Genomic DNA, 72089 nt, shown 5'->3' with positions numbered 1-72089 from the left:
TTCTTTGTTGCAGGGTTTGCAATTTGCATGCATGCCTGCCTTACCAATAGGTAAAGGAACTTTATTAAAATATTGCCAATCTGGGTCTCTTTTACTGCCTGCTGCCATTATAGGTTTTTTCCTCCAAGGAAAGAATGTGATAAACCTCAGGTCATACACACAAAAAGATCCAAAGACTTGTCTGTCTGTGGCTGTGCAGTATTGTGCTCAGAAAGTTTCACTTTCATTTTGTACTGCTTGTCTGCTTGCCCCTTCCTCCTCACACTTAGTTTCACTTTCTTCTTGTGCAGTTCTATTCCACTCCAAACAATCAGAAAAATATTGTTTCTATTCTATTCACTGAACTTCTTGAAACTTAGCACTGAAGGGGTTGATTCTGTATTCATAGGTTTGTAGAACAATAGGATTAAGGTCTTTTTCTCAACTCTGTTCATGTTATAACGTTTTTGCTGTGAAGAAGAGGCATGTGATCTCTGCTGAGTCAAATTCAGTTTTGAGAACTGCAAAAGTAAACCAAGCATCTGTGATAATATCTTGTAGGCAGAGAAACTGCCCAATAATCTTACAAAAACCTCTGGAAGAGTATGACATTGTGAATGGATTAATGGAATTTATTTACCAAAAAAATTAAACATATACAGCCTTATTCTACATAATTAAAAAACTAATCTTTATTTCATGATGGAATAACCTTTGGATGGTTTTTTTCTCAAAAAGCATTTTATTTAAAAAAATCTGATTTAAATCAAAAATATCTGATTTAAATAAAAAAAATCTGATTTTTTTTTGATTTTTTTAAAAAAATCATTGATTTTTATCCACCCTGTTTCTACCCTCTCTGAGGCTTCAGCTGTCTAAAAATCTGCTAAGGAAGTCTGAAGGATTCTTTGATGTAATTTTTTCTAGAAGATGCAAGGAGTTGCAAAGTGAGAGAAGTGGCAATGCTTAACTTTTCCTTGTAGCACTATTATTCTGTTTGACCACACATTGATCAAAAAAGCTCTTCTAAATAAAGAATGTACACTTTGGATTTAATTCTTTATAAAAATAGATTTGAAAAAAGAAGGATATAGGAAAAATAAAAGTAAGATTATAGATTTCCCCAAATATGCAGATAAATATTATAAAACTTCTAAAAAACCATCAATACTTGGAAATGATTTTGTGTATTGTGAAAAAAAACCCCACTTCAACTGGCTAGAAATCTTTTAGATGAAAAGATTAGAACAAAAATTTTCTAGCCAGGCTTCACATAACAAAGGAAGGAGATTTTTAAGCATTGGAAAAATGACATGGTGATGGCATTTCAAACAAGGAAATGAACCTTTTCCCTGAGAAAATGAAATCTTGCTCATTTCTCAGTTACCTTTTAAGCTTTTCAACCTGTCAATGAAATTGTGTAATCAAATAATAGCGTGCCTGAGGCTTATTGCCTTTTCTTGAGAAGTAGTATCATCAAATGATGTGCTCTATTGCTTTTAATCACACTGAGCCAGAGATTCCTTAAACTTAGAATATTGGTTTCAGTGGACTTATTCTAGAATTTATATTATATAAATGTTCACATAAGAAAAATATGATCCAATGTAAATAATAGAATACCATAAGCAAAAGAAAATAAATGGTTGTATTTTATTTTCATGTACCATATTTAAATAGTATTTTTCTCTACTTAATTCTTTACTTAATTTTTCCAGCCATTTGCTTCCATTTTGTATGACATTAAGCGTAATTATGATGTTTAAATGAGTATACTGTTTTTCCTTTTCTTTAAAAAAACAATTATATTTTGTATCAGAGCCCTACCATGTATTTAATGCTGAGCTAGAATTACATTTTCCAGTTTTTAGCTGTTAAACAGAATTTTCTTTCCTATGGGATTGGGCTTTGAGATGGGAGGTCAGAGAAGCTTCAGTAAATACTGAGAGCAACACAGGCTGGAGTGAGAGGTCATTGTTACCATTAAAGTCAAAAGGGGATAGGCGAAGCAAGGCATGATCCTCAACAGAGAATGAGAGGAGGTGGGCTGTGAACCTGTGTTAAAGGATTACTGCAAAAACCAATTGCAAACCTCTTTATTGTTATTCGTTGCTCTCTGAGCTTGCTTGTTTTCTTGCAGACCTTTCATTACCCTAACTAGGTAACATCATCAGTGCTATAAGGAGTGCTGTTTGCTGTCAGTTTATATTCTAGTAACTTACTTTTCTGTGTGGTGGGGGAAGTCTTAGAGATTCTTTAGTTGGGCTGTTTACTTTTTCTTTTCAATGTCCATAAGATGGACATTGAATCAAACAATTCTAAATGAAAAAGAATTTTTACAGCATATGGAAAAGGAGTTGGTTTTCTTTTTTAAAGAGAAGAATGGCTGTGTCCCATACAAAATGTATGGGACACAGCCAAAGCATATATCAGAGGACTGGCAATAACATATGTGGGAAAAAGAAAGACAAGTTCAAAAATATTGGAGGAGGATTATAAGAAGTTAGAAATGGAATTACAAAAAGATCCACAAAAAAAGAATATAAGAAATCAAATGGATTTGAAAAAACATAAATTGAATTTAATAGAAAAGGAGGACATAGCTCAAAAAATTAAGGGGTTTAAACAATTTTTTTGAAAATGCAAATAAACCAGGAAGATGGTTGGCATATAGATTGAAAAAAGAGAAGGAAAAAAAATCAATTTATCAATTAATAGATGATGAAGGGACAGTACATTACTGAAATGATGAGAAGAAGGAAATGATTCATTATTATTATGAAAAACTATACAAACAAGAGACAATGTCAGAAGAAAAAATAAAATAATACTTAGAAAAAGCTGAATTACCTATTATACCAGAAACATTTAAAAAGGCACTGGAAGAAAGGTTGGGCTGATGGCTCTTTGGCAGTTTCTTGATTGGGATATTGCTTACTTGATTGTTGGTCTGAAGTTAACCTTGGAGTTAACTTCAGACCATCTTTATTGTTGCCAAGAGAACTGGATAAAATGACTGAAATATTTTGAATACAGGAGTATGAATCTGCAAGTCAGAAGACTTTTCTTTGTTATTGGGAAATAATACTAAAGTCTGGTGTAGTTCTGGAGGTGCTGACATAGCCAGATCAAAATCTCAAGGAAATCTAGTTGTTTATGGTGCCCTTATTGAAAGAAGAAAATCCCATTATCCAGAGATACACACAATTGATACATAGAATGTGAGAAATGTATACTAAGAAAAAATTGAAATTGTTAAAGTAGAAGTCAAGAACAGTAGGAGAAATTAGGAGTAAGTGAACAATGCTGCCAGAAGGGGGCATTTTAAATTAGATGAGTATATAATATACTATTCAGGACATGAGAGTTTAAGAAGGAAAGAATGATAGTAAATTCAAAAAAATTGCTAAGTATGTGCTTATCTATAACCCAGGACCCTTTGTATTGGATTTAGTGGATATAATGTGAAAATTGAAATCAAATTGACCACATCATTGGAAATAGACAATACAGAAGTGCAATCTAGTTAGCCGGGACAGTTCAAATACAGAACAGAACAGACATGAGCTACAGAGGTCAAATATACAGATTACACTTAGAAAATTGAAGTATGTCTGCCAGCAAAATTTGACCTGGAGGACATATACCCAAACAATAAAATCAATGTAAGGGACAGGCTTACTTTGTGTAATTTATGTGAAAGATAATGTGAGAACCTCTGGGAAGCTATAAGAGCTACCGTGGAATCCAAAACAGAAATAAAATACACTGCAAAAATTTCTAAGGAAAAGATCCAAGTGGCTTTCAGATCTAGCCAGTGCTTTCAGATCACGAGAGCTAAAGTAAGCTAGAAAATGAAAGGCTAGGCAACAAAAAAGAACACACAGTATAATGGCTGCACACAGACTTTCAGTGTCAGGTAAGAAATAAGTATACTTTAGAATAACAGAGAGGGAAGGTATAACTATTTAAAGAATCACTTTTGCTTTAAGTAGATTTCTTAAAACAATGGAATCTTTTTTTTCAAGCTTGCCTAGAAAGTACATACCAGAGAGGTGTTGTGCACAGAGATGAAAACAGAAACCTAAAAGCACCGCCTAAGACCTGTGCAGTGTTGGAGATACAAAGAGTGGATTAAACCTAGGAAGGAAAGCAGTGGCAAACTGATATATAATAATAGAGAGTGAGAATATCTGTATGACAATAAAGATCCGAATATTCTCCTCAGCGTGAGGAACGTCTGTCAGACTGGGGCTTGGACTCCACTATGCAGCATATGACCGAGTCTGCAGAATTTAAATAGCTCCACCCTCTCCTGGATAATCCCAGTGTTTCGACTCGGTCCTATGCTGGACAGTGGTGTCTTTCTGAGCCTCGTCTTTGACTAGCCTTTTTATAACAATTTTTTGATCAAAATTTCCCCTTTTTTATTTCGATAATTGGACTGCCTTTAAAATTCTTCTATTTTTCGTTTGGACTCGAGCTGCGTGAAGAGTCCTTACTCAACACCCCCAACGGCCGCATTTGCGGCGGAGGGGGGGGACTCTCCTCAAATCCCCCCTGAGGGATTACACATCGACCTCCCTCCTTGCCTCCCCTCGATCTTACTGCTGCGTTCTAACGGCTTTCGCCGAGCAGCTTGCAGGCGCCCCTGTTTTCGAGCGGGCAATTCAAACGGCGCCGCTTTCTCTCCAGCCGCTTTTACAGCCGGAGGCTTGCGGCTTTCTCCAAGGCTATTAATTACCGTCGGAGCTTGCCCCCTCATTGCGGGCTGCAGCGAACAAGCTCCGAAGCCCCAGATCCTTTCGGACAGCGGAGACACGCTTCTCTCAGATAAGTTTCCTTCGGGGCTCTTTATTCCCGACGAAACGCCTGCCCAACATGGCGGATGCCTCACGTCACTCCCGCTCAGCCTCGGCCTCTGCGCAAACGCGCCACCGACATAATAGCGACCCGGGGGAGGGCACCTCATCTCAAACGGGCGCAAGGGAGCCTCGTCGGAATAAAACCTCGGCCAAAGGTACCTCTGCCTCAGCCGCCCCCAAACAATCTAAGGAGGAACTGAGACGCCATAAGGCGTTAGAGAAGGCTGTTCTCAGGGCGCAACAGCGGCCATCCGCCATTTTGCCAGTCCCGGCCGCCATTTTGTCGCCACCAAATTCGGCCATGGCTCCTCAGAATTCTATTACCAATCCACGGGATCTCTCTCCAGACCGCCCCTCCTCCTGGGGCCCGACTTCTTCTGAGGCAGAGCTGGTATTTCAGACCATCCCTGACAACTCTGATCTTCATAGCCACAGTCAATTACTGACCTCCGCCCCAGGTCCCTCAGGGCTGGGGTCCAGCCACGTGACCTCTCAACCTCCCCCGGGGGGTGCTTCCTTGGCGGATCCTCAGGCTTCACTGGAAGCCATCATCACTAGGGCTATTCACTAGGGCTACTTTTGCTTTAAGTAGATTTCTTAAAACAATGGAATCTTTTTTTTCAAGCTTGCCTAGAAAGTACATACCAGAGAGGTGTTGTGCACAGAGATGAAAACAGAAACCTAAAAGCACCGCCTAAGACCTGTGCAGTGTTGGAGATACAAAGAGTGGATTAAACCTAGGAAGGAAAGCAGTGGCAAACTGATATATAATAATAGAGAGTGAGAATATCTGTATGACAATAAAGATCCGAATATTTAAAGAAATTGTTTATTCATTGACAAGGCTTCAACTGGTTGAGGAAACCTGTAATAGTAGTGTTCTAACAATCTTAAAGTCACTGCTTTGGCTAGTGACAGTAGGCTTCCAGACTCAATTCAAGGTATTGATTATTACCTATAAAGCCCAGTATAGCACTATATTAGGAACAGTCTTGCTAATTGTGATTCAGCTTATAGTTTCTACAGTAGTCATCTAGAGAGGGAATAAAAAAGCTATGAATTGGATATATTTTCTGCCAGCCCTTCAGGTAGATCAGACTAAGAATTCAATGTTATGCAGGCCAGTACTACTTTTATTGTAACAAAATCTTGCTAGTCTGAATGTGCTTTTCCCTCCTCCCTTTATCTTTGTGAGTACTAGGGAGGGAGTTTTCTGAGGTTTTATTCAAGGACAATCTTGTCCCAAACTCTTTTATCAGACTGTTGTCTTGGTGGGGCCTCTCCTCTTGTCCTTCAAAGCCATTCCCTGCTCTCTACATTTGTTAGGATCAACCCATGGAATCATTGCTCTTCTACTCTTCTGATCAGTGCTGTTTGCTTTTGAAGGAGGCCAGCAGAGAGGACTAAACACATTATTTTCACATTCTTCACGCTTCAATATGGGCTGAACGTGAGGGGACAAAAGAATGCCTTTTTAGAACATTTTAGAAAATTTCATACCACCATTCAGATAATGATGTATTCTGTATTATCCTAGTGAAAAAATTGAAGGGGAGGGGAATACTAAATTAATATTAATGAGCTGAAATAAAATAATTTAATGTCAATGGAGAATTTTTGATTATACATATTTTGATAAAAATTCAAGTATATAAATTGAACAAATGTTACCTGTCTTATAATACAATTATATCAATTATGCCTTTAGCCTATAACCACAAGCCCAAAATATTCCTAAATACAACACTTAAATAGGCAAAGAATGCCTTCTTGTGAATATATAATAAAAGGCTTTTAGTTTTCTTAGTAGAAATAAAGCTACAATTACACCGTATTGGCTTGAGCTATTTTATTAATATGCAATTATTGCTTTTAGGGATGAATAACATGACACTAATTCTTTAGCTCACAATGGACTTCCCATAGCATTCAAGTCTAACTTAATGGGCCTTATAAAGACTTCCTTGTTATTTTCATTTTGAATATTGAAAGCTTTTGTCAGTTTAGAAAGAATAATAATAAAGTTTCCCCCTACTTTTGTTTATTATTAGTCTTATGTTTAATTATGTTGCCCTGTTCTTTTTTGGTATGTTAGGAATGCTTTCAAATGGATTATGAAACAAGGAGAGCAAAAGAATGACCATTTGACATGCTTTGTTAACATTAAAAAATTTAAGAAGTTCCTTAAGTTAATTATTTCTTGGTAACTCTGTGGTAGACAAAACATACTCTCATTTTGCACAGTTGACCATTAAATAAATGACTGTATCATATGTCATGAACAACTAATTTCTGTTTTGTGCTTGGTATATCCTGAACATTATATTAAGTATTGAATGAAGTAAAGTTTAAAGTGTGGAATATCTCTCCCCCCCCCCCTTACATAGTAAATGATTCTATTTGTTTTCCTTACAAATGAAAACTGGAGAAGCAAAAAAGGAGGGGGGGGCACTAAAAGCTGCTGTCAAATGTCAATATATTCAATTAAAACATATTTTACTTCTGAATTTTCCTAAATGACTTGCATTAGAAATAGTTTGGAAAATCCTAAGCCTGCTGATGTGTTTTAAATACTATAAGTATTGCTAAGATAGACAATGACCATTTGCATGAAATATGAAATGAAATATTAGAGTATCCACTTTTAATAACTCAGCATGTTCATGTTTGAAAAAAAATGATAAACATGTCTTGCATGAATGTAAGACCAACCCATATTTATTGGAAACCTCAGCAGATGGTTTAGAAGGCTTTTCTGTAGGAGGGAACTTTGATACGTGATTTGGGCTTGCTTGCTAATACTATAGTCTCATTTTGTGTTGATACTCCAATTATTATTAATATGATCTTGCATAGAGAAATATGTTTAAAATTGTTAACATGATTTAAATTATTTACCAAAAGTTTTAGTTTATTAAGAATTTTTTGGTTTTTTGGGCTTGGAATATAGTAAAGAAGATATTTTGCTTTGTTAGAAAGAAACTATTCAGATTTAAACTGTTGGATTGAGGTTACAAAATCGTTTTCAATCTTAAATTCTCTCCAGTATTGAAACAGAAAGATTGATCTCTTTGGTTCTCCAACAGCAAAGTTTAATTTGTTGTTTCAAAACTGAATTGCCATTACACTGTATATTGATTATACTAATAGAGCCATGATGTATTATGGAGTGTCTGTGAACTTTATTTAGTAACTTCAATCTTTCAGTAATTTAGGGTTTTTGGGACTGCAGAGGATACTGAACTTGCCAAAGACCCATGACTCTTGTTCAAGACAAGCAATTCGTGGTATAGAATGAAGCATTAAAGAACTATGTTTTCAAAACAAATAGAATTACATATGGTCTGACAAGCATTGTCTTAAATAAAATGAACTGAGATCCGAAGGCAGGGTTTCAAATTTTATCCAAGATTTCAAGTTCTACCAACTGATACATCCTTATCAAACAATCTTTAATTATTCATAACTTGGTTTTGATTTCTTGTGATTTTATTGTCTTTTTAGATAGCTCATGAACATTAAAGGGATCGAATCTGTACTTTTGGCATTCAGTGGCATTCAGTGATTTCTATCTATCCGGTATTGCTACTATTCCTTTCCATGACAATATTGCCCATTTCATCATGGGCCTCACTTTATGAGGTAAGATTTTTTGTTTACATTACACTAACTACTTCTTTTCTAATAATGGATGGTTATCTCTGGACTAGCATGGAGGAGGAGATTTGGGGGAGCAGGTTAGGGACAGGCTGGAACATCACTCTGATTATGAGTGTGGGGAGACAGAGGCCAGGCCATACTTGGAGAAAAATATGTATTATACTGGTTTTGGCCTTCTGTATTCAGTCCCATTTCCAAACCATTAGATTTTCAGAGGCCCTGAGTTTTGAATACTGCTGCTGCTAAATACCAGTTAGTCTGCAATAAAGACTCATATGTGATTTAATCATGATTAAGAAGGCTGACCTGGCTTTTGTCACAAAGCATGATTGGGCATGGAGTTGAGATTTCCCTTCTTGGTGATCTACCTGCCTGGATTTTGGGTGATATCAGCCAAGGGCTTGGTATAGGAATGGTGAAGTAGCTATGACCGTCATGAATAATCTGCTTGTGTTCAGGGGTCCTGTCTCATAGATAATCAGCTATGGAACCCTATTTGTTAAGTAGGGCTCTAGGGATCAACTGGGATTGTTGCTACTATACCATAAACCTTGCTTCACAGCAACCTTCCTGCCTGACCTTCTGGATTCCATGACTGTATTGGTGATGGAGTCCCTCGGGTTTATGGTCTATCTGCATTCTCTGGAAGCAGAATTTGCTCAAGAACTCATGGCTTCTGTGGTAATCAGAGACTCATCCAAGGTCATCGGTGGCCTTGTACATAATAGTGATTATATAGTTGATCTGTTTTTTCTGTTGGGATAGTGATGGAATGATCTGGAGTTAGGAAACACTGTCATCATACATTTTTCATGGTAACATCACTGATTCCCTTTAAGTTTTTTGGTGATGCTCACTGCCACAGGACACTGGACACATTTAATTAGTCCACCCCAATCTTAAATTCCAGAACGAACTTGGGGTGTTCCTGAGGATATGTTTCATAATTTGACTGAAGCCTTAGTCACCACCTGAAATGAAAGGGCAGCTAGAGCTCTGGATTGATTGCCTTATGCAACCTGTCCCCTCTCATTGATCCTGGGTTTACAGAGGAGCTGAGGGAAATAAAACTGGAGAAAAATGCCTAGATCAATGCTGGAGGACAATGAGGGGTGAATCTGAGTTCAAGCTAGAACCCCTATTAACACCTTCTTTGTGGTAGTAAGTACAGCCACACACTCGTATTATTGCATCTGCATTTCTGCAAATAGCCATCTAATGGTCCTGCAAATAGTCAACTTGGGCCCCCTTGAAGAAAGTGGGACCATATGCAGACTCTCTGGAAGAAATATACTATGTACCTATCAGATATAGTTGCTCCAAATTGAGCTCTGGCTTTGATGGAAATCATTGAAGTCCCATGAAATTGATTGAAGACCAGCCTGGCTTGGTTATCTAGGATGAGGCTAATCCTGTGAATCCTGATTTAGTGGACAGGGTTCTTGAATCTCTAAGCTCAGCCAACTAGCTCCATGACTCTCCTGGTTAGCAAAGGCTATGTGGTGAATTCTTGAGAGAAGAGATTTTCTGCCAGTGCTCAGGGAGGGATGGTTTATTCCCTCCTAAAGAAACAATAGCTGAACCTAATCATGTTGAATAATTTTAGTCCCATCTCCAACCTTCTCTTATCTGGACCTTTTCAATCAGATCTCAGACCTAGGTATGGGATCAAATTGGCATTGATTGTTCTTGTGGATCACCTCTGATGAGGGTAAGATGGGAGTGGTATGTCTATCCTAGTTTTTGCTTGATCTCTCAGCAGCCTTTCCTTCTGGGGCTAGTTTCAGCCAGTGTTCATGTGGGAAAGAAGCGTGATCCATAGTTCAATGTTCTTTCTTTAATAACTACATAAAGTTTTTGTGTAAGGCAATTCAACACACGAGGTGAGGTATCATCAATATTCTGATGATACCCAATTCTGTCTTTCTATCCTGGGGCAAACAAATGATGCTGTAGAGATTTTGCCTTGATGTCTGGAGGCTGTGGGGGGACTGGATGGAGAAGAGCCAGCACTTCAGCTCTAACAAGATAGAATGGATTTGGATTTTAAGGACCTTTAAGGACCTCCTAGATTTGGCAATTTTAAATTTTTAGTTTTGGATAGACTTGGATTACCCCAAACAGAACGGGTGTGCAATTACAAGGTCATCCTGGATTCACAGCTTCTGCTTGAGCATCAGGTGGCAACCATGATCAGGAAGGCTTTTGCACAACTTCATTTTATTCACTTATTGTGCTCTTCCTGGACCAGAACAAATTTCTTATGGTCATTCATCACTTGATCGCATCTTGAATGGATTACTGCAATACATGGGGCTGATCCTAATCCAGAATTTGTAGCTGGTTCAGTGTGTGCAGTTATGGGCATATTTTAGTTTGGTGGTCCCCAACCTTTGCAGCTTGGTGGGCTGGCGGGGGGGGAGAAATAAGGGAACTGGGCCGTGCGAGGAGTGGGCTGGCGTGCCCTGCTTTAGTGCATTGGTCCCCAACCTTTCTGGCTCTGTGGACCAGCAGCCGCAGTACGGGAGGGGATAGTTTTGCGTTGGTGAGTCACTTACACAAATGTAGCTTCACATAATGTGCAAGCTCACCCACCACTTGTGTGGCCTTGTTCTCAATGGGCTGTGGCCCGGTATTGTGCTGCGGCTCAGGGATTGCGGATCCCTGATTTAGGACATTATATCTCTGCTGTATGAGTTGCACTAGATTCCATTCCATTTCATTGTGATTCAGCATGCAATTTGAGGTGCTGGTGGTCACTTATAAAACCTTTCATGGCATAAGTCTGGGATATTGGTAGGACTGCCTCTCACCAGTTGTTTCTATTTGTCCCATTTGGTTTGGTGGGAGAGGCATTGTATGAGTTGCACTGATTAAACAATTCATCTTGCTGGATTCAGAAAGCCTCCTGAAGTGTAAATTGAACACTTTGGAACACTATTAGCACTGAGATTAGATTTGCCCCAAACCTGGTTGTCACATTTATTGTGGCTTTATTATGCTTGTTGTATTGTTTTTATATGTTGTTGGTCATCCAAAACTGGATAGTGAAATGAGTGGTTCTATACAGTAAATTGAAAAGCTAAACTAAAATAATACTAGATCATAAAAAAACACAGTGCTATTTTTTCTGTTTTGTAAACTGAATATATCAAGACCAACAGTTCTTTCCGTTTTTATATTTATTTATTTATTTATTTATTAATCAAATTTCTATACCGCCCTACTCCCGAAGGACTCAGGGCGGTGAACAGCCAAGATAAAATACAGACAATACAAATATTAAAAATCCCTTAAAATTATTAAATATTTCGGCCGAAACACAGATTAAAACACCCAATTTATAAAATCACAAATTAAAAAATTTAAAATTTAAGAATTTAAAAGAGGGGAGTTAGGCCAGGCCAGCTTGCTGAAATAGAAAAGTTTTGAGAGCACGGCGAAACGTGCGCAGGTCCGGGATCTTCCGTATCTCTGGGGGGAGCTCGTTCCAGATGGTAGGTGCCCCCACAGAGAAGGCTCTCCCCCTGGGGGCCGCCAGTCGACACTGTTTGGCCGACGGCACCCTGAGGAGCCCCTCTCTATGGGAGCGTACTGGTCGGTGAGAGGCTATTGGTAGCAGAAGGCGGTCTCGTAGATACCCCGGTCCGATAGAACTCAGTAATTTTTTTGTTGAATTTTTACTTTGTACTTTCTTACTATAGAGTTATAGTAGAGGTGATAACGATGATTTAACTTTCTTACTTATAGGAATTGTTTTACAGGCCCAATTTTTTTCATTGCATTTTTAATACATGGGAAAATTCTCATAATTCTTTGCTGGAGTTTGCTTTGTGGAAAAATACTTTTACAATAATGTTTTTGACTTTTGCTTCTCCAAAGTGTCTGTAAATATCAAGGGTCTGTCTTTGTTACAATATTGTTGTTGCTTGCTAGTCACTACATATTTTATGCCACCATAAATTTTCTCACCTCCTCGTTCTGCTTCCTTCAACAGTGCATAGAGAGGTACCAATCTTTGTGCTACTATTTAATTTGCACAGCAGGATCCATACAATCAAACAAATGGCTGATCTCAATAAAGAAGAGAAGAATGTAAAATGCCTCAAGTGTTCTGCAACATTTCAACCAAGCAATATTGTATTTTCTTGTCCCTATTGCAAAAAGGATTCTGTGCACTCTGGAGGAACTGTAGTAGAAACTTCAGATGTAACAACTGATAAAGCAAATGAGAATTTAGAACCTGAAGAAGGCCCCTCAAGAAAACAAGTATCTTCTCTAGAAGATGTAAGCAAACAAAATTTAGACATTTTCTTGTCTCTCTCTGCTCTGCACTAATTTACTTTGAAATTATTTTCTAGTTGCAGAAATATATATATACCCTATATGTGACATTTGCCATCTACAAATTCTCACCCACAAACACAGACAAATATTTCAAGATCAGAGCCTTTGCCCTGTGAAACAATAGTAATTTTTCCTGAAAAATGTATCCTGCTCAAATCTTGGATGGAGGTTCCTTTTGAAATGGGATTGGGTTTTATACACATTTGAGTGCTGAGAAATCTAGCTATGGATGTTGCATCACATATCAATTGCTTTATAGACTAATTCGTCTTATTCCTTCTCTTATTATTTATTTATTTATTTATTTATTTATTTATTTATTTATTTATTTTCCAATTTATATACCGCCCTTCTCTCTGAGGACTCAGGGCGGTGTACAGCCAGAATTAAGAATATGAAATACAAATATTAAAAAACAATTAAAATATATATAAATAAATTTGGCCCAAAAATTAAAAATCACAAACCAATTTAAAACTTTTAACAATTTCTTCTTAAGTCAGCCCGGCTTGCTGGAAAAAGTGGGTTTTAAGGGCACGGTGGAAGGCACTGAGGTCTTGGATTCTCCTTATCTCTGGGGGCAACTGATTCCAGAGGGTAGGTGCCCCCACAGAGAAGGCCCTCCCCCTGGGGGTCACCAGCCTACATTGTTTGGCTGATGGCACCCTGAGGAGGCCCTCTCTGTGGGAGCGCATGGGTCGATGGGAGGTCGTTGGTAGCAGCAGGCGGTCTCGAAGATAGCTAGGCCCTATGCCATGGAGCGCTTTAAAGGTGATGACCAACACCTTGAAGCGCACCCGGAAGACCACCGGGAGCCAGTGCAGTTCGCGCAGGAGCGGTGTTACATGGGAGCGCCATGCTGCTCCCGTCACTACCCGCGCTGCTGCGTTCTGGACCAGTTGGAGCCTCCGGGTGCTCTTCAAAGGGAGCCCCATGTAGAGAGCGTTGCAGTAGTCAAGGCGAGAGGTGACGAGGGCGTGAGTGACTGTGCACAGGGAATCCTGATCGAGAAAGGGCCACAACTGGCGAATCAGGCGAACCTGACAAAAGGTCCCCCTGGTTACAGCCATCAGATGTTCCTCCAAGGACAGCTGCATATCCAGGAGGACTCCCAGATTGCGAGCCCTTTCTGTGGGGGCCAAAGACTCGCTCCCAATAGTCAGTGATGGAGTCAACTGACTATATCGGGATGCCGGGAGCCACAGCCACTCAGTCTTGGAAGGGATGAGCTTGAGCCTGTTCCTCCCCATCCAGATCCGCACAGCCTCCAGGCACTGGGACATCACTTCAAGGGCATCATTGGTCTGGCCTGGGGTGGAGATGTACAGCTGGGTGTCATCAGCGTACTGGTGGTATCTCACCCCAAAGCCACGGATGATCTTGCCCAGTGGCTTCATATAAATGTTGAACAGAAGGGGCGAGAGGACCAATCCCTGCGGCACTCCACAGATGAGAGGCCTCGAGGTCGACCTCTGCCCCCCTGCCAACACAAACTGCGACTGGTCGGAGAGAAAGGAGGAGAACCACCGAAACATGGTGCCTCCCACCCCCAACTCTTCCAGCCGATGCAGCATGATACCATGGTCGATGGTATCAAAAGCTGCTGAGAGATCTAACAGGACCAGAACAGAGGAGCAACCGCTGTCCCGAGCCCTCCAGAGATCATCAACCAACGCGACCAATGCCGTTTCCGTGCTGTGCCCAGACCTGAAGCCCGACTGGAACGGATCTAGATAAGATGTTTCCTCCAGGAATTGTGGAAACTGTCACGCGACCACACTCTCAACAACCTTCGCCATGAAGCGAAGGTTGGAGACAGGACGGTAGTTGGCCAATATTGCTGGATCCAGGGACGGCTTCTTGAGGAGAGGCCTCACCACCGCCTCTTTCAAGGCAGCGGGGAAGTGACCCTCACTCAACGAAGCGTTGATAACACCCTGGAGCCAGCCTCGTGTAACCTCCCGGGAAGCCAGTACCAACCAGGAGGGATACGGGTCCAGTAAACATGTGGCCACACTAAGTCTCCCCAAAATCCTGTCCACATCATCGGGAGTCACAGCATCAAACTCCTCCCAGATAACATTCTCAAGACTATTCCTTGTCACCCTGCCCTGATCTACCCAGTCAGAGTCCAAATCCCCTCGGATCTGAGCGATTTTGTCATACAGGTATTGTCCGAAATCCTCCACCCTGCCTTCCAAGGGATCCTCCCGCACTCCCGGATGGAGCAGGGAGCGGGTCATCCTAAACAGGGCGGCCAGACGATTCCCTGATGACGCAATAGAGGTGGAAAAGTAATTAAACTTTGCCGTCTTTATCGCCACTAGGTAGGCCTTAATATGCGACCTTACCAGTGTTCGATCAGATTCAGCAAGACTGGCCCCCCAACCGCTCTCCAGGCATCTTTTCCAGCACTTCATTTCCCTCAGCTCCTCAGTAAACCAAGGAGCCGCCCGGGATCGGCACCGGGTCAGAGGCCGCAAAGGCACGACTCGGTCCAAGGCCCCACCAGCCGCCCGATCCCAGGCGGCTACCAGGTCCTCGGCCGAGTCATGTGAGCTAGCTAGATCCTCAGGAAATGGCCCAAGCTCCATCTGGAACCTATCAGGATCCATCAGGCGCCTGGGGCGGATCCATCTAATTGGGTCCGCCTCCCTGCGGCAGGGGCAGCGGTTCGAAGATCCAGGCGAAGGAGTGAGTGGTCAGTCCATGACAAGGGTTCCATGTCTATATCCCCTATAACAAGACCACTCAACCACTGGCCAGAGACAAAAATCAAGTCCAGAGTGTGACCTCCCCTGTGAGTAGGGCCATGAACTAACTGGGTCAGGTCCGTGCCCGTCATGGAAGCCATGAACTCCCGAGCCACCTCCGATGTTTCACCAACGGATGGCAAGTTGAAATCACCCATGACTAAAAGCCTGGGTGTATCTACTGCCACCGTGGCTATCACGTCGAGTAGCTCAGGTAGGGCTGTTGCCACGTGGCAGGGAGCCAGGTACGTAAGCAACAAGCCCATCTGAACCCCACGACCCCACCTCACGAGGGACTCACATCTGGCTATCTGAGGCACAGCGGTCTCCCTCAGACTCAGATCCTCGTTAATAATAACCGCCACCCCCCTCCCCTCCCCTGGGCTCTTGGCTGATGGAATGCTCTGAAGCCTGATGGGCACATTTCAACCAGAGGGACGCCGCCCTCCGGGCCCAACCAGGTCTCCGTAATACCCGCCAGGTCCGCTCCTCCCTCTTGTATAAGATCATGAATGAATGTTACCATTGTAACTTCTCATTCTTTTCTAAATAGGCAAACTCCTAGTTACTGACTCAATATTTAGCTGTCTCTTTACTAATCTTCAAATGAATGCTTCATTTATCACAGTAAATGCAACTGAGGACTATCTGCAGGATATTCTGTTGCCCTTTCCCCATCTGTTCTCTCTTCTAACAGGATCTGACTTCATGTATTCAGATAGTGATCCAGTTTCTGGAAAAATTCTTCTAATGTCTTGTTAATGTCACTATAGGTCGGAATGGAATTCCTAGCATTCATCAACAATAAACTGATCTGTCAGGTGTAGCTGTATTCTTAAATTACTCCTATGTGGAAAATAACAAACTTAAGGATTTGCTTTCAAGGATGTGTAATGTTTTGAATTTAATCAAGAAAGGACATATTTGTTACAAATACATTTGCAGCCATTTGAAAGCACTGGTTTTCTTTTCCCTTACTTATTTATATAGAATCCTCTGTATTTATACCCCTACTTGTAAAATAGGAAACAACTCAGTGAAAGAAATAATAAGTAGCAGATTACATTAGATAACTCATTTTGGATCCACTTCCCCAATTTTAATTGTTCCATTTTTTTTTTAATTTGATTTATATGCCGCCCTTCTCCGGAGACTCAGGGCGGCTTACAATGTGCTCAGCAATAGCCTTCATCCTTTTGTATATTTATACAAAGTCAGCTTATTGCCCCCACAACTGGGTCCTCAATTTACCTACCTTAGAAAGGATGGAAGGCTGAGTCAACCTTGAGCCTTGGCGAGATTCGAACCTGCAGTAATTGCAGGCAGCTGGTCTTAATAACCAGCTTAATAACAGGGTGCCTTAGACCACTGTACTACCAAGGCTCTTTGGCAAAAATATAACAGAAGGCCTGAATGGATAACATCTTCAGTCAGAGTGAAATCCTATTGATTCTCTGTAATCTCCTTCAAAGAAGGATATAATTGATTCTGGTAACTTGCTGAATAGGTTCTAAAATTGGTATAAAGGGCATGCAGGTATAATGATTCTGTGTACAGAATTGGTTCTAGAAGGTGGCACCAATGAATTTTTGTTTGATGCCATGGTATGTTAAATATTTTATTCTCAAACATCTTTCAGTGTTTTCAGCAAATGTAGGCAATAGAATAGGTTATCCAAGATTTGGAGTAGGGTATTATTTTTCCTAGGCATTTAAATTTGAGAGATACCTTACTCGTCTCTGTATTTTTGTTTTCTCATGTTGATGTTTTTATAGATTAATTATATGCTTAAATGATATATGGTTTAATTATATATGATTTAAATTATGTGAATTAATTATATATTTTAATGCATTGCCATAAACTAATTTTAATGTTTATAGTTGTTTTTAGTAGAGTAAAATGGTGATATACAAATATTTCAGTAAAGGATGAAATACAAATATTTTGAAATAAGTAATGAATGACTACACTGATTTTATAAGAAACTCCTCTTATTCCAAGGTAAAGAAAAAATTAAAAGGCCTTTTACTTCATTTTAATCCACTATAGTGAGATTTTTTTTTCTTTTGGGCTGGTAGAGTTGTATTTTTCTCCTATCATAATATTGTTAGAAGTGTGCATTTAAGAATAGAGTTAAGGCAAACATTGCAGGAAAAAAGGGCAATTTATTTCTTCCTGTAAATTAGTTTCTTTAAAGAGGCTCTCTTAAAATGAAGAGGCAAAGCTTTATACAATGATATAAATCATATTTGAACATGCCATGAATAACCAATATCTGGGATAGAAAATGGAATTGAGACAGTATGACAGGAATGGAAAATTTCTAAATCATATGACAAGTTACCAGATGACTGGTAAAAGAAGGACATGTCATCCATGCAAATGTTGCCTGGATTTTTGAGTACCTTGTTTTTTTAAAAGATAGTTTTCACAACAGTGTCATTCAAATTTTCGACAGCATAGATTTACTTTATTTATTTTATTTCCTGATTCCAGCAATTAGCTTCAATCCAGGCCCTTCAAATCTATGATTGCTGCAATCTTTAGATCGCATGACTCATCATATGTTTTAATGGTGAAATTTGAAAAGTGTGTCACTGCTGATTCTATAGCATATATTCTTGAAAATAAAGATTTGTTGGAAAAATAATTTCTGATGCTTAAAAAAATATAATTTCATATATAGGTACATTTTTTTGCAAATTTTTTGCTGTATTTTTTGTTATGGTTGCCAACAGAATTAAACAGTGTGACTTAGTCTGTCCCATTTGTCCTGCTTTACAATTGTCCATGTACTCCTTTGCTTGTTCAGATATCTGGTAACCCTAGTCATATGCCCTGTTCCCCATATCCTGAGATTAACATTGAGATATTTAACAGGGTTTTTGTGGAGCTTATGGATGTGAGCTGATTGCAGTCTTAAAACTCGCCAGAAATTAACAGACTAAAAACATTTGGCTCTACTCTTCACATCATTATATATCATGTTATCTAATGGCCTTTTGGGTGTTCAGGAGGCTAACCCCTGACCCTCAAGATTCCTTGTCATGCACTAAAATATCAACATTTCAGCTATGAATTCTATATTTCAGGATGGCTAGTATGATGAAAAGAAATATTCAGCCCTTCTGGCAAGATAGGTGGGGCATGCCAAGTATGGGACCTTTTAGTTTCACTTGTTTCTCACACATTGAATATTGTATTAATTTAATCTTTAATTGAGTAACCTATAAGAAAATATGCAGTGTCATTTCCTTTTAATTTCTATTAGCTTACCTGCAGATGAGTCTGCTACTGTAATTCTTTAATTTTAAAAATTGATGAGAAAATGTTAGATTATTCACAATAAATTGAGCTGGTAGTTTTTCCTCTTGGGCTATGTATTTCCTCTTTGAATTTTACACTCAAAGGGTTTTAAACTATGTGCTGTACTCAAATTCGTTATAATTGAAATTATGTGTTGCTTTTTATTCAGGCTGCTCCAAATCTGCAATATTTAAGCATAAGCTCAGTTGTGAAAACATTCATGAGTATAGACATTTTTAGTTGAATTCCTCATACATAATTCAGCTTCATTTTGAAAGGCATGTTAAAATTAGCCATTAGGCTTCATATTCATTAACTTATATAAGTGATTATGTATATATGATATGCTTGTGGAGTATATGCTCTTGCCATTGAACTATGACATGAACTATTAGGGAACATAACTTGTTTGCCCGATAGTTAAACAAGGGCTTTTTCTGGAGAACACAAGACGAAGTAGGCCTGCTTCAGGAACCAGAGATTGTGCAGGCATGTTCAAGATCCAAGCATACTTCAGGACTCAGATTTTGGATAATGTTTTCCAGAAAAGAAAAGAAAAAAGAAATGTTTATTCTTTTACTCAGGAATGAGTAGCAGCAGTAGCCGCAAGATTCAGCTTAATTCTGAACAGTGATTCACAAAGCAGTCTGATTTTTTGAATTTAATCATTCAGTTAAGAACCAAAACTCCCATTGATTATAATAGGAAATTGATGCCATTTATATTTGGCATAATTTAGTTTACAGGTATGGAAGTAATTTATTAGGGATATAATCCTGCCCAAGTATATACAAAGAGCTCCAGATGTTTTGTTAGAGAATTATTTATTGAAGAATAGAACTTCTGATAAACTATTTCTAATTGGATGAAACATATAACAAAAGTGATACAACACCTCTGATGGAATCAGGTTTGCTAGTTTGAAGATTTTAAGTTTAGGGAAACTAATATAAATACAAAAATAACAATTGAGAGTTTCCAAAAAAGATATATTCTCCCTTAGTTTCTATCCTTTTTATAAGAAAAATCTTAAGAAAATTGTCATGAAAATTTCAGAAAGGAAGCTCCTCTCTTAAAACCCCTTCGTTTTGCTTCCTCTGTAATATTTTGGGAAGGTTATATGAAAATAGAAACATAATAGACATATCTCACAGCATCAAAGGTGAATTTGAAAAATGGGGGGGGTGTTATGAAGTAATGATTAAAAAAAAGCAATTTAAGGTTCTTTTTAAGGGAGTTGTTATCAGAGTCACAAAATTTGCAATTGGGTATGTGAATGGATGTACAGCAAACAGTGGAAGAGACTGGCTTGGACATATAGTATGACATTTTCCAAATAAACAGCGAATATTATGCTAACCTAAATCTCTCCAAGACTAACCAATCTGTTTTAATATTCAAGTTTTAGAGAAGAAAAATAACAAATAGCACTGTAGCTGGAGAGCCCGGTACAATATAGAAATTGAAATAACAGAGCTGTCTCTTGCCCTTCCTCATCTTTGCTTTGAAGAAATGCTTTGCATTCTTCTTATATTTCTCCCCAAAAGCTCAGAGTATCATTTTTTATTTTTATTTTTGCAAATAAACTGGCTCTGGATTCCTATGAGTCTCTAAAACATGTATGCACATCAGAAAAGGTCATATCCTTTGGAGGAATATTGCTGATCTGAACCTCTCCTGGATACGTATGAATCAGATTGATTCAATTTAGAATTCAATTGATTTTGAATATATTGCAGTTTTAACCATTAATTGAAACAGAACATAAACATTTGACAAAATGTTAATGAATTTAAATTTCCATAGTTAAATTGATCAAAAGGTGTCTGTATGAAGAAGAAAGCTCAGTTCTGATATAACATGTTACCAGAATATTTTCTCTATTACGTAAGATAGATTTATACTGAAGTGGTCTTTTAAGCCAGATAAGTTTGTCATTTTTAGTTCCCGTCCCACTTCATATATTTTCTTTATTTGTAATAAGTTACATAAAATGTATCTCATATGCTTGAAGCTATTTCAAACAGTGTATAGTTTTTAAACAATGGCCTGTGTTTTAATTTCATGCTTTTCTTTTTATGTTCCTAAAGATGTCAAAGGCAGACTTAACAGACTCTCACAAAAAAATGCTTGTTACCCCAGGCATTCGTGGCAATATTGCGGAATGCAAAATCCCACATACACGAATAGATGATGGAGCAGCTATTCAGGTTAGTAATTCAGTATCCTTGTGAAATGTTGTAACTTTTTAAGTATGATGTTATGATAAAGAGATAATGGTTTAGGATTGAGTAGGTTTGAAAAAAGTTTAAAACCATAGTAGGGAAATATCTAAAGTCATGTACACGCTATTGATTTCTCCAGAAATCATCAGTCTCAAAATTAAACAATATGAAATGGATTTTGGACTAGCTTACATTACCCTATTTAGAGCACAGTTTCAAAATATTTGTGTAGATTACTTCTTTGTGCTCAGAGAAATTATATCAATTTGGCACACAAACGGTCAGATGATTGTGACTAAAAAAATATTCTAGGGATTTTCCCCCCCTCATTGCAGTTATGATTCAAAAGATATGCTACTCTGTTTATCAGAACTGGCTTAAATCAGCATGTTTTATTCAAACACAAGGGTACTAGCTGTGAGTAATTTGGATAATTTATTCAAGATAACAGAGTTGTCTACATGACTTGCTCAAGGAGACAACATTCTCACACAATTTTTAGTTGTGCTGTAACACACACAACCATTTTACACAAAATGAGAGCTTATTATTTATTTATTTATTTTATTTTATTTTAAATTTATATACCGCCCTTCTCCCTGAGGACTCAGGGCGGTGTACAGCCAGAATTAAAAAACATAAAATACAAATATTAAAAAACAATTAAAATATATATAAATTTGGCCCAAAATTAAAATACAAACCAATTAAAACATTTAAAATTTCTTCTTAAGCCAGGCCTTCTTATTGCAGGCATCCCAGGAATATAAATGATTAATTTGGGGACTGCATTTCTGATGCACCATGTTAGCTTTAAGGGAGAATGAAAGATTATAATTTCAAAAACAGGGACAAGAAAAATGATATTGGGTGGAAAAACCCAGGTTTTTTTTTCTTTTTAAAAAAACCCTCTTTCTGAAAACCAGAGAAGGAGGACAATTTTTTGTCAGAGAGCCAGTTTGGTCAGGTAATCAAGGCACCAATGTAGAACTCAGGAATCTGTGACTTCTAGAGTCCTACTTTAGACAAGAAAGCCAGATGGATGATTTTGGACCAGTCCTCTTCTTTCAGCACAATTCACCTCACATGGTTTTTGTTGTGGGGAAAATGGGAGGAAGGAGTATTATGTATATTCACCACCTTGACTTATTTATAAAAATAATAAAGGCAGGATTAAAAAAAAAACTAAAAAGAAAAAAAAACCCTAAAATTGTATGAGTGGCCCTTGAGTTGGGATTCAGAAAGCTGAACAACTGAGTTTTGTAGAAAAAAACCAAACTGATTATGAAGAGAGAACATAACTTGAAGGAGATTTACAGGAAGAAGAGTATTGAGTTTCAGAAAGCTGTTGTGCCGAAGCGTATACCTGGGAAGATAATTTCTGTGAAAGCTTTTAGTTTAGAATGCTCAGTTTTAACTAACTGGTGATGACGGAAAGATTTGTACTCTTTTCAGTTATTATTCAAACTATTCACTTTGAGAATAGTTGAAACCATTTAGGGGTTAATCTGTGTCTCTAAAACACCTGAATCAGAGTGCAAATGAGAGTGGAAACATCTTTGATAATGGAATTTTATTTTCTAGCAACACTGTTGTTTTCACAAAGTTTGATTTTTCTAATTAGTTGCTTTGCATTTTTGTATTTTTACTCCTGTCCCATAATTCTCTTAGCTGGGGCTAAAGGTCAGTCTGCCAAATATTTCTGGATAAAAAAAGGGCAAGTCCAGGGCATTTGTACATGAGGCTAGGAGCAGTGGTGGGATTCAATTTTTTTACTACTGGTTCTATGGGAATGGCTTGGTGGGTGTGGCATGGCTTGGTGGGTGTGGCAGGGGAAAGATACTGTAAAATCTCCATTTCCTTCTGATCAGCTAGGACTCGGGAGGCAGAGAATAGATGAGGGTGGGGCAGTCAGAGGTGGTATATACCGGTTCTCCGAACTACTCAAAATTTCCGCTACCGGTTCTCCAGAACTGGTCAGAACCTGCTGAATACCACCTCTGATTAGGAGTAAAAAAACTTATTTATATCATTTTTTTTAAAAAAATAACCAGGTAACAAAAATGGCATTAGATTTAAAGGAATATAAATTAGAATGCATTACCTTAAGCACCCCAAGCATTAAATTGGAAACAGAGGGAACTTCCTATAGTGAGCATTTTAAAAAATGAGAAATTCTAATTATTTTTCTTTTTTAATTCATTCAATTCTATTGTCCCTTCTATTGCCTTGTATTTTTTTTTCTTAATGCATAAAAAATCATTTACATGTAATTGTGCATATTTATCATCTCCCTCATATACATTTGGTGATTTCTTGGAACTATCTTCTAAGTATCTTTCTTCTGTACTTTGTCCTCTTATTTATTTCTTTACATATTCTCTGTCTGCAGCAAATTTATTCTTTTGGAAGGAAATTAGGACAAGGCAGCTTTGGTGTAGTGATTGAAGTAACACACAAAGAAACAGGATTAAAGTGGGCAATGAAGAAAGTGAACCGTGAAAAGGTTGGTATTTGTAATAGACAAAGAGTTTTTCACCTTCTTGGCAATGATTACCTATTTTAACATTTAATTTGAATAACCATGCTATAATTATGAGCTTCTAAGTTTCCACTGTAGTTGGGAAATATTGATTATTGTGCATTTATTATTTCTTCAACATTTTATGGGAGATATAATAATGTTAATTTATTTTGATTATATTTGTGGGACTGCAGATATGTCAAATGAAATAAAAAGTTTTACAATGCAACCTAGTATATTGTACAAATCAAGGTAGTTCATTTCAGTAAATGCTATGATAAAAGACTGTTTTAAAAAATTTAATAAGTGATATTGGCAATATCAAATATGTAATGATCAAATTATGAAGTATGTATATTTTACTCATATTAAATTAAACCCTTTCAAAGATTGTGCAGGGAATATGAGATTAAATCCTTAAACTTTGAACCAGCAAGTATCACTGAGAAGTGACACCATCTTTAAAAAATGACATGATATGTTATAAAAATGGAGTTGAGGGTTTTCAAAGGAAGAACAAAAATGTGAGCAATTAGCTTTAATGATTTAAAGAATTGTAATGAAAAGTGGCAGTTACAAAGTTAACATATCATAGATACTAACAGTACTAACAAATGTGACTTAGAAAATACTGAAGCAAATATGTTCTTTGCTGTTCTGACAAAAATGAACATGGGAAGAATAAATGGATCTGAATAAAATTTAATTAACTTTAGGGACCTCATTTTGTAAATATAGGTGGGTGTTTTGGACTGGATGATTTAGAGCAGCTTTCAGCATACATATAATTCTAAAAACCAATTACAGACCCTTGGAGAGGCTTCTATAAATATGTAGAAGTTTTATAAATGTAGGAAAAAAACAATAGTTATTTTTGATTGAAGAATTGATTTTGATTTAAAGAATTGATTTCTTTAATTAGAATATTTAAAATACCAATAAGAGCCATTCAGAGAAAAAATGGTTCCTCTCACCTTTTCTACTTGGTATTATTAATAGTGAGTAGGTAGGAAGATTTCATTAATATATAGAGATAAAATACTTCCTGAATTATGTGAGTTCTGATTTAACTCTAGTTTTGTGTGTAAAGGAATGCAATGTACTTAGGAGGAGAAAGCTTTTTGGCATTTTTCATGTGGCAGGCAGCACTGCCTACCAAAGGTGCCTGGCAATGCAGTCCAGAAGTATCAGGGACTAGCTATGAGGTGGGCATCCCCCTATGTGATGAGAAGCAATTGCATCTAAGGATATTGATCCCACCAAATCCTTTCTGTATCCATTACCTGATGAGGAAATGTTGGATAGTTTAGATTCCCATATATGTAAACATTGATGTTCATAAGTCTTCCAATAATGTGAAAGTTATGTTACTTCAAGGAGTGGCTGAGATTTGATTAAAATCTGTTTCTAATCAGATAGTTCCTTAGAAAAACCATGCCTAGGGTGGTCAACACTGATCAAGTGGTATGGGGAACAAGACCAGGCAAAAGAGATTATAGTAGCAGCTCAAGCTAAGGTTATAAGGTGATAATGCCACATTTACACAAAGAAAAAGCAACCTTAAATTTAATTCCACGTAAATGAAACAGTAGAAACAACCTACCCACCTTATTATTTTAGATTTGCCAACTTGCTTGTTCTTGGAAGCTGGAGGGTTATGTGAGGTAAATTTTCGGTGATTTAATATTTGTAAGCTGCCCAGAGTCACTTTTGTAAGATGGGTAGCCATGTAAATCATATACATAAACAAACAAACAAACAAACTCCAAGCATGTGTCTTTATACAGGTAGCTAACAGAACCACACTTTAAAAAAAGTGTAGGGACAGGACAAAAAACATTGTATTTCTAAGGAATACATATGCATATATTATCAGCAAAGTCTGCTATAAATATTTTTGTGTTTGTCTGTTTGCTACAAACAGATAGTGTAAGGAATCAGGGTGGTGACAAAAAAAATCAGTGGTTCTCATGCCAGAGCAAACTGTTATGTCAACAAAGACCAAATAGTCCAAAGCACTATCAAAAGAATGGTAACAATGTCTGTTGACTCAGTACGGCAGGTGGAAAATGCTAGAATTTATATCTTGAAACCTGGATCTATATATAGGCTTTGCCTTTTGGGTACTGCAGTAGGCAAATTTTATCTTGTTTAGTTTTGTCCAGAAGACTGCCAAGGCAGACAATTTCTAAATCAAGGTTCAAATATTTGGTGTGCACGGATTTCCTGCTTTCCCTTCTATGAAGTGTGACAAATGGCCTAGTAACTTTACAAATCAGACTGAGAAAATACTGCAGATCAGGGAACTTCACAAAATATTGTTTGTTTGTTTGACTGATTGATTACGTGCCATCAAGTTACTATTGACTGTGGCCAATCATATTTTCTTCATCACCTAATCCAGTCCTTCAGGTCTTCCAGCCATGCACTCTAACCAGTATAGCTGAGTCTATCCACTTTGCTGCTCATCATCCTCTTCTCTTTCCTTCCATCACATAAAGTGGCAGGAAGTCAGCATTTGGGTGATTTTTTTTTTTTTTGTATTTTGTTACTCCAAACAAACATTAAGTTGCACAGTTGGCTTTGTTGCTTCTTGTTGTGTCTGATAACCTCTATAGCCTCAATCTCAAATTCTTTCTGTAGAAATGTATTTTGGATATGTTTACCTCCTTGAGTTACAAATTACTAAATTAAAATACATTAAAAGAACAAAAAATAATCAAATTTAGTACAGTTTGTAAAAAAAATACTTTTCTTACATTAAGGCTGGGAGTTCTGCTGTAAAGCTTCTTGAACGAGAAGTAAGCATTCTGAAAAGAGTAAACCATGAGCATATAATACATCTTGAAGAAGTGTTTGAGACGCCAAAGGTAAAATTTTATAAAACTTCCAAGGTTCAGTTAATGTCATGTGGAAAACAAGATATAATGATGGCAGTTAGGTATATTATAATTTATTTGCTCCTAAATTCTTTAAAATAGTGTTAACTCTTCCCTAACCACTTTCTTGTGGTTTGGTCAAAGCTTTCTTCTCTATTATTTAATGCTACATATTTTTCTGTCTCTCTCTCTTTCAAATTTGCAGTATTGAGATATCATTTTTTCTGAACAAATCTGAGATAAGCTTGCATATTCTGAAATGTATTTGGGTTTTTTTGCCATTTCAGACTTGATGAATGTCAGATCATTCTTATATTGGTTGGTAGTTAAAAATGGTGAGATGGCAGTTGCAGCTAAGTGACTGAAACCCCATCCCTTTGGGGAAAAAAAAAGCTACTATGACTGTCACCTTGCATTTTGACCCCATAGACTGTGGTGTTTGTTACTTGTTTCCATTGGGATTGTTATATATGCCAGCTTTTCCCTGTCAACTGTTTATGTTTTCATTTATTAAATTGTTACTTACCACAATCTAATCCAATTCTCAATGGCTTACAAATAAAATGAACATAATAATAAATACAGTATAACACCTCCTCCCTGGACATAAAACATACATCATCTATCACAATTCAAATGCCTTCCCAAAGAATTCAGTCTTCAGCTTCTGTTTGGAAAATGATCAGCATTGGGACTAACCTAACCACAAGTGGGAAGCCATTCAAAACACCAGCACTGCCGCCCTAAAATACACCTTCCCCCTTGACTTCCTGAAAATTGGGAGCAATTGGTTGCCTCTTCTGGCACAATTGTGAATTCCAGTGAGAAGATGCATTCCTATAAATAACTTGAAATCAGACCATAAGGGTTAACACCAGTGCTTAAAATTGCACTTGAAAGATAATAGGTAACCAATGTAGGGCCTGAAATATATACTATCACATAATTCCATGCGGGCCCTAAATTTTTCCATCAAGCTCAAGTTTACTGAAGTTTTTAAAGGCAGTCACATGTAGAATGCTTTGCTGTAGTCTGGACAAATGGTGATGCTAGCATGAGCCACTGCAGCTCTCACTATAGATCTTCAGGTACAGTACCTCTGTGTCTAGAGTCATCAGTGGGGCCAAAAGAACACTAATATTCTAAATATTGGGTGAAAGCCCTCACTGATATTGAAGTTTCAGTGTTAAATCTAGAGCCACCAAGAGTTTTGGAATATGCTGAATAATTATTTGGAAAAAATTTATCAATTAAAGTTACTCTATTACTTCTTCAGTTCAATATTCTATGTAAGCTAAGGTGGTGGTACACAGACACTGAGACACAGATATATTCTTTATTAATGTCAGCGGGTGTATCTTATAATGGAGTTATGCGAAGATGGAGAACTTAAAGAGATTCTTCAAAGAAAAGGTCAATTTTCAGAGAATGAGACTCGGCATATAATCCAAAGTCTTGCATCAGCAATTGCTTATCTTCACAAGAAAGGTAAGAATGTTCATTTTGTACTATATTTAATAATTGCAGTTTTCCTCTAGATCTAGAGCTTACCTCTAAATTTTCACTGTACTTTTAGCTGAATATCATTTTTTTACTGTAGTATTTTTAGTATAATAGATAAGTTAATAAGTTTATTCAAAGGCAGTAAGGAAATAGAATATTTCTAATAATCTTTATTTTCTTATCATTTCTTTGGATATAAGTTTTAGTCCAGAAAATGAATGGGATGTGTCTTTTTCAAAATAATCCCTCCATTTCATCACTTCCTGGATTAGAGATTCAAAAAAGACCCACAGTGTAATAAGAACTGTTATTAGAAAGTCAAAAAAAAACATAGAATCTCTTGCATGTGCTTTTGTCTTTCAGCCAGTTCGCTTTAATGTTGTATAAAACATTTAACAAAATTTGACAAAACATCCTTTCCTTCTATAGTGACATTACAAACTGATGCATAAAAACCAGTGAGATTAGCAATGAAGGTGCTATTTCTAGAAATATTTGGATCCAGTTCACAGCATACTTATCAAGTTTGGGCTTTTCATTTTTATCAATGTGAATTTGGGCAAAGGTTAATATGGTTTATGACTCTTTTTAATTGCAGTGATCAATGTGAGCATTTGTGTATAGCTTTCAGTAATCTTCATTAAGAGAATTAAGAAGATAATGTTAGAGAGAAGGGCCTTAAGCAGAAATGATACCTTTCTAAAATTATATCCTGATTTATTCACCTTGGTTTTGAATGGACAGTTGATGAGACAATAATTCTTACTTGATCCATACAAGGAATATTTTATTTTTTAGTATTTTTAGAATAATAGCGCTCATACCTTCCTTGGGTCCTATCACAAAGCTTTCCTCCAACTTCTTGGATTAAAATTATATAGAACTGGAATCTTTTACTTATGGATGCTGGTGAATCATCACAGGAACTCTTTTTCTTACTATGTGATGCAGTACAGAGGATTTGAGCCTCATCTTCAACATTTGGCCACTCATTCATTCTTCCTTTAATCATTAAAATATGTGTGTATGTTATAAAGAAGTTGAAGAGAGTATAGAGAGTTCAAACTGTTTTGGACAGGGTCATGGGGCCCTATTTTATTCCATCAGGATGCTCAGAGAAATAGACACACATGAATATGTGACAGAATACTATTGTGAGATTTGATATAACTAAAAAAAAATCCTAAGCAAATGATAGAAAACAGAAAATGGGTAGTTTGTGGTTCAACTATGAATAGAAGTAAAACAGTAGTAGTGGTGAGAAGGAACTGAATAAGAAATAAGTACTCATCTGAACCTTTTTTAATATTTTGTGTTTCTGAACATAGAAAGCAAACTGAGTATTTTCATTTGAAAATACTAATTTTATACTTTAGTGCTTTTAAAATATTCCTGTGACACATTATATTCTTTAATGTAATAAAATCTAAGCAGGCTTCTCTTTCATTTTATTTGAAGAATAGATCTAAGTTTGACCGAAGTTTGGAACATACAGAAACTGTTCTTTTTTTTATGAAAGAAAGAATACAGTGTCTGCTTGCGTGCATTAATGTAAAATGAAATGCACATAAATTACTCAGTCAAAGGGATTTTAAAATATTTCTGTCAGAATATTTTTCAATGCATTTGATAAATAACACTTTTACTTTTTGTTCTCCATCTTGACAGATATAGTTCATAGAGATTTGAAATTGGAAAACATTTTAGTTAAAAGCAGTGACATTGATGAACAAAATGAAATGAAATTAAACATAAAGGTAAGAAATTGTAATACTTCACTTTATACACTACTTTTTGTTTTGTTTTTTTTCAGATACAGGTATCAAAAGTCACTTTTCCTAGTAAATGCCTATTAGTAGCTTTTAAACTGAAGTGTAATGGTATAATCAAGCCAGAAAATAAGGTTCTGACATTGCAGCAATTGACAAGAATGTGGGAGTCAAGTGCCACTGGTGAAAAACTTCTTATTGAACAAAGAACAGTATAGTTATATGTAAAGAAATGCTTTTAAAAGTATACTTTATTCTTTTTGTTCACTTTTTGGATAGAGTTTTAAACTGTTAGCAAATGTAAGCCTAGAGATCCATGATTAGCATGAATTATGCATATTGGCAAGTTAATTTAAACATTTTAATAATTTTGAAAACTATAGTTTTTACATCCTGACTTTCTACTTTATGGACTTCAGATGAATATTTACTGCCAAAATGCATTAACTGATTCAAGAACTTACACTTATTTATTTATAAAGAAATAATTGGCTTTTAATAAATATAATTACAAAATGCTTACTATTTTTATAGTTGCTTTAAAACGACTAGGAGGATTTAATAAAATGTCTATAATGATACCTAATATTAGGGTACATTTTATGAGAAATAAAGCCACATATTATGACCAAGTGTATTTTATCTCCATGAGTGTTCTGCATGAATCAAGGTTTCTCTTAGGGCTAATTCATGCTTCTCTTCATGCCTTTTGATTCTGCATATCCTCCTGCTTGCATTTCTGTGGAGAAATGTATGATCATTCTTGGGTTTGAGGAGTGGCATGTTTTTCTCCTCTTCCAACACAGTATTGACTCAGTGTTAAGACTGTGTGGCCTTGCTATATTCTTTTGGCATCAGTTTTCCTGGACAGTTCTGATGAAAACGTTTTAGAAGAAACAGTGCTATAGACAAAGCTTCAATGCCTAAAAACAAAATAATGTAACTCAAGTAGTTGAGATTTTCAAAAATATGCGGGCAATGTTAGTTCTTCCATGTTGATTTTTCTTCTATTGTATAGCATTTTGGCATAATCCTATTCTTTTGTGCCAAATAGCTGAATGCAACATGTTGTAGGTACAATTATCCAGCCTCCTTCTCATCAGGATTTATGGTATTTGAGTCCAATGTACCAGAATATTTCCCACAGATGCAAGAATAAGCCCTATGTGCAGGGAAGCAGGGACCACAGACTACTTTAGCCAGGCACTGAGACAGGAAGAGAAAAAAAGGAAAAGGTAGTAAATTGGACAAACCTACTTCCCTCTTCTCCTTTCTGCCTTGGCCGACATAATAGCTCTTTCAAAGGAGATGGTACCGAGCGATGGATTGACGGGTTTTTTTTTTTTTTTTGCCATATAATATCCCTGGAAAGAAAATGGAAAACTGTTCCCTGTAAAGTTGAGGACATGATTTGCAGTAATAAAAGAAACCATTCCCTTGCTAGATTGCTCTAGTTTCCATTAAGTAATGATCTCTGATGACTTCATGGATGTCCTTGTTATTTTCTTGACAACAGTACAGATTTTGTTATCATTTCTTTTTTCCAGTATATTTTTTGACCTCCCAGTCTCTCCTATAGATGAGATTTTCTGGTGATCTCTCATCCAAGAACTCACTAGGTTTGCCTTTCCTTAGCTTTTTTGAGATCAGCTAGATGGAATGGATTAATACTTATATACTGCAGACGCCATGATTGACAGGAACACGACTGACACATGATTGACACTGTTTATCTCATTCTGTCCTTTATGTCTGAAATCAAACATACAGAAAATGGACAGTACTTTGGCAGCCCTCTCAAAGCAGTCTGTGAAATATAGGCTGTAAGGATCCTTGGGTACTTGGATTCCCTGAAGGAAAATATTCTCCAGCCGCCTTTCCTTTTCCTTCTTGCTTATTTGTTTATAGAATGTGTACAAATAAAATGTATTAAATTCCCCTAAATTGAAACATCCATTTGGTCTCTAAATGTCTTTATTTCTATATTAGCTTCTACTCAATATTAGTATCTTCTCCATACTGCATTTGGATTCTTAAACATCACGTAATTATAACTATGTGCCTTTTAAATGTGTTAATATAAGTCTTGTAGCAGCATTTGAAATTTTTCTGGCTGTTTCTCTTGAATACCCTCCTTGCTTTTATGTATGCACAAATGCTAATGCAATTTCCAAACAAATTGGGAATATTTATGGAAACCTTGGTGCAGTGTTTCTGCTTAATGTGAATTGTTATAGGAAATAATTTGAGTTTTTTTAAAAAAATCTCTCACAAAGTGGTTTTGCTTTGAATATTGAAATTTTAAGAATAATAAAAAGTTACATCTATGCATGTAAGAAAGAAAACAATTATGTTTCTTATAGGTAACTGATTTTGGTTTAGCTGTTCAAAAGATGGGAGGAAGTGAAAGCATGTTCCAGTCTACCTGTGGTACTCCTATTTATATGGGTAAGTCCAGTACTTTATATAATATTTTCCATTAAATTTGAACTGATTAAAATAGTATTATAATGAATTAAAGTTTTGTAACTATCAATTAATATGTAGGAATATGTTGGATGCTATTAATTTATATATGTACAATCATTGTTATGCTCATGGCTTACAGATACATTATTATGATATAAGTTTGAAGCTATGAAATTGTTGTTAGTTATAAGGATATTTTATCAATAGAGAGTTTCTTCAAACAGGACTGAGTAAGCTTTTTAGAATGGAAATAATGATCTTAATAGGGACGGCTGAGAACAGATGTTTGTTTCAGTGGTAGAATTCAGTTTTTTCCCCTATTGGTTCTGTGAGCATGGCTTGGTGGTGGTGGGTCATGTGACTGAGTGGGCTTAGCCAACTTGATGTCACGGCAACCCACCAAGCCACGCTCACAGAACTGACAGAAAAGTTCGGCCGGCCAAGTCTTCTAGCATTCAACCTGGCTGCTTCTTGCCTCCTTCTCATGTTTGCTCTGTGTATATGAGCCCGAGAAGGAGGAGAGAAGCAGCCATGTTGAATGCTGCAGCAGAGAGAAGCCAAACTTTTTTCCCTCCCTTCACAGCAGAGCTGCTCAGAAGGCTGTCGCTGGCCGCAGTCTGTCTCTTTATGGTCCCCCCTCCCTCCCGGGATCATACCTTAAAGACTGCAGCCAGCGGCTGCTTTCTGACCAGCTCCACTGCGACGCCATCCCTCTGGCTGCTGCCGTTCTCTTGGTCAGGTCTGGCAGGCAATGGGGTGTGCATGCGCAGCTGGTGCACGCGCACACCATTGCCTGCTGGTAATGCCAACCATTGCCCACTCGCAGCTGGACCCAACCAGGAGAGCGGCAGCAGCCGGAGGGATGGCGTTGCAATGGAGCTGCTCAGAAGGCAGCCAAAAATGACCGCCAGTGGCTGGAGGCTTCTCGGTGCGAAAGGCGAGCAAGCCTCGCCATGTCCCCCGCACCAAGGCATGAAGGTAGGTGAGCGAGGCGGGCAGCGAGTAGGTGGTGGGGAATGGCACATTCCCCGACCCAGCCAAGGCAGGCAAGCAGGCGACAACTTCAGGGCAAGGCCGGAGCCGGAGAATGGCGCATTCCCCGACCTGGCCGAGGTGGGCAGCGAGCAGGTGGCGGCTCCAGGCCCTCGGGGAATGGCACATCCCTGGCCCCTGGCCCCCGACCCAAAGTGAAGGGCGAGTGGGCGGCATGTATTGTTTACCTTTGGTGAGCTGAGCAGAGCTGGCGAGGCGATTAGCTGGGGCACGTGATGAAGGCAACATATATAGGGCAGGTGGTTAGGTGGACAGGGCGAGCAGCGATCGGCTGGAAGGGGCGAGCAGCGACCGGGCGGGCCTGGGCAGGGCCAGTCAGAGGTGATATTTACCGGTTCGGCGAGCCAATTCAAATCTTTGCTACCGGATCGCCCGAATACCACCCCTGGTTTGCTTCCAATATTAACATTCAGAAGCATTCCTGTTACAGAGGGCTTTCCTATTCTTTCCCCCACTTCTTCTGCATCCTTGGGAGACTTGGAATCAGAAGAATTGAGAAATGGCATGGGAAAGAATGAAGTGGCTAACCATTGGTAGAGGCTGCTTGTATGAATAGTGTCTCAATTAATGTAAGCAGATTTTGCATGATAGTAGGCAAGACCACATTATCACAACATGGATCTATCTGTGCTTTTTTTTTTGTTGGAGATAGAGGAGAGCAGGACTTTGTAATGAGAGAAGCAAAATGTTTTACTGCATCAGTGGATTTTTACTTGCACAGACATTTGTATTTCATTTTCATAAATCTGCTTGCAATGTTTGATTCAGTTCAATGGGATTGTTAATTGCTAACATTGTTCCATATTGGTGTGAGTGAGCATAATCTTGAGTTCTTAGAATATTGCTCACAAGTACAATACAAGGGTTGAAGTTCAATTTAAAGGATGAGCTGACTAATTCTATTCAATTTTATTAGGATATTTGTAAAGACGAGCACCTCATCTATTGAAGCTCAGCCCTGTTATTTCATACAGTGGTGGCCATGCAGCTCCCTGTTTCACTTGACTTAAAAAAAAAACCTAATAGGAAATCTGTAGAAGAACCTATAGTTCCTACAACATTTCTACTTGGATTACAGAAAGCATATTTGATGACCATTTTCATTTTGGAAAATTCCTTCTAAAACTAGTCATGTCCACCATAGCTTCCTTTTTGTGTGGAGGCCCATTATATAGTCTCAACATCCCCAATGAGCTCTCAACACAAATAGGTTACTAACTCCTGCTCTGACACTTTTACTTCTCACTGCATAGGATCTGCCCTTATATACTAGGAAAGAAGTCTTTCTGACTTTAAAACAAATATATGAATCTATGCATTTGTTTTTCAAATGTAAATGTATTAGTGGTTTTGTAAAGGATTTGAAGTCAAGATTTTAGGAACAGTGTTCACAATTTACAAATTGGAAGAACACAAGCAACAAAATTAGGAATTATGATAATTGTGACTAACTAAACATTCAAAATGAGGTTATATAAGCATGAATTGTTTAAGGCCCTACATTATTAATATCAACATCTGCTATTTTTTAAGGGGTGAGCAAAGTATAACTCATCCATACTGCTTTCTTTTAAGTAATTAAAAGTATCTGTATTTTTTCTTTGTTGGCAGCTCCAGAAGTGATAAGTGCACATGACTATAGCCAACAGTGTGATGTCTGGAGCATAGGTGTCATTATGTATATGCTGTAAGTAGTTTATATATAATAAAAATATCATTCCTAAAGAAAACAATATTTGTCAATTATTGCTTAATTAGTATTTTTCATTGGTTAAATTGTCTCTACTGAATCCTTTCCAGCAGAAATGATTAACCTCAACTCTTAATATACTCAAGTAAGTATTAATTGGTTATAGCTGAGAATATGTACTCTGTTTCTCTCTCTCTGTGTCTCTATGAGCATACAGTTTTTTATTTCTGTGCTGTGCTGGTTACATTTGACAAAATGAAGTTAATTGCTAGAAATGTTACCTTTGAAAGCCTTTGTTTTAAGTGGATACTCACTATAATACACACATTTTTATTCAACCAATTTCAATGGGTTCACATGAAGCATGACCTACATCTGTCTCTCAGATGTAGGTCATGCTTCATGTGAACCCATTGAAATTGGTTGTGATTAATTTAAATTCCATTGATTATAATAGATCTCCCTTTAGTATGACCAAATCTGGACCCAAGTTACTATCTCTAATACTTATAGGCAGTTGTACTTTGTAGATCTTGGGTTTCTGTTTTATTCAGTTATTTATAAATAAGACTAATATTTTAATTGAATAAAGAAAATCAGAAATATTTATATGATATACTTGAACAGTAAAAAATGAAGTCCTTACATTTTATAATCGAATTTGAATTATACAAATACGTCTAAATTGTAACAAGGAACTCTCTTTGATGGAGAAAAATAATGGGACATAACTGTTCTTTTCCTTTGTTGAATTTCATTAGGCTGACCTTCTTTGAAACATCAATATTGGCAACTGAGAAGAGATCAGTCAAGTAGAAAGAATAAACTTCTTCCCAATAAAGTTGATACTTCCCAAATAATTATTCTTCCAATTTATCCAATATAGTTCTTATGCATAGCACACAGATTTTACTGAAGTTTTACTGCTTTTTTTAAAAAAAAATTGTAGATCATGCTGTGTTCTGAAACTTTTTAATACTGAGACAGTACCAATTTTATGATCACAGTTTATTGTATTAATGTTACCATGCCATTTTTGCACAATATAGCATAGCTGAATGTATTATACATTGGTTTGGGGTAATTTGAATGGACAGTAAGAATTCCATGCTGCTTCTGCAATCTGTACAATTCACAGACCTTGTAAAACAAAGAGCACCGAATTGTTCCAATTTTAGTCACAGTTCAGGCTTCATAACATTATACTTTAATTAACACATAAATATTTTAAGTTGGCCTTGTAGAATCACAATAATATTACAACAATGTTACTTTATATTGCCCCTAAATGACACTTAAAAATCAAACTTGGTAACAATTAATAGAATATACATTCCTTTTATTCTATTTAGAAGATATAATGAGAGATGCATGAAATATTCTTTAATTTTCATAGACAGCTCACTCTATCATTGCTAGATGGTTTTTTAGCTATCCTTGTTAAGTGAATGTTTTATGTTGCCATTACTAACTGATGTGCCTAGTAGTTTTTAACGGATCTGTATTAATGTATTAGCTCTGAACCAATTGTATTAATAGAGATGGCATACCTTCTCTTAACAAGCATATCTGTTATACTAAGCTTGACCTCGTTATCCATAGAAAAACTAATCCTTCAAATACAACATTCATTTTACAATGAAATGTTGAGTTTCATGGATACTTTTGTGTAGTAGCATAGGGTCTCTATGGTGTATTTTATTGTAATGTTGCTGCAGTTTATGGTCATCTCTATTTTAACACCGACTAGTAAAACAAGAGACAATTATCTTTTTTATTGAGTTCCTAGTGGGCTGAGTTTGGCATGCCCTCATGGATCACAAGTTTTACAGGGATAAATTAGCAATATCTCTGGTCAGTATTTTTTTCACAGGATTCTGAAAAACAACTATACTTGCAAATAGGAACACATTAGGGAATACTGAAATACATCTATTTTGTATTAGTTTTTGGTAATGCTTTTCAAAATGTTTTCTTGTTCATTTACATTTTAAATTCTAATCTCAGTTACCTGTGTTGGTACTACAGCAGTATTATTATGAAGTTAAATTGGATTGACTTCATAATGTAATAATAATTTTACCATATACTGTAATCCCCATTTGACTGGGATCCTTATGTGGCTGATTGATTGAGAAATGTTGCTTTCTCTCTGAGTCTGTCATTTAATTTTAGTGACAATAATGCCAGTAAAAACAGGTTAGATAACCAGTAGTATGACATCACACTTTACAAAAGCATGATCTCCAACTGGTGGATCATTCATGTAACTGATCCAGAGAAGCAAAAGAAGCCATAACCTACATTAATACAAATATAAGAAACTAGTAGTTCTGAACACATTAATTAAAAATCCTAACATTTTTTTTGGTGGAAATATTTTAAATTCCCATTTCCTGATGTTCTAAATTTGAATGAGCAGTTTAAATCCCTGTATCCACATATAGAATGGGGGAAATTTGGTAAGTATCCATTTTGTCAGCCCTCAAGACTGTTTTCCTTTCTGTCTTTCCAGATTGTGCTTATATTTTTCATAATGGCTGGTTCATACTTCTTCAAGGCTACTTCTGTGCTCTGTTCATATTTCTTCAAGGCTACATTCATTGGTTATGAATTCTATTTAAGCTGGAGTTGAATCACTGCAAAAAGGGATATTTGGCCAAGCTGTAATACAATATAATAATTTCCTCTGTGTTTGACAGTTAAGAATTTGGAATAGGTACTTGATGCTTCTCTGCCCATCTTATCCCTCATTCTTCCTTTCATATTTACTGTTCAACTGAATAAAAAGTGCTGCCCTAAACTGAAAAAATACAATATACACATGAAGATATTGGTAGTGAACTAGAGATATATTTCAATAACTGAAACATTTTTTTTCTCTTATCTTTCCAGATTATCTGGCGAATCGCCTTTTATGGCAAGTTCAGAAGAAAAACTTTTTGAAGTTATAAAAAAAGGAGAACTTCATTTTAAACAGTCAGTGTGGCAATCAGTCAATATAGCTGGTAGGTAGATAAGTGTATGACTAAAACCCCATTGATAAATAAAATAAAAGCATCGTCAAATGACCTTTTGACCTTTTAAAGCACTAACATGATCCTCATTGACATATAAAGAAATTTCACAAAACGATTACTGAATAGTACTCTGCTAAGTTAACACACATGAATACAATGGGGAGCCGTATCTTTTACCATGAAATTAGGTTCATGGATGTCTTTTTTTTATAGCTAAAAATATACTGTGCCTGCTTCTGAAAGTAGATCCTGCCCACAGAATCACTGCAAATGAACTGCTTGACTGCCAGTGGATCACAGTAAGCTTTATTTCATTTTCCATTTAAACATTTCTAATTCTTTTGTTTGCAAAATTAATTTTTCCAATTAAGGTCAGTTGAACATTTACTTCCCTACATGCTATATATCTATAAGTTTAGCACATTCTAATTAGGAAAGTTTAAAGGGAAATCCAGATGTTCTTAATGGTCCAGATAATTTCATACTGTACAGATAGTTAATAATGAAAAATCATCCTACTGTAAAAATTAGTCCCTTGATTCTAAGTGGCAGGAAGTGCTTTTAGAAACCAAGCCCTGTGACATAATCAGAAAAATGTATTTACCTACTTCAAAAAGTTATGGTAACACATCTTCATTTCATATAGCTAGATGTATCATAAATAACCTAATGTAATACAACAGAAATTATCAGTTAAGGGCTCATTGTACAGGAGTCTTCCTCAAAACAATTGTCTAAAAATGTCTGCCTCCACATATAATCAAAAAAACCTCATTTTTCTATCAATTATCTACAAATTATATATGCATTTTTTCAATATATTAAGTTTAGAAACTGCAGAGAGTTCCTAATAGTTATATAAATATTTATTTCCATAATATTCATGGAAATGAATATAATTTCTTGTATATCTTTATTCTCCCCAAATATATACAATTCTATTTTTTTCCAGTCTTTTAGAACTTATACAATGATGGAGATAAGTTTGACACTGAAACTGAGATCCAAACTCTAAAATCTTCTGCCAGCTGCCTTGCGCTGCTCAAGCAGAAAGGGGAGGGGGCATTGTGGAGAGACTATAGAAAGTTGTGGAGCCACAAGAACAACAGCCCTCCCATTATTCATACTTGCCAATAACATTAGGGAAAAGTGTGGCAATCCTGGAATTGATCAATTTTCTACTCCATTGCAAACAATGAGAGGAAAATTAAAAATTAAAAAACTTGCAAAGAGAGGAAAATGCCAACTGTCCTGCTGACTTAAGCCCAGTTGAGTTTTGAATAAGAAATTCTACTTTTGGCTCTTGTATCCATTAGTGTCGCTGAAAAATGAAATCACAGTAATAAAATCATATGAAGAACAATCCTATAAAAAATCATATACAGCATAACTAGGTTTAATTTTAATACTTCTTCTAAGTTAAAATTTATTTATTATATATTTATGCTACACAATTACTAAGATTTGTGCGTCTTTCATAAGCAAAAGTTAAAACTATAAAATACATGAAAATAGCAGAGCAATATAAAAGGTAGAAGGAATGTGAATAGTACCAGAATAGACCTAGAATGGAATAGAATGAGTTGAACTATGCAGTTCTTGGTGCTCTCTGAGCTTGGTTGTTTGCTTGCAGATTTTTCTTGACCAACTGAGTAATATCATCAGTGCCCTGTTTATGTTAGTCACTGATGATGTTACCTAGTTGGGTGAGGAAACGTCTGCAAACAAACAACCAAGCTCGGAGTGTACTTAGATCTCCACAGAATAGATTTAATGAAAGCCAAGAGCCCAGCATAGCAGCAGAGCAAATTCTTTTAATACATGAAGAGCAAAATACTTGGAATTACCAAAAGATGTGGATCTGATGTTAAAATGATTGTGGTGTGGATGCCAGTCTTATGGAAATTTTATATTTTATATTTTATATTTCTATCAGTTAATTTCTATCAGATTTATGGTGGGTGAGGATAATCAGGAGGGTTGAAAATTTATTGGAGTAATGTGAACAAGCAGGGGAAATGAAAAGAAGCCTTTCTTCTTAAATTACAGTAACAAATAATGTAACAAAATTTAAAATCTCCATAGCTAACTTTACATTCTTGGGAGGAGCATCCAGAGAAAGATCTCAAAATAAAAACTGACAGCCTAAGTACATATTGATCCTAAGCCATTTAAGGTTTTAAAGATTAATATCAGCACTTTAAATGGGGTGTGGAAATGGAGAAGAAATCAGTGCAAATTATGAATATTGTTATAGATGTTTCAGTTTATTTATCTTGCAGCATAGAAAGACTAAAATATCAAATGAGAGTTTGCTATCCTAACATTATCAGAAGAAAAATTGTTGAAATATTAGTTGTGGACATAATGTTTACAAAATTGTAATAGTAGCTACTGTAGATACATTCCAGAATGACTGCATCTTTAGAATTTTCTATTTCTCTGTCTCAATGATTAATGAACAAAAGCCTTTGAAGAAAATAAGGTAAATAATTGGCATGTGCTTGTGAACTTCATTAAGCATAATCTTATTATATATATCTTCTAAAAGTATAATTTACTATGTTTTGTATCAAGTACCGGTAGTTGATTTGTATTTGATGTTGATTTTCTTGACATCAAACATGGCTGAGTGCTACATTTTTATTTTCAATAACATGGCTTCTCCTTTCACAATTATTAAGCACTGGGTATGCTTTTTCTAGTTTTGTCTATTCTGGTTATTATAAATTGTTTTAATCCATTATAAGCTCATCAGTTTTGCAATGTCTTGTTTATGGGCATATATTTAACTTTTTTCAGTAGCCAGTAAGTGCTATTAGAGCCTCTTTTTCTATTACTGTAGATCTTTGTTATTATTTTCTTAATTTGTGAAGAGTTCCTTCAGCAAATCTTTATGGTATGGTATGGGATGTATTGCCATTCAGAGGCAAGTGTTTGAAGATCATAAAGTGGAAAATGTCTTTCTGACGTAAGCTGAGTGCCACATCATGGCGGGGCGTATTGTTCCAGTCTATGATTTGAATCTTACTGACATGCCCTTCCTTAAAATCTGGATGAAAAGAACTTGAAGGAAAGACAAAAGAAAATGAACAATCTAAAAGCAGCCAATTAGTAATCCTCCACTTTCCCCACAATTAGCACCAGATGCTAGCAAAATTAAAAGCAACAGGTGTTCAAATGAAGCAATATAGCAATTAACTTAAGTGGTTCCACTTTCTTAAAAACTGTCAGAATACAACCATCCTATTTCATGTACTATTTCAGTATTTGTAGCTCTTTAAAAAATAGGCTTGTTTCCCCTGGCTACAACTCAGCCTCTTATTTGGTAGGTGTGATTTGGTGCACTTAATTACCTGAATGTGCTTGCAAATAAGGTAGTTATTTTGTTGTCTGTAACATCAGTTTGTCTTCTGTTAATTACAGATGAAAATTTGCATCTGCCGAATTGGGAGTTCATATCTGAAAATCATTCTATAAATTCAGAAGTACTAGGCCATAAATTATTTAAATACATATAGAATTTTCTTTGTGCATGTCTCTATTATTCCAGTCCTCATGTCTGGTGGTTAAGGTACCAGGCTAGAAGCCAGGTGTCTGTGAGTTTTAGTCCTGCCAGATTGGAGACTTTGAGATGGCTGAGATATTTTCGCAGCCCAAATCACCTCATGGCTGTTGTTGTGGGGAAAATAGGAGGAAGGAGTACTGTGTGTTTTCACAATCTTGAGGTGATTATTAAAATAATAAAGGCAGTATTAAAATGCAGTATTAAAATTAAATCAGAATAAAAAACTTTATACACATGCATGTGAACACACATCTAGTAGTAGTACTAGGTAGGCATATTGTGTCTCGAGACCACCATAGAATGATAGTTTTGTCTCAATACTTCTGTTACAATATTAATCCAAACTGAGGACAGGAAGCTGTACCTTGGTTCTAAATGGCTGTCTAAGCTCTTTCAGCTGTTCACAGCTCCAGTTCCCTACAAAGTAATAGAAAAGGGGTTGTACTTTTCATAAGGACAAAAGTGCTTCTTTGCTGCTTACAAATGTTTGCACTTGTGTATAGCACAATATATGTGAGGGTCATTGTCTCAGATACTTTTTTCTCTGTTTAAATATTTTGATATTTTGCAATGAGAAACCTGAAGCTGAGTGTAGATACAGTTATTCTAGAAATACTATTGCTATTGAACTATAAATGTGAAGCTTTGTTAATAATCCCAGTACTTTTCTGACTGAATTCATGAAACTTTATATTGCCAGAAAGGAGGATTCTGGCAACTTGAAAGGAGGATATTTCACTTGCAATATCAAGATTGAGTTCTGCTGTTCTTATTTCTAACTTTGGTCATTTCCAGTAATTTATGATAATTTTCTTCAGATACTCTTAACAAATATGCAATATCTAATTATAGGACAGAACCTGAGCCTTGGATGAGAGATCACGTGCCACCAAAGTTGCTGCCCAATTACATTCTTAAAATGACTGAAGGGAAACATTTTAAAACGGAAAATAACTATGAATTTATATGTAAATGTTGTAATTAAATGTCAGTCAAATGGATTTGTTATCCTGGCCTAACTGCTACTTTTTTCCTAAGATGTACATTTCTGAAGTAAAACATGAACACTCTAAATTGAAGGTTCATAGTAAAGAGATTGATGCATCATACACTCCATGTCTTCCTGGTAGCTTAACCCCAAATTGGAAGATTGCATTGTCCCAATACACTTCTGATTAGCTTACTCTGTGATATTCTAGGTGGGTGTTGGTGCAGGATTTTTTTTTTCCTGACAGGAACTCTCCAGGAGACTTTTTTCTTCAAAGAGGTCAGCTTCATAATCTGTCATTCCTGTACTATTTATAAGCAATTAAGGGGTCATTTCTGGCATGTTCTGGTCATAATGAAAAAGAGTTATATCAAAAAGTATACTGTTAAGTTGATAATGGTCTTATTAAAAAAGCCAATAGCACTTTACTGTTTTAATTTTCTCTCTCTGTCTCTGTCTCTCTCCTCCTTCCTCTTCCTCTCCCTACCCTCTCCCTCCCATTCCCTCCCTCCCCCCTCTCTTAAAAAGGAAAAAAAACTTCATTTCTTTGGCTTATTCTCATTCTCATCATTGGTTTATTAAAGAAATATAATTTCTATTTAGAGCAGCATAGTACAGTAGTTGTTCATCTATTTTGTTCATTTCACCTAAAAAAAACCTTAAATTGGTTGTTATTGTTCAGGGTGAAACAGACATTGTTCAAAGGCCATTTAATGTCCTTGAGTTAATGAAGAAGTGGAATAGCAGCGGTAGCAGCACTACAGTAGCAGTTTTTGAAGATGGACTAAATGGTGCATCACCTGCCTCACAACTGGAAGAAATTCGCGGAGAACAAGATAGCCCCATTAGCAGCAATGGCAATTCAGACCCCAATATAGAAATAGAACCAGAGAGTGGGAGCAGCAAACCCTCAACACCAACAAAACAAGTAAACTTAAAATATTTGTCAGCTTAAATGAAGCAGCTAAGCAAGAGCTGGGTTAGTCAGCTCAATAACTCTTTATATTTGCATTTGATATTTCCTTAAAATCAGTTTGTCCTTTATTTTTTTTCCCCAGACTAACAAGAAAAAAAGTCATATCAATGTTTTACCAAATGGGACTTATAGAAAGAAGAGTTCAACTGTCAAATCAACCTGCAGTGTAAGCATATTTACCCAACGATCAATTTAGTTATGTAGCAGCCCAACTGTAAGCACTTGCACTAGGCTAGGGTCATAGATGATGCTCTATGTTACTAGAGTTGATATGAAAAATGCTGCTATCACAGAAATTGGAATGTCTTCATGAATTCATTTTTTTTCCAGGTGAGGTAAGTGTAGATGAAAGTCCAGTTTAGTCCCACAGATTTTCAGGACATGTTGATATGCTGAACCAGATTTTTTACTGATATCATTGCACATTTGAGTAAAAAAGAACTCTAAAGCAGTAGGCTGAAAGTACCTCACCCTTTGTTGAATTGAATTGAATACTTTATTTGGCCAAATGTGGTTAGACACATAAGGAATTTGTCTCCAGTGCAGAAGCTTTCAGTGTACTTTCAGAGTGTCAAGGGTTATAGCTTTGCTGAGCAGATTTTTCTGCTAATCCACATTTTAGTTTATCTGATTTGCAGTCATTTTGAGAGATAGCTACATCTCTGTTTTTTTTTAATGTAACCGCCTTCAAAATCTTACCAATGAAATTTTGTTTCAGCAGTAAGAGAGAAACTATGTACTTCGGCTAAATGTTCTCTCCTCGTGTTACATTCAACATATCTTGTTTTTATCGTCTTTTTAAGATTCAGAGTGGAGTTGGATCATTGTCTCCAAGACTGGCTGCAAAACGCACAGATAATCAAGAGAAGAAAATTGAGATAGAGAAGTCTTTAACCCAAGGACTTGCAAGCAAAAATACACAAAAAGCCAGTGCCCATAGTGGCTTACACAAAAACAAGAAGAAATCTTAGAAGAATCCCACTCTTCAAAATGTAAGTCCTACAATGTAACAATTGCCAGTGCCAAAGTGTGGCAGCTCTATAAAAAAAGGACCAATATACCTTGAACTTCTATACTTGTTGTTGTTGTTGTTATTCTGAAGCCTGTAAGAGAAGTCTAGTTTCAGAGTAGTGCTGATAAGTGTTCTAAAGCAGTGTGAATTCCCAAACTCTGTAAGGGCATCCACTGATAGTATTACACTCAGAGCAGAGAATTGTGTGAAATTTCTGTCTTTTATTTATTGTATCTAACAGGCATCATTCAGGCAAGCAACTAATTTCTTTGAATCCACTTGTATTTGTCTAAGATTGCTTTTTATTGTCATAAAAATTTGTGAAAGGAGAAAAGAAAATAAGAAGCCAAAATATGTAATGACTAAGTGATGAGGTTATTTTTAATAACTAACTGCATTTTGTACTTGTCAGAAATTGATAGGATTTTGTTTATAAAACTGTAGGTATTATATATAACTGGTGTACCAAGGTCAATTAAATTTGTTTCTAATTCTTTATGCATTATAGTTAGTTGGATAATTTACTTTAAGCAATTGTAGATATTATGAAAATTGCCAAGGTTAATCCTGCTGCTAAAATGCTTGTGTATTTAAATAAAAGAGATCTTAGAAGAGTGTATCTCACATGCTAGTTCATCTTCATTTTTTAAAATAAATATGGATTGTTCGCTAAAGAGAAAATTAATTGTGTGTATATGTATACATATGTATAGTTAAAGGTCAAAATATCTTAATACACTTGTTACATAATGCTTCATACATTCTCTCCATTTTCCACTATGTATTTGTTCTAGTCCAATATTTCCATTGGAATCAGGTCAGTGGATAGGTTTCTTGCAGCAAACACTGGGTGCATTTATTTGAATTTGTAAAAAATCCAGTATCTATCTTACCACAAATGTCAGCAGCATTCCTGAGTGCATGTGCTACCATGTTTTTGTTTCTGAATCTGGTAACTTGTAAGGTACCTTCCCACCTTCTTTCTTTGAAGTTTGTCAACAATACTGTGTCCAAGTAATCTGCAAGTCACAGATTCCACAAATATTTCTAAACCCAGGAATCTCCAATGACATAGGAGGTTAATGCTATGCTAGGCTTGCTAACCCATGCAAAATATGCTTGAAATCTTAAAGTGCTAGCATTTCAGATGCTCAAAATACCATTTGGGATTTAATTGAAGTTATTGAAAACAATAAGTTGATATGGAATTTTTATTTATATATACTATTTATGTATGTATGTAAGTTGCTGTGACTCAATTTGGATTTGGTGGCCCATAAGGAGAAAAAAAGAAATACAAAAAACTGATATAGTTGACCAATTCCCAAATAGGGATGGTTGTATAGCCTTTGCTCTTCAAAATTATTTTGTTAAAATGAAATAAAGAATGGAATATTTCTTTAAGCTAGTGAAAGAATTACTGAATTGAACTTGATAGTCATAATTTTTATTTAAAAATATGTTTGGAAATTCTTCTGTTGAAATTTATTGTCTCATATTTCCCTCCAGCATACAGGTAGTCTTCGACCTACGACCACAATTGAGCCCAAAATTTATGTTGCTAAGCGAGACAGTTGTTAAGTGAATTTGCCCCATTTTACGACCTTTCTTGCCCCAGTTGTTAAGTGAATCACTGCAATTGTTAAGTTAGCAACCCGGTTGTTAAGTGAATCTGTCTTCCCCCATTCACTTTGCTTGTCAGAAGGTTGCAAAAGGGGATCATATGACCCTGGGACACTGCAACCGTCATAAATATGAACCAGTTGCCAAGCATCCAAATTTTGATCACATGACCGTGGGGATCCTGCATCGGCTGTAAGTGTGAAAAATGGTCTTACGTTACTTTTTTCAGTTATGTTGTAACTTTGAACAGTCACTAAATGAACTGTTGTATGTTGAGGACTACCTATTAAGCTCTTCTCAAAACAAGCTCTGTTTTGATGTTGCACCTGACTTTTTCTCTAGTCTGTTAGGAAACAGGAAGGGAATTTCAGAAAGCTCATGTTCATTTTGGCTTTTCCTGACAGAAGCACATGAGGTCTCCTTTGTCTTAAAAGACTAGATCCAGATGCTGTTAACTTTCAGTGTTAGTTCTTTTCCCTTAATCAGAGTGCTGCTTGGAGAAGCCACTCCCTCAGAGCTGCAGAAGCATCATTAGTTCATCTCAGGTCAGTTTACTTTTATCATAGTACTTGTTTCATAGCAAACTGACATTGTGTTTTAGGGTGACTCAGTTTTGTGTTCAAAGAAGCTATTGATGATTATACATGGATTTTTTTTTCATGAGCAGAGCTGACAGAAATTGTGACCTCTGTTGTTTTAGGTTCATGAATGGATAGCATTTTATGCAAAACAAATGGACCTGTAAAATTCTCTTACAACTGTGAAGACTGAATTCAAAGCTTTTGCTTTGATATCATGAAATGTACAAAAGTCATGGTTTTGAAGTTGGAATGTCCAGGTTTGAATTTCCACTTTATTTTGATTTATTAGGGTAATCTTATCTTTCTAATCAAATGTGTTTCTCTTGAGGTCCCTCGAGAAACGATGGGAGTCACATTTAAAAATGGTACCACATATTTCAGAATGTCCCTTGGTCCCTTAATATTTTTTTGGCACTTTTATATTGTAATTAGGTAGGTTGCCTATGGTGATGCCTGCACAGCTACTAGCACTCACTTCATTGGGAAAACTGTAGCAAAGTACCTGATTTGATAAGCCTCAACCAACAGCATGTGAATCCTTTCAAAAATTGCTTCACTCACTCATTCATCTTATCTATGTGAATATTGAAAGCTATAACCCCTTTGAAGAAAGTTCTGATAGCGAACCATTCTGCTTACATAAAAAGGGTGGATTATATACCAGAACTTTACTAATTGGTAAAGGCCTAGGGCGGCAAAAGAAAAGGGATGAGTAATTTTTAAAAAACTTTTTAGATTGTAATATATACATATAAATAAATGTATATATTTGAAAGATGACAGAAATTCTTAAGGTCTGTCTTTGGTACTGCATATATTAAACTTTTGAAATAGACGTGATGTATTGAAATGTCAAACTTTATTATCAATTATTATCCTTCTTCACAAAAGATTATAGAAATTAGGATCTAGGATTGTTTTTAACACTTTTTTCCTCTGCTTTTTAGCATTATAAAACATGCATGGTTTTATGCTTGATAAACTGTGTTTGAATCCAGTATCAATTTTCTTAGCAGCAATGCATAAGAATGTTAACATTCTTGCTGAGTTTTAAAGTTGCAAGAATTAATATAGAATTTTCATTTGCTTTAATCTTATCTGTTTATCATTGTCTTATTTGATAAATAGCACATGTTTGTACTTCCTCAAAACACAGAGCAAATATAAGAGTATATAAGGCAGCAGGCTGAAAGGTAAGACTGCTGCTGAAAAGAAATGGGAGAGGAATATATTGTATATTGTGAGAATATATTGTGAAGTCATGATGCATCCACATATGGGTCATAATGCCAGTTGCCCATGCTATACTTTGCATATATGCATCTTTATGGGAAGGTAAAATACCCCCCCCCCCATGCATCTACATGATGCATTCTGCTTAAAATATCAGATGTATCTATATTATCACTACAGAGCAAAAATTTGAAAGCAAAACTCTGCTTGGAGTCTAGAGATTTCAGGGGCTTGCTTATGAAATAATGAAAGTAGTTCAATTGCTGCAGTTATGTATTAAGGGGTTAAAATGCAGAGATCAGTTAGTGTTGCTTAGATTTTATGTAATATGCTATTCTTAATTTGTGCAACTTCATGAAGCACTGGACAAATCTACTCTTTCTTTCTCAATTTTCCTTTTTTAAAAAGTCATATTTAGGTACCATATAAAGATTCTTCTTTTAATCCCCCAGCCATATTTTTTCGTGTAATCCCAAAATCCCCCAGCCATATTTTTTCGTATGCATTTTCCCTAATTCATGTATTTTTGAATACCAATACACAGTTTTGAAAGTAGTTTCCCCATATTATGCTTAAAGGGTAAGATATTAGACGGAGAAAGGTAGAAAGGTAGAAGACAAGAAACAAGGGATCCTGCTTTTACTTAATTGTAATGACTGAATTTGAACATTTGAATAAAAATGAATTGTTTCAATATATTGTTTAATTACATTTGGGTATTCTTGGCCTATTTTAGTCTAATCCTAGTGCCATTAGGAGATCAGCTCTTTTTTTTTTTAATTGAAAAAGTTTTACAATTACATTTTCTCCCCAGTTTCCCCCCAACCCTCCCTAACCTCCCTAACCCTCTTTATAAAACCCAAATCCTATTTTCACAGACAGTTTGTATGAAGAAGTTGAATTAATTAATATCATATAAGTAATCAAATTGCAATTGATAATGCATCTGTTGACCTGTGTTTGATTCTTGACACACTCGAAGTCACCAAACATTTGAAAGGCAATTGATTCAAGAAGTGTATTTGACTTCATCATTTAGACAGGAATGGACAACTGAGGCAAACTCATAAGAAGGTCTGTCTTTTTCTGGCCTTTGTTTTATAATGGTCACATTTGTGATTATCATTCTGTTTTTCACTTATTGTGAAAAAGACTATCGAGGGTCTTTGAAAATCCTTTTAAGACAAGTCATCAAACCTAGGACAATCTTTAGATGAGTGAATCTTTATGTTAAAAGGTATTATAAAATACAATCTGCTTCTTCACCTTCAGATTATGGTGAGTAATGTTTAAGACAATAAAACATAAGTATCAAATGATGTCATCTCAGATATTCAATATCCTTACAGAGCAACTACAAGCTTCTTACGCTGCAGGTTCAGCACCAGAAGGGGAAAAAGCATCCCACAGAAGACAGGTTGTTGACAAAAACAGTTGTACTAATACAATTACCTCCTCCATAGAGTTTTAATGTGTCATAATGACACATTCAGAAGAGTGGGGAGAATTGAAATGATCAAAACACTTCTGAGACTTTAAGAACTGACGTACCTTTTAATTTCAGCACAGCTAGTATTGGCTCAATCTCAAGTTTTCTCTTTTAGAAGGCTCCCTCCTTCCCTTCCTTTTTAAAACTTTTTTTTTAATTTAGGAGACTAGTTAGAAGGGAGTAGTTAGCTTAGCAAGTATTGCATGCCCTCCATAAGTTCTAATTGTTTTCAATGAAGATTGTCAAGAGAAGTAAAAACAAAATAATAAACAGTCTTGAGTGTTCAGAAGCTTACTGTATGCAGGTACATGGAGACACTCTTAAAATTTTATCACTCTTCAGCTTTTGATTTTTCTTATTCAGTTACCATTTTATAAGCTTAAGAAATACAGATAAAATCTTATGCTGGAGAAATTTCCCTAGACATAGATTTTTTTAAAAAAGATGTTGAATAAATAGGCTTGGAAAGACCTGTCCTATTTATGAATTAAAACTGACTAGATTTGCTAATCCCTAGCAATGCTTTCTTTGCATTTGTCATTTGTAAGTCATATACTGAAGAATTATGTCTTAGATCAGAATGCTCTTTAAAAGTAAACTCATATATTTTACATGGATCCTGAAAAGCATTTAGCAGGTTGACTCCATGCTGAGATAGTAAGATATATTGAATTAATATTTGTATCTCTGAAAGTTTTTACTTCACCCCTCTGGCAGCAAGCTTTAAATTCTGGATTTCTAAACTTTGGCCAGGAAGGTCCAAAACACATTCATTTTATTCTCCATAACTTATGGGGAAGCCCAGCTGGCTCATCTGGACATATTTGCTTTCAATAATTTTATTAAGCATTATATTAAACAGATAAAAAATTAATGACACCTCCCTCTCCCCCCCCCCCGAGAAAAGAAGTGATAGGGTAAAAAAATATATAAGAAAATTCCCCCTTAATCACCAGGAAATAAATTCAAGATTAATAATTTATCATTGTCTCTTAAAACACAACCAAATACATCTTTATTCCATGTCATCCTATTTTCTATAAATTCATCTCTAAATCCTCAGTTTGTTTTATTAGTCAGCAAAAATCCAGAAAAAATTAACAGAAATGCCAAACATAAATATATAATCCCACTTTCTACCTAAAAATGTATTTCCCCCTATAATTAACTCTTTAATAATCAAATCTAATCTCAACAATTAAACATTATAAAAATTAAAAACTATTCAACATTACCACAAATAATAATCATTTATTCATATAGTAAAAGGACTAATATAAATACAAACCACATAGTTATTACAAACCAACCTATTACACCCAATTAAACATTTCAACAGTGATAGTTACCTATTATTTGAATAACATTTATATATTAAAAATAATAACCTAGATATTGAAGACAAACCAGTTTTGCATTGTTTCTTCTTCCTCCTGGCAGTCTTTAGATCCCATACATAAAGTTCTAATGCCTGCCTTCTTCTGCTATCTTTGTCTCTTCTTTCATAGTCCTTGTCACCTTTGTTAAAGTCTTCTTGCAGTTTCAATGTAGCCTTTCTAGTATATCTTTTAGACTTCAATTTAAATAAGTAGTTCACACCATGTATGAGAAGGAGGGGCAGAGCCTGGGGCAAAGTTGAAAGAGGAATCAGCATAGAGTTGCTAAGCGGTCACAAACATACTAAGGCTAACCACCATGAATTCTGTTGACCCTTATAGAATAGAATAGAATATTCTTTCTTTATTGGTCAAGTGTGATTGGACACACAAGGAATTTGCCTTTGGTGCTTCTAGCAGATGCTAACTGTTAGTGAAGAATATTCCTGAATGGGCAATAGAATTTCACATGTCAAATATGGTATCAATTGATATAGTCCTGGTTTTTCCACGCCTGACACACCGCACTTTTGATATGTTATTGTGTGCTGCTGTTGTTTTTAAAATAGAACTCCAGATCCATTTGTAAATATAATATTTCCCTTTCTTTCTTGTAGGCTATAGGTTTAGGGTCCTCTGTAATATCTTTTTCAATTTTATTCAAAGACGTTTGATTCTCTTCAACACTTTTTGGTTGCAAAATAGGGTTAAGCAGCTCACACAGTTCTTGAGTCCGCAGATCATAAATTTCCTTTAAGTAGCAATCTGTTACTTTCTAGTAGTTAATCTTCAAAACCTTCTTATCAGCAACTTATAAACACAGAAATTCTTTCCCACACAGAGGATATTTTAGTTAGTTTCCCCATCTTTCTTTAAATCAATTTCATACACGTTCTTAGCATTTAAAAAACAGCACTATAGTCATTCTTTTGCTGTATGTTACAAAAATACTTTGTAAAATCTTACAAAGTTGCAAGCATGTAGTTTCTGTTCTGTTTAAACATATTAAAAAGAGATTACAAAGCTTGCTGTTCTGAAGGTTTTTCAATCTTGAAGAGGTAATAAAAAGGAAATTAAATTCCAAGTTGATTAAAAAAAGGCATTGGTCAAACTTTGACTTCTTTAAAAATGTTACATTAATTGCTCAGAACAGGATGAAATCCATAATTCCTGATGATTGCAAGTGAAAAAACATATGCTTCTATCGAACATATGTTGTTTTTTTAAAAAAAACAACACAGTTGTCTGGAATACATGAGGTGATCTCAAGATCTATCTTTAATCCAGGGAATATTATTGACAGTCTGGATCCTACATCCAGCTGCCTTATTCAGCTGCAATATCTCAGTGAAGTTCTGGGTACCCATTTGCCTGCCTCATTGGAAGCATTCACCATCTGGACAGATGTAATGGGCTGTGAGAATCACCTTGAGGAAGTGAAGGAAGAGTCAAAGCCAAGGAAAATGTCAGACAAAGAAAATCTGAGCTCAAAGTAGGAATTTGAGAAAGCATCTCAGATTGGACCCTTCCTAGTTCTTTTTAGGATAAGTGCAGAGAGGCCACGTTCAGGATTGCAAGATTTTGTTTTTGTGACTCAATAATATTAAATCTAGTTTTATTATCTTCAGTTCTGATATTAGAAAATACCACTGAATACTTATAAAGGACTAGAAAGACATGGTATCTTTCTAACCCTCCCTAACTTTAGAATCCTTTGATAAGTAAAAATATTTTAAAAGCAAACCTGCTTTGCCTGCCTCTCTAAAATGAAGATATATGAACAAATTAATCCCAAAACAAAAGTCTTTGTTCCCACTAAAGAGATTGCATGCGGGATATAGTTGAGGATTCCTGGCATTTAAATGTGGAACTGTTTTGAAGAAAAAAAGAAGCTAGAACACAACACTTCACCATCAGAGAAAAAAGAAAAGAGGTGCAGATGAAGGACAGAAAGCAAATCCAGTAACAGAACAACTTGGTTGTTTCTATGATTGATATGGGAGAAATGGCCTTCTGGGTAAATAGAATAAATAAATGTTCAGGATGATTTTTTGTCAGAATAGCAGGACGATTTTAACGTTTCCTTTTGAGTAAATGTTGGACCATGTAGGGCTGAGAAGAAGCATTCACAATGAAGGTCAATCAGGCTACTTGCAAGGAGGCAGCCTTGCCCCTCTTGATGGGCCATACTGGGAAGTGGCTATTTAGCTCAGCAAGTGGAATGAAACAACACTGGGAACATGTCTGTTTTCTTGCTGTGTGTTCTTCAGCCATTGTGATTCTTGCCTTGACTCCCAGACTAGATTCTGTACCTTGAACTTTGGATCGTGCCTCTTGAACTCTGAATTTGCCTTTGCCTCATGAACTTGCATAGTGGACTTGCCTTGCCTTTATGCTGTGGACTGGCTCTGACTCTCTTGAGTAGCCTGTTGAACTCATTGGAGGTGTGCTGGTGTTGGTGAAGGGGAATAGTAATTCAGGTTTGGAAGCCTTAATAAATATTCCTAACACCTGTGATCTGTGGGTATGTGCATATGTGCATGTGTGTGAACGAGACAGCCACGTGCCTTTGACAACACATAGCTTGTGCAGATACAGTGCAAATCTTGTTCTTTCTGGTCCAGCTTTTAATACAAATCAGAGAAGAAAAAGCACATCCTATTCAGAAACATTCTTAAGGAAGGTGTCAACATCTTTTTGCAAGACTTACCCATATTATACCCATTAGAAATTGCTGTTTTTTTCTACTCCAAGACAAAGTGCAGCTCCTTTCACTGTGCACAGAGAAATAGTAATTTGACCATGAAGAAATAAATGGGGTGTCTTCCTTCACTGCCAAATACATCTCTTAAGGATGTTGTGCTGGGGAAGATGAGCCATTTGGCTAAAAGGGACTTTCTTCATTTCATCTAAGTCCTTTTTAGTCTTCTATCACAAACCCAGCTCCAAATTGTTTTGCTTGTATAAAATACTGGATGGATAGATGAAGAATTGAAAATGTAATGCTTACATTACAGTGAATGTGATTTCAAGAAACACTTAACTGCACATACTTCATTACATCATTTGTAGTCTCTGACTTTTTGAAAGTAGTTATGAATACATGCAGTTAATAATTACTGATAGACCTTTGCTCATTTTTATTATTTTAAACACTTTCTATTGAATTTGACATATCAATGCATAGCCCCCCCAAAAAGCTATTCACATGCAACTATTGTCTGTTTCAAAATTAAGATTCGTTTATACAGCATTTATGGATCTAAAGCTCCTCAAATTTCAGCAGCATTCAGTTTGATTTGCATTAACAATATGGCAAGGAAGATAATTTCATCCAAATTCTAAATAGAAAGCAGCATTTTTGGATTAAAAGACATAAAATAACACATTGCACCCAATATCTGTGACCATCTCTCCTGGGATTTGCATACAACGATAATTAACCTATATTCAGCCCTAATTAGGAGCTGTGGTCATTTCCAGCACTTCTATACTGATCACTTCAATTCACATTTTAACATAACGCATATATTATGTACTTAGTTGTGAGACAATCATAGATTGAGAAATGTGTCCTGGTAGATAGAACAATGTACTGTATATGGTAATCCTGTTCTCACTTACATGAATATAAATCCTATCAAACACACTGAGTTATTAATTCTGAATAAATGTGCATAGAATTGTCTCAAAGGTGCTTTTTCAGGAGGCAACTGGACTTTCTTGTTTTTCTTTGAAGTCGTTTCGCTTCTCATCCAAGAAGCTTCTTCACCTCTGACTGGATGATGGGAAGCATTACAGAGCTCTAGAGAGTGCTAGGTCTTTGCAGAATGTGCTCAAAATGTTATAATTTCAGCCTGTTCATTTGTGCCTTGAGTGAGATTTATGGATTGATTTGTTCTTTGATCCATTTGACTATCCATCATATTTTCGGGAGTCTTTTCCAATACCAAATTTCAAAACCGTCAGTACTCTTTCTATTCTGCTTCATTAAAGCTTCCATAGAGTGTCACAGGGAAAACATGATTCTGTTCTTTGTTAGGTATAGACACATTTTGGCATCTGACTATCTTTTCCAAGGCCTTCATTTCTCACTAGGGCCAGTTTGCAGAATCTTTTTTAAAAACAATTTTTATGAAATAAATTTGTAACATATAAAAACCATAAGCGCAAATAAAGATAATAAATTAAAGAAGAGTAGCAAATAGTGAAAAAAGAAAAAGAAATAGAAAAGAAAAAGAAAAAAAGGAAAAGGAAAAGGAAAATAAAGGTTATAAAAGGCTTCTGAGTGAGGTTCTATGGTACCTAGACACCTCCAAAAGAGCCGAGACAATAGTGCGATAGTGAATGGCAACCAGTACACCAGTAAATGATGTACTCTTGCCAAATGACTTAAGAAAAATTGCCTAGGATATATAGAGGTACTTCAAATTTATGTTGGAAATGTGGATAACATGAAGGGTAATTTTATCATGCCTAGTGGACTAATAAACCCTCTCCCTCCCTGAAATCTCTGGCTTCTAATAGATAAATGATTCTAATAATTTTAAAGATCAACGTTCAATTGAAACCAGAATTTTTCTTGATAGTAATGGACAGTCGATTAGAAAAGTGTCATGGAATATTATTTTTATTTTATCCACAATGGAGAAATAGTTGGTGAAAATGATAGAACTAGCAGAGATAGCAAAATTAAGCTGTTAATAGAGAAAGTTCAACAACTACATTTATTAGTGACTGGATACTCCTAATGGACTGTTTGCTAAAAAAGAAAAGAAAAATAAACTTGTGACTTATGGGTTCAACAATTAGAAGCTTACATAAAAAAGGAAATTATGAGATCACCTTACAGAGAATGGGAAAAATGTATAATTGCTTCAGGAAGAGTGGAAATCTGCAGCATATTTCTTGACTACTAGTTCTCTTATGTCTGTGAATGTGGGGAACAGTATATGACTTACTGATACAATATATGTCAGGGAAGATAACATCAAGTTACAGCTGGGAGAGACCGACTTACCCCATGGAATCCATTCCTATTGTAGTTCATGCCTATAAACAAGTTGGGACAGAAACAAATCCATTAAACATTGCTCCAAACTAGACTCCATCTTAAACACACCCATATTTCCTTTTCCACAAAGCATTTCCCATGTGGCCCTGATATTGTTTTCTGAAGATTGTTAATTCTGCTGCCGCTTTCATCCAAAATGGTTGGATGGGGGAGGGGGATAGCTCAGTTTCTGACATCTCCAGTTAAAATGCATCTCATGTAGAGATGCTAATGAGGACTTCTAGACAAGACCCTGGAAAGCTGCTGCTAAATGGAGTAAACACAATCTCATGATTTGCCCCTGTAAAAGTCCAGTGAAAGAGAGGGCTTTCTACATGCCAATGAAAATGCTACTTTGCATTCAGAATATTTATAATTGCACTAAAAAAAGTTCATTTAAGCATAATATCAATTAGTACTTTCATTACAAGGAAATTTAAATACCAATTATGCCTGGGAAAAATGACCTATGGCCTCTAATTCAATATTAATGCACTTGATGAGTGATGCTAACGGCATCGGAACAAATGCAGCTGTCCATATGCTTACATCAGTAAAAGGGGGTATTTCTGTCACTTAATATAATTTCATGGACAAGAAGTGGCTCTTTTATTGCTCTTAACGATGAGAGATCCCATCAAATTCAAAGAAACTGACACCCAGGGCATTTCAAAGGATAAAAGATATGAGATGCGATAATGGGTAGATAAGTATTTCCCACAATTGATGGACTAGATCTGCCTTATTACAGTTCAATGCAGTCTCTTGCAAGGGCAGGAAAGAGTGATAATAATTACAGCCTGGGATTTGCAAAGGTGCCAAGAGAAACTAGGTGTTCAAATATAGTTATAAGTCAAAGGAACTGGAATCTCTGAAGATCTAATGACCAACAGATGGAGAAAAATGATGTATTTATTAATAGAAGTCTGCTGAACTTGGAAAACATGAAATCCCCATTTATAATTTCATAAAATGGTTTTAAGTATAAAGGCAGCAAGAGAGTAAGGATTGCTGTACCTAGATTAGAGGAAGGTAGGATTTCCCATGCCCCAAATACTCTTTCTTTTCTCCAATAAACCAAGGCCTGTACTGAAATACTTAAAAAATAGGACTCCCCCCACATTGGATAATTAAAAGTGAAATGTCTCCAGGGTGGCCCTGTGGGCCAGATCTAATCATGTCACGGGCTTGATCTGGCCCATGGGCCTTGTGTTTGACATGTCTGACGTAAAGCCTCTGGGTAAGGATATTTGATGGTATGGGGTAAGGGACCATCTGTGTGCTTTAATATTTCTATCCCAGGTAAGTTAAATGATGCTATAGAGGTCTTGTCCTAGTGGCAGTGCTGTTTGGATGAGGAATAGCAGACTTCAACTCAACTGGCTTTGGATGGCTTTGTGTATTGCAGACTCCTGGCTTTCCATCTCTTTTTCTGGATGGCGCTGTATGGATTGCGGAGCAAAGCTTAACTGCCTGTGCAGTCACATTTTGCAGCAGCTGAAGCTTCTGGGCAGCTCCATGTACTGCGTGTTAGAGTAATCCATACAAGAGATGATTAAGGTTTGTGTAACTATGAGCAAGGTCTCCTAATTGAGGAAGAGGCATAAATGGCACACAACATATACTTGCCAAAGGCCCTCCTGATCATGACTACAACCTGTTCTTTGAACAGGAGTTGAGTCTAGAAGGAACCCAAATTGTGTGCAACTTGGGTTTCTTCTGGACTCAACTCCTATTCAAAGAAGTGGCTGCACAGGCAGTTAAGCTTCGCTCCACAATTCATACTTGTTACATTTCTGCTACATAAGCTGCATTGGTGGCCAGTGTACTTCTGACTTCAACTCATGGCCTGCCTGGCACTTCCAAGGCCTCCCCCAGCTTCCTTCTCTTGTGCTCCTTACCTGGGAGTCCTGCCTCTTCCTATTTAACACTCGCACATCTTGGGGTTATGAACCAGGACTGCCAGGCTCACATGATATTGCATCTTACGATCACATCACTTAATAATTGCAATCCCAGTTCCAATTGTTGTCATAAGCCGAGATCTGCCTGTTCATTTTCTCATTTATAATTAGTTGGGCATTACTGCAGTTTTCCAGCCAATATTACAAGTGTTCCATGAAAAGGAGATAATGGGGAGGAAGAAGCAAGCCTTTCAATCAGTATGGTAGAAAAGACACTACTAAGTATGACAGGAGAAGGAAATCTTTGAAAAAGATCACCAAGAGATTAAAAAGTGTTAATCATTAAATCAAGAGATAAAGATGACAGAAAAATACTTGAAAAAGAATTTAAACTTTTCAATGACTTTTTGCTGGCATGTTTAAATTAAATCTTTCTTTCTATCTATTCCTGCTTTTTTTCTTTACCTGCTAGGGATACTGCAGAACAGTAAGGTGCCATCTTCAGCTTGTAAAACTTAGATCAAACACATTTTCATATGTTTTGTTTGAACTTGTCTGACCATAAAGACATTCTCTTAGCAAAGACACCTTGGCTAAATTAAGTGAGGGAAAAAATAACCAGAAGTTGAATGGTTGAACTGATTATTATTTTTGTGTTTCAAAGTTTCATTAGTGAAAGCGCTATAGAATATGTGCAGAAGTTGAGTTTCAATTACTGGATTGGAGGGTGCGTATCTGGTGTGCTTTCAGAGCTACATCTCTTTAAGTTCTGTAACTTTCTTTCTGTAAACTTTATTAACCAAAGATTAAGAGTTAACATTTGATGTAATTGAAGAGCCTTGATAGTACAGTGGTTTAGTGCACCCTGTTATTAACACAGCTGCCTGCAATTTCTGCTGGTTCGAATCTCTCCAAGGCTCAAGGTTGACTCAGCCTTCCATCCTTTCTAAGGTAGGTGAAATGAGGACCCAGTTTGTGGGGGCAATAAGCTGACTTTGTATAAAATATACAAAAGAATGAAGGCTATTGCTTAACGCCTTGTAAGCCGCCCTGAGTCTCTGGAGAAGGGCGGCATATAAATCAAATTAAAAAAAAAAAAAAAGAGCTAAACTTGTTCCACTTGAAATAAGCAAAAGAGAAAATGACAACTTTTCAGCTCCTTTTCTAGACTAGTTAATCAAATGCTACTGTATCTTGATTGCCATCAAATAACTTCCACATGCAATAATACAAACTGGATTTTTCTTATTTTTTAAAATATTAACTTCCTATAAATATCCACGATATACTGTAGAGTAAATTGTTTAGTCATCTTTACAATCCATGGTGTATAATGGAAATTCATATTTATGGTTAGACTCCAGCTTGCATCCTATATGTTTTTTGAAGCTCTGGGTAGAGCAAGATAGAAAAGGTATTAATGCTTTGGAACATATGGAGAAGATTCCTGTGAATACCATGGACAGCAGTTGACCAGGCTCAAATTATCTACTTTGGACACATTATGTGAAGACTAAGCTCCCTGGGGAAATCTATATTTCTGGGCAAGAGGACAAAGAGGACAATCAGTAGGAACATGGATGGACTCAATTACACTGGTGGAGAGGTGCACTTTTGGAAGACATGAAGGACCAGTTTTGTGACAGATTTTTTATAGAAAATCTATGTATATTAAGTTGACACCAATTTCATAGCACATAATCATTTTATGAGGCAGATATTAATTCCCAATAGTGGTCTATAGGCAATAGAGCAGAGAAGTAGGCTTCCATCGGATCACTGCTGATCAAGGTAATTGCCACTGAACAGAGCAAGATATTTAGCAATGTATTTTGCCCATCTTATACTTTTCTTAAGTTATATGTAAAAGAACAACTTGTACTCTTCCTAGTCTCAAGGGAGGTACAGGTTTTAGCATAGAACCTTCAGATATAATTTGTGCCTCAATTATTTGGTTGAGCGCCCTTATTGGAAAATTGTCAGGGCTCAATAAAAATACATTGTAAAAAGGATCATCTGCATTTTGAGGCTATGCTGTTATAATTATACATTTAGTCTGGATACTCTTTTAATAGGCACATGTATATATTTAATGAGAACATAAAAACACACAAAGACAGAAGTTCTGGATCAAACCAAAGGCATAGCAAATCTAGATTAAGGCAAACATCTTGACTCCTTATATTCTCCAGCAGTCTATTTATCAATTTATTGTTAGGTTAACAATCTTATTGAGGATGGAAGGTTTTATACTGGAGTTTACTGGAGTTTGGTGAGTTGTGTTTCACCAAAATCATATGATTGCTGGAAGGGAAGGGAGCCTACCGGGTTCACTCCTTCCCAGAGATCCTGTTTCAAATTATTTCCACAAGCTGATTACTGCTGCTAATGATAGAGTGAAATTAATGGATTGTAAATTGATTGTTGGAAGGAACAGGTCATGCCACTAACCTGAGGATCAGAGGAGCTCCATCCCTTTCTTTGTAGTGTTTTTCCTGAAGATTGTTAGATGGGAAGGAGATATATGTAAAGATGTATCCTTCCTTCCTTCCTTCCTTCCTTCCTTCCTTCCTTCCTTCCTTCCTTCCTTCCTTCCTTCCTTCCTTCCTTCCTTCCTTCCTTCCTTCCTTCCTTATAGCTGCCTATCTCATATATATGACTCTGAGCAGTTTAAAGATGGCAATGGCACTTAGACTTATATACTGCTTTACAGTGCTTTACAGCCCTCTCTAAGCAACTTACAGAGTCAGCCTATTGCCCCCCACAATTTGGCTCCTCATTTTACCCACCTCGGAAGGATGGAAGGCTTGAGCCTGGTGAGATTCAAACTGCCAAATTGCAGTCAGCCGGCAATCAGCAAAAGTAGCCTGCAGTACTGCACTCTAACCATTGCGCCACCGCAGATAACAATTTCTTTGTTGTTCTACTGATATTTAGGAGAGATATAAGCAGACTTACAGTAACAATGAACCACTGGTGTCTCCATAGTCTGGAAGGAGCATGTTTCCATATGTCACAAACTTCGGTCTCATCTGTCATTCTTCCAACTAGATATTTTGGAAGAGGTATTGTTTAAATCACAATATTATTTTATTATTTAAATGAAAATGTTGTTTTGGACAATGAATTGTACTATGGACATAAATCAAGTCCAAAGTAGCCCCTGAGGTAATGCCTCCAAGTAATACTTATGCCTGCAGTTCCAAAGTACCATTTTCGTACTTGTAAAAAAAATGCACAAGGAGAATTTTAAAATGAGGTTTCTCAAACTTTCTTATGAAACCAGTGGGGGCTAATTAAAAACTAAATATGGAATCTACAAACACCCAGATTTATTTACACTGTTGTTAATTTCTTCTTTAATATTCATAACTGCTTTCTGTTAATTAAGAAGAGAGAGAGAACATGAAGAGAGATTTGGAACTAAAGCAGGCTGCATACAGATAAGGGGTTTGATTCTTGAATATCTGGAATATTGCAGACTGCCAACCGTGAGCCAGAAATTTATATGCAGCAAATGTGTGTTGTAGTTGCAAACCCGGCTCAATATATGTATGAATCTCTCGATGGCTTCTTATTAATATTATAATCAGTTGTGCCATTTTCTTGTTTGCCAGCATACTGTATCTCCAATGGTTAAGTTACGAGGCTTCTGTGGCCAAGAGAAGGTGGAATGGCGTAACAGTGCCTGTGGGAGGAAGGCAGTAGAACTGGCACCTCTTCCAAGAGGGGAAAACAGCCTTTCATCCTTGTGTTGATTAATGTGCATATATGCACATATTAAATGGCCCATTATTTGACACTATGGATGATTGCAAAACGCCAGAGCAATTTGGGCCAAATGGCACCTCTAATGGGAGCTGACTCTCATCTCTGCTTCCAGCTGAATATTTTCTATCCTCACAAAGGCTGGGATGCTACCAATGAAGCTGCCACCTGCCCCATTGTTGGAAATGTGGATAAAATGCACCACCGTGTCCTAACCTATCTACTTATTCAGTAAACAAGGGAAAGATGATTTTCACCCTGTTAATGAAGAGGGTAGAGGTGACATTTGTTTAAAATGAAGCTTTTCTCAGGCTTCCTCCCCTCCCCCAGCCCAATAGGAATGGAGAACTTGCCCTAATAGAAGGAACCATGAGGAAAAACAAGGAAAGGGTTTATTAAATTATTATTTTGATAGTGGACACCTTGAAATCAAGTGACTAAAAAAGGGAAAAGCTTTTAAAACTCCTTCCAGCTCTCATAAGGCTAAGAAGCTGTCATTTTCTTGTGGACTTTTCACCTCAGAAAAAAAGCTAGTTGAGTTTGCTGCCACTATGAATGGAATCAGGGCAGACCTGACTTATTTTTGTTCTTGTCCAGTTCTATGTGACTCTGAAGTAAAAAAACCCTAGATCTTCCCATCCAGTTTTAAATACAAATGAATGTGGTCAGCTCCTGTTTAAAAAGACAGAGACCAGGGGAAACAACCCTAGAGGGAAGAGCTTTCCATGCAGGACATTTTAATTCACTATACTGTATATATTCATTTCAAGGTCAATCTATTGAAAGTTTGGCTTCATTGTAGAAGGACTTTTCTCTCTGGAAGAAGGAGATTCTCATCTTGACCTGTTCTCCTGTAGTTCCAAGGCACTTCTCAATTGTTCCAGAATTCCACTTCAGAACATTTTTCAGAGAACCCAAAAGGCTGCAAGAGAAAGTATGACTAAATGCAAATACAACTTGGTCTTCTTTTAACATCAGCAGAACTCTTCGGAGCACAAGTCTAGATTCCACCCAATTGGTAGATCTTCGGTTTTTCAATGGGAGGAGAATATAGCTCATCTAAATAAATATGAATGGAAAGCAGTGGTTTGATTCTATCTTTCTAAAATTGTTAAGTACCAGACTTGGGGGCAGGGAAGTTGGTTTCAGTTCAGTAATGCACCTTGTATAATGAATGAAAGTGACACATCTATCCATGGAAATCTTTGTACCACATAATGAAAGGAAATGAAAATATCACGGGGACTTTATGCATTCCTAAATATTTTAAAGCCCTTGGCAAGACTGGGATCTGTATCTTGATGTGTGCACTCCTTCTTATTTGGCCAAGTTTAATACTGAAGCAGAAGATAAATAGCCATCTGCCAGAAGTATTATAGCACTAAGCAGAAGTGTTCCAGCACTGAGCAAGAACTTGAATTTAGTAGCCTAAATGATGCTCTGTGGTGCTTTTTTATCCTTGTCCATACAGGAAGTTCTCAAATTACAACTACTAATTCAGTAACCTGATGATACTGTTCTACAGGATGAGCTAGATGTATAATCAGGGTCTCCCTCCTCCTTTTATGGAATTATTCCTACCCTACTGGCCTTCCCACAGGTTTATTTGCTACATGTTTTTGTAAATTTGGAAAATTTCCAAGTGAAGTATGGGGGGCAGGTCAGGTAACCAAGGCTAAAGAAGGTGGGCAGATTCCTGAACTGAAATTCACTAAATTTCTGGTGCAATGTTCCAACTGGCAGTTTTTTCCTGTTGTTTGGTGATTTGCCACAAATTGATGGCTCTAAAGCACTCTGGCTGGGGAATTCTGGGAGTTGAAGTCCACACATCTTCAACAGGGGTGGGTTCTACTTACCTTTACTACCAGTTTGCAATGGGGCCGCGTGCGCTTCTGCGCAGAAGCTTCCTGATGACTTTGGGGTCGGTGGGTGGAGCCTCCTGCCGGTTTTATTGCCGGTTCTTGCGAACTGATCCAAACCGGGGGCAACCCACCACTGATCTTCAAGCTACCAAGGTTGAGAAAGAATGCTCTAAAGCCACAGGAAACAACCAATCATGTTGCCTGTAAATAGTGTACTCACAGATGAGGATGCCATTCAGCAGTGAGCCAGACACACAGCAGAGGCAGAATGCAAATGGCCAATGGGCAAAGCAAGGGTTACGCCCACATTGACTCAAAGTCAGCTGGATGAACTCTTTTAATATAGTAGTGGTGACACCTCAGTGTGGTTTTGGAAATGAACAAGAGTTCCTAAAAAGTTCACCCTCCTTCAAGATGTACAGTAGAGGTACTTATGCGTCAGGTGAAAAGTGAGAACATAGAGGTAGAATGAAGTCCTCATATTTCTGTTTAATAGACTAGCTAGACTAAACTTGAAATCTGGCTGAAAATCCTGCCCTTGCTATGAATTTACTTGATAGAGACTTAAAATAAGCTTCTCTCGTTCGCTCACTTGCTCTCATAAACCACATCTGCAAAATGCAGATGAAAAAAGTGACCCACTGTGAAATTGTTCAATTTGATATTAAATCAGTGTCATTGTAAGTTCAATGGTGAGTGCAATGCCCTTTTTGGAAATTATAAGGCTCTTTCTACCAAGGATGTCAAGGGGTTCTAATTACATTGAAGCATAAAAAGCACATAATACTGGTGTAATTGTATATCATCTGCTCTCAGGGCAGAAATGCTGAATGGGTGTAAGAGTACAAAAGAGGGAAGTTCTTAAACCTTACAACTGATTTCAAGAAAGTGGAAAGAAAGGAAGAGAATAGTAAGAGATGTTTTCCTTATATTCAAGGAACACTTATGGCATATTTCCCAAGGCCTAGCTGTTGATTAATGAGGGCAGAAAATAGTTTAGCCTGGGATGGGCAGTGAACAACCTCAGTCACCTGTTGCCTTGAGGCCTTTTTTGCAGGAAAAAATCGACAGGATGTTTTCCCATAATTTTGAGCAAGGAAAGCTCAAAGCTTTCCTTGCTCAAAGGAAGGAAAGCTATGGTATAAAGCATGTTCAATGTGGTTAAAAGTACGGGTAGTTCTCGACTTACGACCACAACTGAGGCCAAAATTTCTGTGGCTAAGTGAGACATTTAAGTGAGTTTTGCCCTATTTTATGACCTTTATTACCACAGTTGTTAAGTGAATCACTGCAGTTCTTAAATTAGTAACATGGTTGTTAAATGAATCTGGCTTCCCCACTGACTTTGTGGGGAGGGGATCACATGACCCCAGGACACTGGACTGTCATAAATATGGGTCAGCTGCCAAGCATCTGAATTTGGATCACATGATCATGGGGATGCCACAAGAATCGTAAGTGTGAAAAATGATCATAAGTCACTTTTTTCAATGCCCTTGTAAGTTGAACAGTCACTAAACAACTGTTGTAAGTCGAGGCTACCTATATCAAGAACGCCTACTGTTCAAACCCAAGAAAATACATAAACTACCACCTTCGCTCACATCACATCATTGGCATCCTGCCTACTACAGCCCTTGTCTTCACTCTCGGTGACCCCTGCCCCAACTCCTAGGTGCTTCTTCCAGCCTCCAAGAAGTTGTTTTCTCCTGATTAAGCAGGCATTCTTCTCTAGATCTTCCCAATAAATGATATTAAACATTTCAGCTGGAAATGAAAGGGAAAGGGCTAGGAAGAAGAGTGGAAAAAAATAAGCCAGAGGTCCAGGAAAGGAAGGGAGTGCACTGTTAGTTACTATATATTCCAATGGCAGTTGTCTAGTAACTGGCTTTGCCTCAGCACAGACATCTGGCTTGTGTCTTGAACTTGTGCTACTCCATGCTTGCTACTCCGTGCTTGTGCCACTCCGTGCTTGCTTTCAGTTGGGTATTCAGTTGGACAGCAATCTCCACATTCAGCTAAACACCCATAATCAAGGATGAGTCCATATGAGTGGTGCTTTCACTGGACTATATGAATAGCTTCTCTTGTTCTTTTTTCCCCACCCTTTGACACCAAGTCTCTCAGCCACCCAGCCTAAAACATACAATAGCAAGTCCTATTATATTCCTGCTTGGTCCAATTAGGATTTACTTTAAAAACTGCCAGAGTGGCACAGAGGTTTTCACGTTGGACTTGTCTTTGAGAGATTTTAGGGTCAAATCCATATTTAGCCTTGGAAGCCCAGTCACGAGGATGCTATTGTTTCCTGCCATTCCGTGAAATGTGAAAAAGTCCTCTCTGACCTAACTGGGCTACAGCCCAGAGGAACTGGTTACTCACCCCATTCTACCCATTTCTCCAACCTCCTTGACTCCCAACCACTGTGGTTGTGTGAAAAGGAAAAGAACCATATATAGGAGTTTGGAGAGAAGTCCCATGTTTGTAGGCATTAAGCACTAACCTCTCTGGAACAGAGGCTAAACTATTAATAATCCAGGTTTGCATGGCATAGTTAATTGCGGGAGGAGAGTTTGGCCTATGGCAACCCCAAGGACATTCTGGATTAAATTAGCCATCTGTAGACCACCTCTAACTAGGTTTAGTCAGTTGTGTGACTTGTTAATTTGGTCTTTATTAGAGTTGCCTCTCATAGGAACAAAGCCAATCTTAACCCAACCTACCTTGAAGGCTCATTTTTGTGAGGTCTGAATCTGAGGTACAATGCTGTGAACTCCTAAAGCACGGATGTCAAACTCGATCATGTCATGGGCCGGATCATGATATATTGTGACTTTTTTGCCTTTGCGGAGCCAGTATGGTCTGCACATGACGTATCTGGCTTGCGGGCCGCCAGTTTGACAGGCCTGTCCTAAAGAAAAATCAGATTATATGTTAATCAATAAATGATAAATACAAGGAAAACTCTATGACAGTGACTGGAAAATGAAGTTTTAGAAAGTAACAGAATGAAGGCTGTGTGTTTCTCTGCCAGAATTTGAATCCTTAATATGGATTTCTACATTAAAGCTATTAGGACAATATTGAGTTTGCATTTGCGTTTATTTGAAAAATCAAATGTAGCATTTCTGTACACCCTTAGCCTTTTAATCTCCTGAAGCAAAGATTCAAGAGCAAATTTTCCATTTGTCCAGCAGATGTCTCTTTAGAATTACTTGTAACATTGCAAGGAACTGCCTGTCTAAACCCAGATGATGGGAACTGCAGCTGGAGGAAAGCAGAGCAAAGAATGAAAGTGAAAGGAGACTTTAAAAAAAAATATTCCCAGATATCTACACATCCTGCTGCTCTTTGGTATATAGAGCTGGACTTCTAATTTTTTAAAAAAACTTTGTAAAACAGAGGGGAAAAGTTATATACTGTAAGAAAGTTACATAGGTCTAAAAACACTCATTGTGCCAAAAGATTCTGGCTGTAGACTCTTGCATATCTATACATTCTGAAAAACAACAATTGTGCTAAGGAGATTTGCCAGGCAAGAAAGGTGCAAGGGAGCCCTTCCAGCTGACTGTTAAGTGTGCTGATTTCTCAAGGCTGGCCAAACACATGCAAGCTGCGGCAACTTGATTTGTAAAGGTATACTCCAGCACTTATTGGCGGATGCAATACTTTGGCACGTAGACATTTGTTTCCATGAGTATATGCTTCCTTGCTGAATCCCAGCCAGAATCTTGCAACAGTTAGGGCAGACTTCCCTAACAGGATGTCCCCTGTGATGCTTTATTATGATCATCATCAACCCTCAACAACATGGTTTTTACAAACTCTAAGCTGGTAGATTTGAAAAGAAACAAAGTTGTAGAAATGGGATGCAGTGGCTCAGTGGTTAAGACGCTGAGCTTGTTGATCGAAAGGTTGGCAGTTCAGTGGTTTGAGTCCCTAGTGCTGCGTAACGGGGTGAGCTCCCGTTACTTGTCCCAGCTTCTGCCAAGCAAGCAGTTTGAAAGCACGTAAAAAATGCAAGTAGAAAAATAGGGACCATCTCCATGCGCCTTTGGCATTTAGTCATGCCAGCCACATGGCCACAGAGACGTCTTCGGACAACGCTGGCTCTCTGGCTTTGAAACGGAGATGAGCACCACCCCCTAGAGTCGGGAACGACTAGCACATATATGCAAGGGGAACCTTTACCTTACCTTAGGGTTGTAGAAAGCTGAATTAAAATAACTGACAGGGTTTACAGTTCATGTTTAATTTATTTACAGTCATATCTTAGTTTATTTATCATTGTTTGCTGAATTAACTACAATAGCTGGGATTATCTAATATTCTGCATCACATGATGGTTAATGTGATGTGCATTGACTTTCACAGTATTGTAGTGAGACGATAAGGATGGCTTGGGTAGGATGGGTGATGCCCCTGAGCTCCTAGTTTCACCACAAATTGAACAATTATCCTGAGTATATCAAATTGGAAAATAATAATTTCAAAAAAGTCTGAAAATCAAGCAATTGTTGTACATTGCCAATACATATTGGCAGTTGCATACCTACAATTATATTTTATTATGGTGTATTTTCTATGCATGCATGTTACCTAGCTTCAAATGTGTTAGTTAAAAACTAATATTTTTCTAGTTGGGAAAATCCTGTTCAATTAAAATATCACCCATATCTTTCTTCAGGAAAATATTTGCATTTGGTGTGGGATTTTTCAGTTCCAAGCTTTATTACTGTGCCATAAATCCATGAAAAATTATTTATAGTGGCAGCACTGAGAAAACCTTACAACTTGTAATGTGAAATGATGCTAGAGTTAAGATTGATATCTCTAGAAAACAATTGTTAACTACTGAGTTTTGAAAATGCTTGGAAATGGTATTCTATTGCAAGAGCTTTAACCTAGGAGAAATAAATTGCCAAATGAACAAAAACTATATTTATTGAAAAATGTGTAATGTCTGCTGGTTAACTCTGGAGGAAAAGAGGATCAACACTTTCATAATATATGATGAAATATGGATTAAAAAGAATAGTCCAAGCTTTCAAATACAAATAGAAAAACAGTGCTTTCCAGAGGCAGCATGGTAGTTCAGCCAATGCTTACATGGGCATTCATTAGGAAGCTTCATGTAAATGGCCTGGAGAGTCATGATGGAACAAATTTGGGATAACAATTGGGTTCTTTTTTACATCAGTGTAATGGTTTGAATTTACTTATGCCCTCCTCACCCTCAGCCAATGTTTCCTTTATAGGCCACAGGGTTGTATCTACTCGTTTGTAAGTTATATTGTGAAGATTTAATATTTGTCTCAGAATGCATAATTATAGAATATATTCTATAATCTCATGTTCCTCTACACAAGTTGGTGTGTAATCCGTCTTCCCACCCATTACGGAAACATAAAAATATGCACATTGCTATGAAATGTAACACGAGCTAAGGTCTTGGATTAGTTAAGGAAACCAGGGGTGGGTTCTAAATTTTTTACTACCGGTTCTGTGGGCGTGGCTTATTTTGTGGGCATGGTTTGATAGTCATGTGACAATTCTTTAGGATTTAGCAGAGATACTGGTCTACCAGGCTGTTAACTGCTTGCAGAGCTGTACGGGTCTACCCATGTGTTCTTGGAGCATTTCGGTCTATCCATTTGTTTTTGGAGCATTCCGGTCTACCTATTTGTTTTTGGGGCGCACCGATGTACCCATTTGTTTTTCGAGCGCACTGGTCTATCACCACACTGCCTTTTAATACTGATCAGCTGTAGGGCGGCCCTTTGAAGCCCCGCGGCAAGAGTTTAAACAGTTTTTTTCCTTCTAGCCGATCAGCTGGGACTTGGGAGGCAGCGAATAGATTGGGGGTGGGGCCAAATAAAAGGTAAGAATAATGCGGGGGGGGGGGGCGGGGCGGGAGGACCCAGCTCCCAAACAAAGAGAACTGGTTCAGTGACATCATATCGTCACTGCTACCGGCTTGGTCGAACTGGGCCGAACCGGGAGGAACCCACCACTGAAGGAAACCATGATGGCTTTTTGGGAGTCAAAGATGGCAGCAATTATTACAACACAGCAAAATCAGAATTTCATACATCAGAACACATGATCAACAGAGTGGGGGGAAAAATTGAAATTCTTTTGATATTAAAAGAAGCCTTGATAGTACAGTGGTTTAGTGCACCCTGTCATTAACACAGCTGCCTGCAATTTCTGCTGGTTCGAATCTCTCCAAGGCTCAAGGTTGACTCAGCCTTCCATCCTTTCTAAGGTAGGTGAAATGAGGACCCAGTTTGTGGGGGCAATAAGCTGACTTTGTATAAAATATACAAAAGAATGAAGGCTATTGCTTAACGCATTGTAAGCTGCCCTGAGTCTCTGGAGAAGGGCGGCATATAAATCAAATTAAAAAAAAAACAAAAAAAACTGCAAAAATACTAAATAGATTAGATCCATGATGGCGAACCTATGGCAGGCATGCCAGAGGTGGCACACTGAGCCCTCTCTGTGGGCATGTGCACCATCACCAGCTTCTCTTTCGGGTTCTGCTACGCACATGAGCACCGGCCAGCTGCTCTCTTCTGAGTTCCAGCACGTGCATATGCGTTGGCCATATGGTCTTCATGTGAAGACCAGCGCACTGGAACCCGGAAGAGAGCAGCTGTCTGTCGTGCATACATATGACGGAACCCAGAAGAGCAACTGGCCACTGCGCGCATGTGCACTGGCCAGCTACTCTCTTTCGGGTTCCAGTGCTCCGGCACTCACACAAACGCTCCAATTTCAGCGCTCGGTGCCGAAAAGGTTAACCATCACTGGATTAGATCAATCAGACATCCAGAAAAAGGACACATCCTCATTTTTGTCCTTATGCTCTCTATCTTAAAAATATTTTTTCTGAACTTTTAAGCTTTTTTTGTTTTTGTTTTTTTTAAACCCTTTTGAAGGCAACAGTTACTCATGCTGTATTTCATTTTATTTTCATTTTATTAAATTTGTATACCGCCCTACTCCCGAAGGACTCAGGGCGGTGAACAGGCACAAAATAAAACACATAAATTGTGTTGTGGCCTTGTAAATTGTCATCTTCTTTCTTTCCCTTGTCCAACAGACTCAACAGCCTAGATTAACATTAAATCATTTTATTAAATAAAATACATTTTATTTATATTACTCACTGTAGTGTATGGATCACATGACTCAATATGTTTCTGTGGTGAAATTTAAAAAGTGCATTATCATGGATTCTACATACCACTAGCATACCTTCTTGAAAATAAAAATTTGTTGGAAAAACATTGCAGCTGTAATGGTATGCGGGAGACAAATAGCCATGTGCTAATAGAGAATGGGTAGGACATCACCCTTAAGGAGAATGGTACCTTGATTACAGAAGTTCAGTATGATTTAGGAGACCATTGAATACTTTCTAAGTATTTTGGATTAGTCTTTTCCCCCTTTCTGGAAAGTGCTACAAGGAAATGAATAAAAAAATGTCCCAAGCATGAAGGGGAATTACAAAAATAGATTATATAATCAATATTTGTTGCTGTATATGATTTTGATACCAATTTCCTGACTTGAATGGTTGGAATCGTCCCCCTCTTAAGTTTAACTTAATCTATCATCTATCATCTATCATCTATCTCTGTCTCTGTCTCTGTCTCTGTCTCTGTCTCTGTCTCTCTGTCTATGTCTGTCTGTCTGTCTGTCTATCATCTATCTATCTATCTATCTATCTATCTATCTATCTATCTATCTATCTGTCTATTTATCTGTCTGTCAAATTTAGACTCTGGACGGTGTTCAACAACAATTGAAACAATTGAAACAATCATTAAAATACTTAAAACAATAAATATAAGAAAAAGGAGATTAACAACCAGCTAAGCACAATATAAGCCAGTATTCCAGTGACATTTCTACCATGCATTTGCCAAGAGGTTTTTGAATTTTTCTTTCTTTTTCTTTGTAAATTCTTTCAAGCAGGTTTATGTAGTTATATGGCTCTCCACTTCTGCAGTTAGTGGCTCCAACATTTGCTATTAGTGTTCCTCCATATATTCCATTTCCTTTATCATGTACACAAATTCTAAAGAAATGGCTGCTTCGGGTAATTCACATGTCCTTTCACTTCCACAGGCGCTATTTCTCTAATTTCTTGCCAAACTTAACTTTGTTCCTGCAGTGGGAATTTAATGGAAAGAACAAAAAACCAAGACCAGAAATACTGTGAATAATGAGGCCTAGAAGTTAGTAACCTGGAAACAGAAATGCTAGACGACTGCAAGCCAATTGGAAAGCTCAGAGAAAACCCAATTGTTGTTAAAAAAATGTGATCCTTCAGCTGAAACTTTGGGACAAAAGCTAGAAAGTTTTCACTTGTCAGTTTAATATTAGCAATTGTAATGTCTGTTCAGAGGCAAATCCCATTGTTTTCAGAAGGGGTTCCTACCACAATAAAGGGGCTATAGGAATGCAATCTTTTTCTAATTGTAATGTTAATCACATGCTCAGGATGGATCAGATGCTAATACCCCATCCACTTCAATCCAAGCAAAGTACTGAGCTTTGTGGTAGGTTATTGTGAACTCAGATGATGGTCAGAAATGCA

At 36.9% G+C, this 72089-nt stretch overlaps 1 protein-coding gene across 1 annotated transcript; it reads left to right on the top strand.

Moving 5' to 3' along the window:
• The first annotated feature begins 12569 nt into the window (after nucleotides 1-12569).
• STK33 (serine/threonine kinase 33) lies at nucleotides 12570-44548 on the top strand. The gene is made up of 13 exons (XM_070957463.1): nucleotides 12570-12791; nucleotides 21004-21123; nucleotides 23531-23644; nucleotides 26428-26532; nucleotides 27891-28029; nucleotides 29713-29801; nucleotides 32177-32261; nucleotides 34947-35022; nucleotides 37921-38033; nucleotides 38259-38344; nucleotides 43284-43529; nucleotides 43660-43743; nucleotides 44381-44548. Exons 1-13 carry the CDS (start codon nucleotides 12570-12572, stop codon nucleotides 44546-44548), a joined length of 1647 nt encoding a protein of 548 aa, XP_070813564.1.
• The last annotated feature ends 27541 nt before the right edge of the window (nucleotides 44549-72089 follow it).

This window comes from Pituophis catenifer, unplaced genomic scaffold (genome assembly GCF_029215685.1).
Source record: "Pituophis catenifer annectens isolate HBS135680 unplaced genomic scaffold, rPitCat1.0.hap2 SCAF_1, whole genome shotgun sequence".
Lineage (NCBI taxonomy): Eukaryota > Metazoa > Chordata > Lepidosauria > Squamata > Colubridae > Pituophis > Pituophis catenifer.
This window is presented reverse-complemented; position numbering and strand designations above follow the sequence as displayed.

Excerpts from the sequence above, each read along its gene's own strand:
- STK33 (XM_070957463.1), top strand. The coding sequence starts at position 12,570 with ATGGCTGATCTCAATAAAGAAGAGAAGAATGTAAAATGCCTCAAGTGT. Across the intron at positions 28,030-29,712 it reads TGCTTATCTTCACAAGAAAG|ATATAGTTCATAGAGATTTG; the intron begins GTAAGAATGTTC and ends CCATCTTGACAG. Across the intron at positions 32,262-34,946 it reads TGGTACTCCTATTTATATGG|CTCCAGAAGTGATAAGTGCA; the intron begins GTAAGTCCAGTA and ends CTTTGTTGGCAG.